Source organism: Rattus rattus, chromosome 18 (genome assembly GCF_011064425.1).
Source record: "Rattus rattus isolate New Zealand chromosome 18, Rrattus_CSIRO_v1, whole genome shotgun sequence".
NCBI classification, from domain to species: domain Eukaryota; kingdom Metazoa; phylum Chordata; class Mammalia; order Rodentia; family Muridae; genus Rattus; species Rattus rattus.
In genome coordinates this window covers 10,685,888-10,757,976 of record NC_046171.1, presented here as the reverse complement: position 1 = coordinate 10,757,976, position 72,089 = coordinate 10,685,888, and the positions used below count along the sequence as shown (strand labels likewise).

The window sequence follows — 72,089 nt, the reverse complement described above, 5'->3', positions numbered from 1 at the left end:
TTTAGATTTAAAATCACATTTTTGATAATGGTTGAGGATTTTAAGAAAGACATAAAAAAAAAAAACCTCCCTTAAAGAATTGCAGGTAAACAAGTAGAAGTCCTTAGAGTGGAAACAAAAAAATCCCTGAAAGAATTCCAGAAAAACACAACCAAACAGGCGAAAGAATTGAAAATGGAAATAGAAACAATAAAGAAAGCACAAAGTGAGACAACTCTGGATATAGAAAGAGGAAGAGATAGGATCCATAGATACAAGCATCACCAAGACAATGCAAGAGATAGAAGAGAGAATGTCAGGGGCAGAAGATACCATAGAAAACATTGACACAACTGTCAAAGATAAAGTAAAAAGCAAAAAGCTCCTCGCCCAAATCATACAGGTAATCCAGGACACAAAGAGAAGATCAAACCTAATGATAATAGGTATAGAAGAAAGTGAAGACTCCCACCTTGAAGGGCCAGTAAATATATTCAACAAAATTATAGAAGAAAACTTCCCTAACCTAAAGAAAGAGATGCCAATAAACATACAAACAGTCTATAGAACTCCAAATAGATTGAACCAGGAAGAAATTCCCATCACATAATAGTTAAAATACCAAATGCACAAAACAAAGAAAGAATATTAAAAGCAGTAAGGGAAAAAGGTCAAGTGACATATAAAAGCAGACCTATAAAAATTACACCAGACTTCTCACCAGAGACGATGAAAACCAGAAACACTTGTACAGATGTCATACAGACATGAAGAGAACACAAATGCCAGCCCAAGTTACTGTATCCAGCAAAACTCTCAATTAACATAGATGTAGAAACCAAGATATTCCATGACAAAACCAAATTTACACAATGTCTTTCTACAAATCCAGCCCTACAAAGAATAACAGATGGAAAACTCCAACACAAGGAGTGAAACTACACCGTACAGAAAGCAAGAATATAATTTCCTTCCAATGAAACCAAAAGAGAGAGAAAGAAACATAATTCTACCTCTAACAACAAAAATAACAGGAAGTGACAATCGCTATTCCTTAATATCTCTCAGCATCAACGGACTCAATTCCCCAGTAAAATGACATACACTAACAGACTGGCTACGTAAAGAGGACCCAGCATTTTGCTGCATGCAGGAAACACCTCAGAGACAAAGACAGACACTACTTCAGAGTAAATAGTTGGAAAACAAGCTTCCAAGCAAAGGGCCAGAAGAAACAAGATGGAGTTGCCATTCTAATATCAAATAAAATTGACTTTCAACCAAAAGTCATTAAAAAACATAAGTAAGGACACTTCATATTCATCAAAAGAAAAATCCACCAAGTTGACCTCCCAATCCTAAATATCTATGCTCCAAATGCCAGGGCACATACATTCATAAAAGAAACCCTACTGAAGCTCAAAGAACACATTGCAGCTCATACAATAATAGTAGGAAATTTCAATACCCCACTCTCACTAATGATGGACAAATCATGGAAAAAGAAATTAAACAGAGACATAAAGAAAATAACAGAATTTATGAAACATATATTTATAGAACATTCCATCCTAAATCAAAAGGATATACCTTCTTCTCAGCTCCTCATGGAATCTTCTCCAAAACTGACCATATAATTGGTCACAAAACAGGCCTTGACAGATATAGGAAGATAGAAATAATCCCATGCATCCTATCAGATCACCATGCACTAAGACTGGTCTTCAATAACAACAATAACGACAGAAAGCCCACGTATACCTGGAAGTTGAACAAAGCTCTACCCAATGACAACTTGGTCAAGGAAGAAGAAAGAAAGAAATTAAAGACTCCTTATAATTTAATGAAAATGAAGATACAACATTCCCAAACTTATGTGACACAATGAAAGCAGTACTAAGAGGGAAATTCAAGGTTCTGAGTGCCTGCAAAAAGAAACAGGAGAGAGCATATGTCAGCAGTTTGACAGCACACCAAAAAATTCTAGAACAAATAATAAATAAATAAATCAATAGGAGTAGAAGGCAGGAAATAATCAAACTCAGGGCTGAAATCAACCAAATAGAAACAAGAACAACTATACAAAGAATCAAAAAAAACCAGGAGCCGATTTTTTGAGAAAATCAACCAGATAAATAAACCCTTTGCCAGACTAACCAGAGGTCACAGAGAGTATCCAAATTACCAAAATCAGAAATGAGAAGGGAGACATAACAACAGAATCTGAAGAAATTAAATAAACCATCAGATCCTACTACAAAGCCAATATTCAACAGAACTGGAAAATCTAGAGGAAATGGACAATTTTCTAGACAGATACCAGGTACCAGAGTTAAATCAAGAACAAACAAACCTTCTAAACAACCAAATAACTCCTAAAGAAATAGAAGCAGTTATTAAAAGTCTTCCAACCAACAAGAGTCAAGGACCAGATGGGTTTAGCGCAGAATTCTAACATAACTTCATAGAAGACCTCATACCAATACTGTCCAAAGTATTTCACGAAATAGAAACAGGTGGAGCACTACCCAATTCCTTCTATGACGCCACAATTATGCTTATACCTAAACAACACTAAGACCCAGCAAAGAAAGAGAACTTCAGACCAATTTCCCTTATGAATATTGATGCGAAATTACTCAATAAAATTCTTGCAAATCAGATCCAAGAACACATCAAAAGGATGATCTGTCATGATCAAGTAGGCTTTAACCCAGGGATGCAGGTATGGTTTGATAGATGGAAATTAATCAAGTAATCCACTATATAAACAAAATCAAAGTTAAGAACCATATGACCATTTCATTAGATTCAACACCCTTTCATGATAAAAGTCCTGGAGAGATCAGGAATTCAAAGTCCTTATCTAAACATAGTAAAAGCAATATACAGCAAACCAGTAGTTAACATCAAATTAGATGCAGAGGAACTTGAAGTAATCCCACTAAAATCAGGGACTAGACAAGGTTGCCCACTCTCTCCCTACTTATTCAATATAGTACTCAAAGTCCTAGCAAGAGCAGTCAGACAACGAAAGGAGGTAAAAGGGATACAAATTGGAAGGGAAGGTATCAAATTATCATTATTTGTAGATGATATGATAGTATACTTAAGTGAACCCAGAAGTTCCGCCACAGAACTACGTAACCTGATAAACAACTTCAACAAAGTGTTGGGTTATTAAAATTAACTCAAACAAATCAGTAGCCTTCCTTTACTCAAAGGATAAACAGGCTGAGAAAGAAATTAGGGAAATGACACCCTTCACAGTAGTCCCAAATAATATAAAATGAAAGAAATGAAATGAATTGAAAGATATGTAAAATAAGAACTTCAAGACTCTGAAAAAAGAAATTGAAGAAGATCTCAGAAGATGGAAATATATCCCATGCTCATGGATTAGTGGGATTAATATAGTAAAGATGGCCATTTTGCCAAAAGCAATCTACAGCCTTAATGCAATCCCCATCAAAATTACTACTCAATTCTTTATAGAGTTAGAAAGAGCAATTTGCAAATTCTTTGGAATAACAAAAAACACAGGATAGCGAAAACTATACTCAACAATAAAAGAACTTTTTGGGGAATCACTATCCCTGAGTTCAAAGAGTATTACAGAGCATTAGTCATAAAAACTGTATGGTATTGGTAGAGAGACAGGCAGATAGATCAGTGGAACAGAATTGAAGAGCAAGAAATGAACCCACACACCTATAGTAACTTGATATTTGACAAAGGAACTAAAACCATCCAATGGAGGAAAGATAGCATTTTCAACAAATGGTGTTGGTTCAACTGGAGGTCTGCATGTAGAAGAATGCAAATCGATCCATGCTTATCACCCAGTACAAAGCTTAAGTCCAAGTAGATCAAGGACCTCCACATCCAACCAGGTACATTCAAGCTAATAGAAGAAAAAGTGGGGAAGAATCTCGATCACATGGGCACTGGGAAAAATTTCCTGAACAAAACACCAATGGCTTATGCTCTAAGATCAAGAATTGACAAATGGGACCTCATAAAACTGCCAAACTTCTATAAGGCAAAAGACCCTGTCATTAGGACAAAACAGCAACCAACAGATTGGGGAAAGATCTTTACCAATCCAACAACTGATAGAGGGCGAATATCCAAAATATACAAAGAACTCAAGAAGTGAGACCCCAGAGAACCAAATAACCCCATTAAAAATGGGTTACAAAGCTAAACAAAACCTTCTCAAAATGGTCAAAAAGCATCTAAAGAAATGTTCATTATCTTTAGTCCTCAGGGAAAAGCTAATCAAAACAACCCTGAGATTTCACCTCATACCAGTCAGAATGGCTAAAATAAAAAACTCATGTGACAGCAGATGCAGGAGAGGATGTGGAGAAAGAGGATTATTCCTCCATTGTTGATGGGATTGCAAACTGGTACAACCACTCTGGAAGTCAGTCTGGAGGCTCCTCAGATAATTGGACTTTCTACTACCTGAGGACCCTACTATACCTCTTTGGGGCATATACCTAAAAGATGCTCCAACATACAACAAAGACACATGCTCCACTATGTTCATAGCAGCCTCATTTATAATAGCCTGAAGCTAAACTAACCCAGATGCACATCAACAGAAGAATGGATTAAAAAACTCTTGTACATTTACACAATGGAGTACTACTCAGCTATCAAAAACAATGACTTTATGAAATTCATAGGCAAATGGAATGAAATAGAAAATATCATCCTGAATGAGGTAACCGAATGCCAGAAAAACACACATGATATGTACTCATTGATAAGTGGATATTAGCCCAAAAGCTCAAATTACCCAAGATGCAATCCACAGACCACAGGAAGCTCAAGAAGAAGGATGACAAAAATGCAGATGCTCCCACACCTTCTTGAAAGGGGAAAAAATATTCATAGGAAGGGATATGGAAGCAAATTTTAGAGCAGTGTCTGAAGGAACAGCCATTCAGAGACTGCCCCATATGTGTACACACACACACACACACACACACACACACACACACACACACCAAAACTAGAAAAAATTGATGAAGCTAAAAATTGCATGTTGAAAGGGACCAAATATAGACCTCTCCTGAGAGACACTCCCAGAGCATGTCCAATACAGAGGTCAATGCTAGCAGCAAAGCACTGAACTGAAAACAGGACCCCATTTTGTGGAATTAGAGGAAAGACTAAAAGAACTGAAGCGGCTTGCAATCCCATAAGAACAACAATGCCATCCAACTAGAGCTTCCAGGGACTAAACGGCTAATGAAAGACTATACATGGACTGACCTAGGGCTCCAACCGCATATGTAGCAGAGAATAGCCTTGTTGAGGAACGAGTGGAAGGGAAAGCCCTTAGAACTGCCAAGTTTGACCCCCGGTGCAGGGAAATATCGGGGAAGCATATTATGGGAGGAGGATGGGGGAACACCCATATTGGGGATTGGGTGGGGATTCTGGCTTATGGACAGGTAACTGGGAAAGGGAATACCATTTAAAATATAAGTAAAGAAATATATCTGATTAAAAAATTTTAAAAAAATCAGGAAGCTAAGGGCAAAACTGGGTATAAGAAATCAATCACCTCTAGCCTCATTGCCAGTACAGCCATTTTTCTTGAACCCTGACCTTAAAAAGCCCATGCCTTTCATATTAAATCAATATCAGAGCCAGTAGTAGAAACATTTTAACCTAGCTTCACTAACAATTGTATTTTTCAAAATGCTTTCTAAGGGTCATAGTGATTGATGACTTTTTTATATCTCTAAGTTCTTTTCTAGGGTGATGACTGAATCATTAATCTGCTCCAGCTATAATGCTTTAAAGAGATCCACTAATATGATTGAAAGTGCAAATGATGCTGTCCAGTGAGGGATTGGAAATCCCCTTAAAATTTTCATACACTTTTTTGATTAAGAAAGATAAGAGGGGGCTGTTGAGATGGCTCAGCCATTAAGAGCACTGACTTCCCTTCCAGAGGTCCTGAGTTCAAATCCTAGCATCCACATGCCCTCTTCTCTTGTGTCTGAAGACAGCTACAGAGTACTTATATATAATAAGTAAATAAATCTTTAAAAACAAAGGAAATGTAAAAGGGTCACAAGCGGAGCAAATCTCTGTAGAAGCCTTAACTGTTCAGTACACATGGTCCACAGGGATATACCTCACCAATATGCAGGCATCATGGCTGAGATAAGTGGACTTAATTTCAGGAGTTCTAAAGCAGTTTGTTATTCTGCATTCATTGACCTTGGCAATATTCCATGACAAAATCAAATTTTAACAATGTCTTTGTCTTGGATAGAATGTCAAATACCATACTTAATATATAGGGAGAAAGTGAGCAGCTTTGTCTTGCCGCTTTTTACAGTGGATCAGCTTTAAATTTCTCTCCATTTAGCTTGATTTTGGCTACTGGCTTGCTATATATTGCTTTGAATATGTTTATATAAGTATCTTGCATACCTGATCTCTCTCAGACTTTTAAAATGAAGGAGTGTTAGATTTTGTCAAAGGCTTTGTCATCATCTAGTGAGATGATCATATGAATTTCTTTTCATTCAGGTTCTTTATATGATGGCTTATATTGGTGGATTTTCAGATATTGAACCATTCCTGTGTTCCACAAGAAATTAACTTTTACATAGCAAAACAAAAAGAACAAAAAATAGTACATACAAACACTCTCAAAATAAAAAACAAATAAAAAACAGAAAAGAAATGCCCTACCACCAACATCAAAATAACATGAACTAAAAATCATTCCTCATTAATATCTTTAAAAAGCAATTGACTTTATTCAACAACAAAAAGAGACAGGCTAACAGAATGGACTTGAAAACAGGATACATTATTCTGTTGCATGCAAGAAACACACCTCAGCAACAAACATAGACATGACCTGAGAATTAAGGCCTGGAAAAGTTTTCCAAACAAACGGACCCAAAAACAAGTTGAGTAGCAATTCTAATTTCTAATTAAGTAGACTTTCAATTGAAAGTAATCAAAAGAGATGGGGAAGTACACTTCATGTGCATCAGAGGAAAAACCCACCAAAATGACACATGAGTTTTGAACATCTATGCTCCAAAAACAAAGGCGGCCATACTGGTAAGAAAAACATTGGTGAAGCTTAAGTATCATATTGAACCACACAAATTAACAGTCAGAGATATCAGCAATACACTCTTACTAATGGACGGGTCATTAAGACAAAAACTAAGAAATAATTTAACTAATAGAAGTTTTGAATCAAAGAGAACAGATATCTGTAGAATATTTCTCTCTCTCTCTCTCTCTCTCTCTCTCTCACACACACACACACACACACACACACACAAGAATGTACTTTCTTCTTAACATGTCATCCACCATGATCTAGTAACTATACTCCCAAGGATCCAGGAATCGTTCAATATATGAAAATCCATCAATGTAATCCACCATATAAACAACTGAAAGAAAAAAAAACCACATCATCATCTCATTAGATACTGAGAAAGATTTGACAAAATCCAACATTCCTTCATGTTAAAAGTCTTGAAGATGCAAGGCACATACCTAAACACAAGTAAGGCAATATACAGCAGGCCAACAATCAACCTCAATTTGAAGGAGAGAAACTTGAAGGAATTAGACTAAACTGGAGGAGAAGCAAGGCTGTCTACTGTTCCAGTATCTTTTCAACGTAATACTTAAATTTCTAAGTAGAGCGATGAGACGACCAAAGGAAATCAAGGGGATAAACATTTGAAAAGGAGAAGTCAATGTATTACTATTCACAGATGATAAGTAAAGGTTATATAAGTGACTCCAAAATTCAACCTACAGCTAAGAACCTACAGAAAACGACTAAAGCTAAAAAACACCTTCAGCTAAGAGTATGGATACAAACCTAACTCAAAACAATCAGTAGCCCTCCTTTATACAAATGAGCTAAGGAAAAAAAGCTACCTTCACAATAGCCCCAAATAATATAAAATCCCTTGGTGTAACTCTAAACAACGTGGAAAAGACTTTTATGATAAGAACTTCAAGTCTCTAAAGAAAGAAATTTGATGAAGATATCAGGAGGTGGAGATATTCCATGATCATGGATTGGTAGGATTAGCACAGTAAGAATCGCCATCTTATTGTCAGGCGTTACATGGTTGCCAGTGACACTGCGTGACAGTTTTGGCTTCTGGAGCAAAGTCCACATGACATCTTTGGTTATCTACTGTACAGATGGTATTACTCTTTCTTGTATGCTTGACTGATTTGCCTTTTTTTATATCGCAGTAGTCCTCAAATATAACTGATAAAACTTTCTGGGAAAGGGCTTGAGGCTAGAGAAGGAAATGGCTTGGATGTGTATTAGAATAAAATGTATCCCTAGCTATTCAGAGAGTCAACCCAGATAATGGGACAAGGGCTACTAGGTATGGAGCCTGAATGCCTTAACTGTTCTCTGAGAAAGTTTAACCAACTTATGATGATTAAGTTCTATCAGGATATATTTGAACTAGGAAATGTTTTTGACAAATGTGAATTTTTAGTATTTAAGAGCATTGAACAACTCAAGGAAATGCAACACTTGGCCTAGGTCACTAAGGACATGGATGTCCATTGATAATACAAGAAATAAGACGGAGGAAAGAAATAGCTTAGTCTACAGGACTAGTGAATAATGATGAGAGTCTGAAGGAGGGGAGATATCTATTAATAGAAAATTTGATAAAGAAATATTGTTGGAGAAAACTCTTTCTGGAATTTCCATCTCCAAAAACACACAAACCAGTTATTCTAATTATGAGCTATGAGTCGAGATTGGGCAGATAAACAGTACACTTAACTAGCTTTAAGACACCTTGCTACTTATGGTTTCTCCTGGCCACATATGGCTCTCATCCATCATGGCTTCCTTCTCTTCCTCAGTCCTCTTTCCATCCCCTCTCATCTTCTGCCTCTCTACCTACCCACCCTCTCAAACCACTGGTCCCATCTTTCCCTTCTTGCCCAGGGCCAGCCCTGACATTAGTCTTCTTTCTTGTTGGTTCTTCCTGAGGCAGCAGAGAGGGGAAGAGCATTGGCGGAGGGTAAGACTTTGACGTATGAGATATTAAGGGTTGTTGTATAATAAATACTAAGTTTACTTATCTAAGTCTAAGTTACTATGTTACTGTAGCTGATTTACTTATCTATGTCTAAGTCTCTATACTCTGCTACTGTAACTGACCATCCTTCTGTGTTCCTCTGAGGCAAGAAACTGCAGTCTCTGGCATTTGGCACTTCATTCTAAAACAGCAGGAGATAAAGTAGAGGATTAATTGCTAGAGCCTTTTCTCTTTTGTCCCTATGCCTCTTGCTTGTCAGGCTAGGGGGATGTTTGGAGCAATAAACTTCTATTGAATGATGAGAAGTGAAGAGCCATTGCAGAATGAAAAACTTTTACATAGACAAATATGCATAAACATATATAATTTCACACACGGATTCAATAAAAGCACATTTATACATTTCCACTCAAAATCAACTGGGCCCAGCTTACATACATTATCACAATTACATTCTTATACATACACACATGCTTACATTCTCAAAATTACATACTTACACACATCCATACTTACATATGCATATGGAGCAAAAGACCGAGCATCGGTGCAGAAAGAACTCACTCATTCTGGATGAAAGGCAAGCTCCAATCTTTACTACACAGAGAAAGAAATAGTTTCTATCCTTTTAATGCTAAGTGAATTAAACCCAAGTTTGTAAGAGAAAAATCTTGTTCCTTTTAACAAGACTAAGCCTGCCTTGCTATTAAGAAATGACCTGTTCTGTCCCATAGTAAGGAAAAATCTGCCTGTTCCTTTTGCTCTCTTCAGCTTCTTCTTTTTTCCTCTTTTGCTCTGCATTCTGCACATTGCTCTCTTATGTTACCTATAGTCTCTAAGATATTCCTCTCTGCATGTCTTCTCTGCCCATATCTTTTTAGCTCAGTTCTACTTACCTCAGTTCTCTTTAGATGAAACCTGACTCCAGCTCAGTCCTTCTGTGTTCTGTCCCCTCCAGCTCAGTCCTTCTCTCTATATTCTCCTTGTCCTCAGCACTTAAACATCTTTCAGGATACATAATCACATGTTACATATGAAAGATCACACCATAAATTGAAGTAGAAGTTTACAACAGAGAATGTTTACATGAATATCCATCAGGAGTAATTATCTGGCTAACCATTCATCACCAGTGTCAGCTCCACAGGCTCACTGAAGGTCTAAAACCATAGTTGTTAGTGACATTTTGTATAGATAAACCCAGTCAATATTTTATCCTTTGTCCTTGCACCTGTAATAAATGTTTGTTCTTTTTTTATGACTCTTGTTAACTGTTTTACAATCTCTTGGAATGTGTTTTGAGTAGGAGAAATTCTGGTTACTAAGAGCAATTAACTGGTGACACCTGGGATGTCCCACGCGCTTCCTCTTGCCAGCAAGAAAACACGCGGGGACATACGAATCCTTGCTGTGACCAAACTTTATTAAAATCTTATGGAGAAGCACCCGCGCGCCCGCATGGCGCGGCTATATACATCCTAGCGCGGCGCATCCACACCTGATTGGTCGCTTACCCATGATCTCATAAGGCACACCCCGGAATGGGCAAAGACCTGGCACGAAGGCACTCTTGCACATGCGCACACCATTAACTTCCGGAGAGGAAGTCGGCTGGCGCGGCGGAGGTCAGCGCCATCTTGTCTAGCTTGGCCTTCCACGTGGGGCGCAGTGGAAGTCAGCGCCATCTAGTGGTGGCGAATGTTATTGCGGCCCTCTACACTGGGAGACTGGCAGAGTTCTCACTGCAGTTTTAATTATCAGAGAAAGACTTAGTAGTGGTCCCACTATAAAAGAGCTTAATCACGTTATAATTTTAGGAATTCTTATAGAATCATAGTAAGACTTAAGAAATCATCTATTTGTCTATATAGCATCACTGTAAGACAGTACATCTTTCTAGATCTACATAGATCTGCTCCAAAGGGTGTGCTTTTACTTAATGATTGTTATATGTGTTTAATAATAACAGGAAAAGCCTTTTAATAGCAGGAATCTTTCCTAAATTGAATCCCTTACAGCCTTGCTTAACAAGGGTGAACGAGACACAGATTATATAATAATCCGAGGCTGGCCATCTCAGGATGATCACCTTCTAGTTATTAGCTCTCCTGTTATGGCTCCTGACACCTTCTACTGCACAATCACAGGCTCAAGTCTTTATTGGCCAATTAAGGTAGAGACAAGGTTCACATGAGAGCATGTAAATATGTGATGTACTTCTACTCAGGGGCAACCTATTTTGAGGAAACAGAATTAACATCAGAATACAAACAGCATCAGGGCAGCCCACAACAGGAAACTGAAAGATAAGTGGTTTGGTTTTTTTTTTTTTTTGTTTGTTTGTTTTGTTTTTGTTTTTAAAGGACGAGTAGAAGAAATGAACCCAGCAAAGGGTTCGTTGGATTAGTGAATTGCCTTTTTGGAAAGAATGGGGGTTGGGGATTTAGCTCAGTGGTAGAGCATTTGCCTAGCAAGCACAAGGCCCTGGGTTCGGTCCCCAGCTCCAAAAAAAAAAAAAAAAGGAAAAGAATGGGACATATTGATTTGCCTGGATTTGTTTGCCTAAAGAATTCTAGATGTGTTTAGAGATAGAAATTGGGCTTGTGAAGGCCCCTGGGGGAAGATGCAAGGGGGAATTAAGATAGCATTAGGAAAAGAGTTTGAAAAGCATTGTGGAAATGGACACATGTATGAGCTGAATACAGAGATTTTGCAACTAGGAAAAAAATCACCCCAAGAGAGGAAACAAGACCTAGAAACATAAATATAGTATGAATTCACATATAAATGGTACTGACTATTAGAAAAATGATATTCAAACTATAATCCACAGACCCAAAGAGGATCTGGGAAAAGAAGAAGCCTATAAGGAGAATGCATGGATCTCCCTAGAAAGGGAAAATAGAATAGATTCTATGGATGAATTGGGGTGACTGAGGATAGGAGTAGTGGATCAGCTGGGGATATGACATCAGACAGTGCAGTGCAGAGAAAAACAGTTGGAATTAGAGGACATGTCAGGTTATTGTAGAAACTTAGTGCGCTAGAAACTTCCTAGTGTCCAGAGTATGACCGTTGTCAATACTCATTCTAATGGAGAATAGTCTGACATGGTAATCCTTTGCAGTTAGGCAGGACATCAGTGAAAGGAATGGGGTACATTCAGTTGAGTTGTTATATGAGTAGGTCAAATGGACACCCCAAAGGAGCCAGGCAATTGGTAGGACAAAGAATATAAAACCTGGGGTGGGGAGGTCTTGAACAAGCTTTCTCTTATGCTCTGTTATATTCTCAAAAGGAATACCATCTTCTAAAATACTTACATGGTAGGAATGGAAGAACTCTATGACATCAGCAGAAACTATCTTACAATGGAGCATACTCAGGAGGATTCTAATCAAGCAGTTCTGCAACAAGAGGAATTCAGGGTATCTCCAGAACATTCCTTTCCAAGGCTTCAGTGTCCTTGGAACTGATAACCACAGCCACATATGGTGGGAAGTGTGGTATTCTCAGAATATGAAAGAACCCCTCCCGAAGGCTCTGGGCTCATACCACTTCTAGCTCTCCTAAGCATATTCCTGGTTTCAGAGAAGGAGCTTTATTTTACCGCTCCATATCAGGGCTTTAGGGAAAGCTCCCAAGTTACTGGCTGTGCCAAGCACATTCCAGCTTCTTTTATGTCATTTTTCATACATGCAGACCTCAGGGACAGACTACCTTGATCAGGCCATCACACAACAGAACAGTGTTTTCTGACCATTTCAAATAGTTATCACCTGGGGTCATCTTGCCCACATAGCTTAACTGTGCTTTTCTCAAGAAGAAAACTGAACCTTTGTGTCACAGAAGGCAATAATGTTGATTATGATCCTGTAATGCCACATTGAGCAGCTTGCTAGAGCTCTCTGATATGGGGATAGAACTAGTGGATGTTTGCATAGAACTAGTGGATGTTTGCAAATCAGGGCTATCTCCTTTTTTTATGGTTTAGAGACATATTATTGGACAATCCTGCTGAACAAGCATGTATCCTAGCATTCTAATCTCTAGGAAGCCTGGTTAGCATAGTACTTACCTGTGAAGTGTTTTACAGGCAGATATCCCTCAGCTAAATTCTACTTGGTGTGACTTACTATCTCCTAAGTGTTGGCATTTGGACTAGGCTTCACCCCACAGTTAACTAACAACAGCTGACTCACTATAAAAGGGGCTGCTTGCCCCCTCCTCTCTCTTGCCCTCTTGCTCTTGTCCTGTCCTCTTTTTCCTATTCCCTCTTTCTTCCTATTTCCCTCCCCCTCTTTGTCCAAATGTTCATGGTTTGCCTCTACTCATCCACTCTCTGTGTATGTTTCATATGTGATTTTCATTACCTTCATTCAAAGGGCACTATGATTTATTATAGGTGTTAGGGCAGAAGATCAAGTATGTACTGGGTTTATCTATACAAAACTTTACTAATAACTTAGTTATGTGTTTTAACTCTTCATTAACCTGTAGAGTTGTGACAGGTGATAAATGTTTAGCCAGATAATTACTCCTCATAGATATGCATGTAAACTTTCTCTATTGTAAACTCCTTATTCAACTTATGATTTTAATTTATTTATAAACTTGTGATGAACTTTTTACCTTGTGATCATGTATTCTGTAAGATGTATAAGTGCTGAAAAGAGAGAAGAGACCATCATCATCACAATTCATTGTGCTTTTCCCTTTTCTCTTAGAGAACTTTCATAGGAAACTTTTTACAACTTAGAAATAAATGCTACATTCACTTTTCAAAGTGTCCCTTTTTCTTCCTTGGGACTTCAACTAGCAGGCTGAAGTTTAGAGCCCAGTAATTCCTGTGGAAACAGAACAAGAGTTGCATTTCTTAATCCCCCTCTATGAGACTACAGGTGTTAATTGCCTAAGCCAGAGTCTTTTAACCCTCAGAATCAGCAAGAAAGTATTTAAGACTTTTTAGCAGTTATCATTATTACTATATAGACCAGGCAGGCCTAAAAACATTACATAGGACTTCCTGCCTCTGCCTTCTGAGTACTTTGATTATTATAAAAATGACTTATTAGTAGGTGAAAATTAATACAAATGTGAAAATTAATGATTCACATTAAAAAGCAGAGGCTTATTTGTATATTGAATTACATTGAATACTTGGCACCCAAGACAACTATAGTAATTATTTTATATAAATATGCATAGAAATGGCATACTTGTTTGTGTTGTTTCTTAAATTTTGTATACAGAAAGATAGAAAGTAACATGAACCTTTGACATAAGTGATAAATATTAAAATTATGATCCACTTTGTGAATTGAGTAAGCAGTAACTGTAATTATTCTTTATGCTTATTATTATGATATTCCTATAAACATGTTTGCAAGACTCATGCTACAATTGCTGATAAGTTCACATGTGTAATAGTGTGGCAAGACACTGGAAGAGTTAGGAAGAATTGGATCTATATTACTGGAGGATAATCATGTATTTTTTTTTTACAAACATTAAAAAAACAGAAGTAAATTTAATGAAATAGGTTTAAAGAATCATATTGCAATTGCTATGCTATAGGTTTGTAATACATATTTTCTAGACAATATCTTTTATCCTTAACATTATATATCTAACATATTCAATGTATGAAAAACATTCTTTGTGTCCGGTATTAGCAAGCATGAATAACAGAACAAAAATAATTTTTCCCAATGAATTCCTCACTTAACAGTACCTTCTTTATCGCTCCCTTCAAGGATGCATTTCTCAGACTATAGATAACAGGGTTGAGGGTTGGGGGTAGTACAGTGTAAAAAATAGAGAGTATGAGGTCTAAAGCAGTTGGTGAGTCTGAGGTTGGCTTTAGATAGGCACAAATGCCTGTTGAGAGAAAAAATGAAACAACAAAGAGATGGGGCAGGCAGGTAGAGAAGACCTTAGGTCGACCCTCTGCAGAGGGAATCCTGAGAACTGTAGAGAATATCTGGCCATAGGAGAAGGCAATCCCCACGAAGCAGGCAAAGGCCAATAAAGTCAGGAAAGTAGACACTTTCTGTACTCCAACGTAATCATTAGTGCAAGAGATCTTGAGCAACTGGGGGACATCACAGAAGAACTGGTGAATTATTTTGTCCCCACAGAATCTGATAGAGTGTGTACTTGCTGTGTATAATGTTCCTGTGATGCTTCCACTTAACCACACAGCTGCCACAGCCCAAGTGCACTTTCTGGGACCCATGATGACCTCATAGTGCAGTGGGAGGCAGATGGCCACATAACGGTCATAAGACATCACTGTGAGAATGGCCAATTCACTCCAGGCCAAAGCTGTGAAGAAAAAAACCTGCATCATGCACTGGCCAAATGATATGTAGCCACTTCGTGCCAGTGAACTATAAACATACTGGGGAACTGTGACAGAGAGGGATGAGAGGTCCAGAATGGAAAGGTGCTTCAGAAAGTAATACATTGGAGACTGGAGCTGTGGGTCCAGTGTTGTGATGGTGATAATGATGAAGTTACCTGCTGTTCCAAATAGATATGTCACCAAGAAGAGTAAAGCTTGTAAGACCTGCAGCTCATGGTTGTCAGAGAACCCCATTAGGAGAAATCCACTCATTGTGGTTATGTTTCTTGCAGTCATTTTGAGAATAAATTTGTGATAACAACTGGAAAGTAAAAATGTTTATGAAATGCAATAATATATATTTATAATGTGTATATATGACATATAACATAAGGCATGTAATATAGAATATAGACTAATATATATTGTATGACATATAACATATAATATCCAATATATAATTAATATATAATATAATTTGTAATATATGATATATAATGTATAATTAATATATGATAATGTATAAGAATTTATAATTATAATGTATTAACAGAACTTATACATTAATGTTCTGTTTTCTCTATTCCAGTGGCTAATGTTTAAGAAATTGCAGTTCATCAAGAAATTGCATTGAAAACTTGATAAATATACTTTCAATAGCATGAATGTTCGGGATAAAACAGTTGTTCTGTGATGAAGCTTAGACTTAATACTTAGGTAGTAATAACAACTGAGTACCACATCAACAACTCATCTTTATCATCACTGAATATTGTTTTGATTTCTCTAAAGACATTTCAATTTCCACCAGTGAAACCTATGGCTTTCAAGTCACAATAGAAATACAGTTATGAGATATTGGTTAAAGTTTTCTGTACTGACATTTTGTGTACTTCTGTATTGTAGCAGAAAAATCTAGCTGTGAACAGGGGATACACATTTTCTTCCTAGCAAACGATGTGCTCATTACCATAGAAGCTACATACAGTGGTGCTAAGAGCCTAATCATTAGAGCATCCTACTGTTTTTCTAATTTTTTTAAGAGTAGAACCAAGCCCAGAGCTTTGAAGTTTCTCAGCAAGCACTCAAAGATTGCTTCTATTTTTACATGACATTTTTTAAAGTATGCAACAAAACTTACATTTTCAAGAAAATATGTGTCATTTTCCAATTTGGTGTCTAACTTGATGACCTGTTGCATAGTTGGTATCAAAAAAACAAAACAAAACAAAACAAACCCCACAAACTTGAAAAGAAAAACCCTGTTTTTCAGTTGTATGAGTGTGTGTGTGTGTGTGTGTGTGTGTGTGTGTGGGTGTGTGTGTGTGTGTTTGGAGGGTGGTGTGTACACATGATTGTTTGTGTCTGAGTAAATCATCTTGTAGAACTGGTTGTTGTGAGAATTCTGAATCTTGACATTAAAACAGTTCCTCTCTAATTTAAGCTCAGAGGAATACCCATCTAGTGCTATTTTACTTCTGAAATTGTGCAGACTCAGGCTGCCTTCCTCACACTCCTTTTGTAGAATCCACTCAATGTCTGTGTATTCTATTTCTACAGTTTTCCCTGATAAAGGCCTGTTTTAAAGTTGTAATAAAGCATTGTCCTCCAGCTTTGCCCTAATTCAAACATGGGAGTCAGCGGCTTCTGTTCATTGGTTGGGTGTAAATATCTGCATCTGACTCTTTCACCTGCTTGTTGGGTCTTTCAGAGGTCAGTCATGGTAGGTCCCTTTTTGTGGGTGCTCCATAGCCTTAGTAATGGTGTCATGCCTTGGGGCCTGCCCTTGAGCTGGATTTTTGGGCCTGTTGCTGGACTTTCTTTTCCTCAGGCTCTTCTCTATTTCCATCCCTGTAGTTCTTTCAGACAGTAACAATTATGGGTCAGAATTCTGACTGTAGGATGGCTACCCATCCCTCACTTGATGTCCTGTCTTTCTCCTAGAGGTGGGCTCTACAAGTTCCCTCTCCCTACTGTAGGTCATTTCATCTAGGGTCCCACCCTTTGCGTGCTGAGAGTCTTTTCACCTCCCAGGTTTCCAGTACATTCTAGAGTGACTTCCCAACCTCCTATTTACCTAGGTCTCCTCTTTCCATTCTTTCTGCTGGCTCTCAGGGTTTCATTCCTTTCCCCCTACCCAACACCAGATCATGTACTCCTTTCCCCCTGTCCTCCATCCCCTTTCCATCCCAAGTTCCTTCCTCTCCCACTTGTGAGGAGGGAGACCCTGTAGAGGACCAGCAGTCAAAATTAACCTGAACCCCTGAGATCTCTCAGATACTAGATCACCAACCAGGCAACATATACCAGCTGATATGAGGTCCCCAACACATATAGAGCAGAGGACTACTGGATCTGGGTTCAGTCATAGAGGATGCATCTAACCCTCAAGGACTGGAGGCCGCAGGGTGTTTAGAGGTCTGATAGGATGGGTGGGGTGGGGACATCCTCATCGAGACAGGGTGTGTGGGGAGGAGATATGGAATGTGGAACTGTTGGAGCGTGGCTTGGGAGGGGAATAAAATCTGGAGTGTAAAAATAAATAAATAAATAAATAAATAAATAAATAAATAAGAAAAAAGATAAAAGATTGTAATAAAGCATCAGTGAATCAAAAGCTTTAAAATATACTTAGCTGCCATATTGGAAACGCTCTTGGCTTTCAATCCATAAAAACAACTAGAAATTTAATCTCTTGAGATTCATCAGACCAAATGGTTTTCATCAAAGCCACAAACCAGATAACATCAGAAAAACTGAACACTGTAAGGTTGCCTCTAACATTTTATATATTTCTCTTTTCTGTTGTGTTGTAAAATAACAGCAGAGTTATTGTTTGTTATTTCTACTTACATTTTTGTCAAACTGGACAAGGAGAATCAAAACTCATTCAGCACTGAGTTTCATAAGGCAGAAATTCTGGTAATTTTCAGCAAAATTTTTATTTGATCTAAACAATTGGTTTTATTTTTATTAAGCTAAATATTTTAAGATCTACTTTATATAAAGAACTTATGTCTCAAACATTTTTTATAACAAATGAAATGTGAAATTCAAACAGTGGTCTTTTAGATATACACCAAAATTTTTTAGCCAAAAATATAACTATCAAGAAAAATTATGAATGACTTTGGGGAAAACAGTTTTTTGTTTGTTTTGTTTTGTTTTTACAACATGTAACACTCAAAGCTTTATCTCTACTGCTTACCTCAGACAGTGTTTTAAACATAGTTTTCCTAATTCTTCAGTTACATAAACACATTACATATCAACATTTCCTGTTTATGCTTCTCTTGCATATTATTTTAAAAATTTGACATGGATCACATATGTGGTTTTTATTAATCTACTCATTTTCAGTAAGGTGAGCTTCCTTAATTCCTTGATTGAATTATACCTTTGCTGTTTCCACCTTCATTTATAGAGTAATTTACTTCAAGGATTTATAGAATAACTTCCCTACATTTGTCCTTTAATATTGGAAAACTCACTTCAGGATTTCTTTGTGTGTAGACATCTATTCAAACTGATCACTACCTGTGACGTTACTTTTCCACAACCATAGAGTTTTAAAATGTGCCATTGAAGACAGATTTTTTCTATTATTTTTTTTCTTTGAGAGGTGGAACTTTTAAAGAAGCCAAACTGAGGAACAGATGTGCCTCATTTTCTCTATTCTTTTGTCACTTGGAACTTGGATCCATTGAAATGGTCACACAGTGGCCAGGTGATTTGGTGAGGCTGGGGTTTTATTGCCAGTTCAGTGATTCCTAAAGTAGCAGATCTGAGACACTACCTGGGAGGAGGTTTCAACCTAGAGAGCAGAGCCCCAACACTTAGCAATTCTGGTTCACAAGATCACAGTGACACCCAGAAGGCTGTACACTTACCAGGCTTCTTATTGTTGCTGTTGGTATGAGCATCACATAGTAATCCACTTTTAGTTAAAGTTCTTATTTGGGAACACTGTGAGATGGTTTTGAACATATGCTCCGTACCTAATAGATGAATCATGAAAATTCATATATTTCAGTGTAAAAGTTTGAATTTACAAATATATTACAACTATTTCTGTACTCTTTACCCAAAGAGATGAAGTGTGCAACATTGCAGTGTCCTACAGCAACATATACACACACCCCAGAGCAATGCCAGCTAGTAATATAGACAGGTAAGAGATAGCAGCATTAGATCAGAAACATTACCTTAAAGTTATTTTTCCAATGCTTCCAACTAAATTCTCATTCAGGCTTGTAGCCTTATGCATACAGTTTTATGTTTCTTGTTAATTTTTTTCTTTTGGCTACTTTGTGAAGTGTTTTTGTCTTGTTTTGTTTCTTTGTTTTATGACCCTCCTACCAATATTTTGGCTCAGATCAGCTTCCCCTGCTTCAATTGTCATAAAAAGTCCTCCCTTCTCAGTCTGCTGTCCCAATTCACTTACAATTCCCTCTATTTTTCACTCCGTTCAGATTCTTTTTCTCTCTTCTCTACTAAATGTTCTTTCTTTCTGTATAAACAGTCTTCTCTGACACTACTCTACTCTCTCCTGGACCCTACTCCTCCCTACTCCTCAGTCCTACTACTCTCTCTTTCTCTCAGCCTCTGCTGGCTTTTTATGCCCTCCCACCCTTATTCCCAGAAGTCCAAGGGCCAAATGACACTGTAAAGCATAGGGTCATTTAAAGGACTAGGTTCATAAAATATTTCATCCCACATAGTCTACCAATATAAAATTAATAATAGTCAAAATTGATAATAGTCAAAAACAAGTTTTATGAATTTGAGTAAAAGCCTTGCAGTACGGAAGCTAATACTGCTGTGTACTCATCAACCCTTATCTCTTTATCTTCTTTGTATTAATAGAGCACATGTCCCATCCCACCTTTCAACATGGCTGCACATTCACCTTATTTACATCTAGTCGAATGTAAGTAGAAGTGAAACACCTATTTCCAGGCAGGACTCACAGAGATCTTATGTAGTTGTTTTTTTTTTTTTTTTTCTTAACAACCAGACACACAACTATTTGTTAATCCAAAGATTGCATACATTCATATTTGTGCCATGACATTGAAAGTCACTAGTGCACAAGTGTTCAGTTCTACTTGTTTTTAATAGCCACAAGCTGGAAACAATCTAAATTTTATCTAATGCGTGAAATGTTAAGTACATTTAGTGCATCTTTATTACAGCATACCACACAAAAACAGGAAGGGAAAGGTTTATGTATACAAATGTGAACAGTTGCTAGTAACAAAAATCAACTTCAGAATTTCACATGATGCATGACAATATATGTACAATTCCTGAAATAACAATGTTTTGAAGATGGAGAAAATATCTTTGATTGTTTGGACTGGAATGTGGTGGGGAAGAAAGGTGAATGTAACTTTATGAAGGGTAAAACCACAGATATGCCTGTGGTGAAGAAGTAGTTATAGCTCAACTGAAGTAGCAGCTATAATGCTTTATACATGTAGGGATCTATATTAATTTGCAATTTCTGAGAATGTAGAATAATTATAAAAATTAAATGAAAATGATTCTACTAAACATTCTCATTTACATTTCATATTGCTCCATGTGCTAGCTGAACAGAGAGGACTCCATAGACAGAATAATGGAAACAATCTACACTTTTCTTGGTGTAACCATACAATTTTTGACATCACTGTTTTTCACAGTAGACAACTCTGAAAAAAGATAATAGATATTTCTTTATCCTGAGTGCCGTGCTGGTTAAATTTTGTCAGTTGAGCACAAACTAGGATCATCTGGAAAGAGGAAAACTCAATTGAGAAAATGCTTCCATTATGCCGACCTGTAAGCAAGTCTGACCATGCATGTTCTTGATTAATGATTGATGTGGAATTGCTCTGTGGATGGAGCCACTGGACAAGTGTTTCTGGGTTGTATAAGTAAGCAAGCTGAACAAGCCCAGGAAAGAAAGCATCACTTCTTCAAGACTTATGCTCCCTTTTTTGCTTCTAGTTTCATGCCTTGAGCCTTTTCACTAATTTCCCTAAATTATGGATTGTGGACTATAAGATTAAATAAAGCATTTCCTACCCAGATTGCTTGTGTTCCTTGGATTTATAGTTACAACAGAAAGCATATGTGTCAAGTTGAGAGATTAAACTATGAAATCAGACCTTCAGTGAGAGAGGATGTGTCTAGTCTTGCAGTTTCTGATTGTGCAAGTTGGGGAGTGATTTTGGGGTTCCCTATATTCATAGGAAAAGAGGAGGGAGGAAATATGAAGAAGAGTTGTGAGATGGGGTCTGGAAGGGGAGAGGGGAGAATGTATTGGGTAGTAAACGGAATTAATTAATTAATTAATTAATTAAAAATAGCACACCAGGTAGAATATGGTAAACCTTTTTACCAAATGAGATGGATAATTATCTTGCAATTAGAACAATAATTGCAAAGCTAGGAGTGTATCTTCCTGCTCTAATGTAGATCATCAAAATAAATGTAAGACAAGATTAGGATGAGTACACCCATGAGGAATGTAAAATGCAAGGTACTTTAAAGGTACCTTTGTTTAAAACTTTAGTGTCTGGTTCTCTGCACCCAAATCTTGTGGGGAAGAGAGTTGAACACCCAGGACTGCAGACATTCTGAGACCGCAGGACAGACTGCCACCTCTGCACACCTCTGCCCACATCCCTGATCCAAGGGAAACTGCACAGTGCCTCTGGAAACAGGGATATAGAAACAGACAGCTGCTGGTAGAGCCATGTTTCTGGTCTGCTCCCAAGAACAAATTGAACCACCAAAAAACTCGCTGCACCCAAATCTTGTGAGGGAGAGAGCTGGACCCACAGCAGTGTGGATACTCCTGAGAAGTCAGAGGAGACTACCTTCTGCCCACAGTCCAGACCCAAGAGGGAATCACATAGGGCCAACTGTGCCTGCTGAGTGCAAGGGCATATAGCAATCAGGGGCAGGACCCTTTGATTCCTGCCCAGCCTAGAGCTGAAAGACAGTCTCTAGGAGCACTGAGACACCTGAAATCAGAGCACCTATTCTCAGAAGAGGATGAAAGAAAAGAGGAAACAGTTCTACTGGAGTGCTGACACAGAGTTCTACAGCAGGGTCAAGTTGCTCTCAGAAACAGCAAGACAAGCAAACATCAGAGACAAACCCAATGGCTAGATACAAGCACAGGAATCTAAGCAACAGAAACCAAGACTACTTGGCACCAGCAGAGCATAGTTCTCCCACCAAAAAAAATACTGGATATTGAAACATATCAGAAAAGCAAGACTTAGATTTAAAATCACATTTTTGATAATGATGGAGGACTTTAAGAAAAACATAAAGAACTCCCTTAAAGAAATTCAGGAAAACATCAGCAAACAAGTAGAAGCCTTTAGAGTGGAAACACAAAAAACCCTGAAAGAATTACAGGAAAACACAGCCAAAGAGGTGAACGAATCAAAAATGGAAATAGAAACAATAAAGAAAGCACAAAGGGAGATAACCCTGGATATAGAACACCTAAGGAAGAGACAAGGAGACGTAGATACAAGCATCACCAGCAGAATACAAATGATATAAGAGAGAATGTTAGGGTCAGAAGATACCTTAGAAAACATTGCCGCAACTGTCAAAGATAATGTAAAATGAAAAAAGCTAGTAGCATAAAACATAAAGGAAACTCAGGACACAATGAGAAGACAAAAGCTAATGATAATAGGTATAGAAGAAAGTGAAGACTCCCAATTTAAAGGGCCAGTAAATATATTCAACAAAATTATAGAAGAAAATCTCCCTAACCTAAAAAAAGAGATGCCCGTAAACATACAAACAGTCTACAGAACTCCAAATAGATTGAACCAGAAAGGAATTCCTCCCATCACATAATAGTTAAAACACCAAATGCACAAAACAAAGAAAGAATATTAAAAGTAATAAGGGAAAAAGGTCAAGTGACATGTAAAGGCAGACCTATAAGAATTACACCAGATTTCTCACCAGAGAATATAAAAGCCAGAAGATCCAGGACAGATGTCATACAAACACTAAGAGAACACAAATGCCAGCCCAAGTTACTGTATCCAGCAAAACTCTCAATGTAGATGGAGAAACCAAGATATTCCATGACAAAACCAAATTTACACAATATCTTTCTACAAATCCAGCCCTACAGAGAATAATAGATGGAAAACTCCAACAAATGGAGTGAAACTACACCATACAGAAAGCAAGAGTATAATTTCCTTGCAATCAAACCAAAAGAGAGACTAAGACACATAATTCCACCTCTAACAATGAAAATAACAGGAAGAAACAATCACTATTCCTTAATATCTCTCAGCATTAATGGACTCATTTACCAAATAAAAAGACATAGACTAACAGACTGGATACGTAAAGAGGACCCCGCATATTGCTGCATGCAGGAAATACACCTCAGAGACAAAGACAGACACTGCCTCAGAGTGAAAAGCTGGAAAGCAATGTTCCAAGCAAATGTCCTGAAGAAATAAGCTTTAGTTGCCATTCTAATATCAAATAAAATTGACTTTCAACCAAAAGTCATTAAAAAAGATAAGTAAGGACACTTCATATTCTCAAAGGAAAAATCCATCAACATGAACTCTCAATCCTAAATATCTATGCTCCAAAGCAAGGGCACCTATCTTCATAAAAGAAACCTTACTAAAGCTCAAAGCATACATTGTACATCACATGAAAATAGTAGATTTCAACACCCCACTCTCATCAATGGACAGATCATGGAAAGACAAATTTAAAAGAAACATAGAGAAACTAGCAGAACTTAATGAAACAAATGGATTTAACAGATATTTATAGAACATTCCATCCTAAATCAAAAGGATATCCCTTCTTCTCAGCACCTCATGGAACCTTCTCCAAAACTAACCATATAATAAGTCAAAAAAAGAGGCCTCAACAGATAGAGGAAGATGGAAATAATCCCATGCATCCTATCAGATAACCACACACTAAGACTGGTCTTCAATAACAACAATAATGACAGAAAGTCCACATCTACATGGAAGTTGAACAATACTCTACTCAATGTCATCTCGGTCAAGGAAGAAATAAAGAAAGAAATTAGACACTGCTTAGAATTCAATGAAAATGAAGATTAAAAAAAAAATCCCAAACTTATGAGACAAAATGAAAGTGGTACTAAGAGGAAAACTCATAGCTCTGAATGCCTGCAAAAAGAAACAGGAGAGAGCATATGTCATCAGCTTGACAGCACAGCTAAAAATTCTAGAACAAATAAGAAATAAATAAACCAAGAGGAGTAGAAGGCAGGAAGTAATAAAACTCAGAGCTGAAATCAACCAAGTAGAAATGAAAAGAACCATAGAAAGAATAAAAAAAAACCAGGAGCCGGTTCTTTGAGAACATCAATAAGATAGATAAACCCTTTGCCAGGCTAACCAGAGGTCACAGAGAGGGTGTCCAAATTAACAAAATCAGAAATGAAAAGCGAGACATAACAACAGAATCTGAAGAAATTAAAAAAAAAATCATTGGATCCTACTACAAAAGCCTATATTCAACAAAACTGGAAAATCTGGAGGAAATGGAAAATTTTCTAGACAGATATCAGGTATCAAAGTTAAATCAGGAAAAAATAAACCTTCTAAACAACCCAATAACTCCTAAAGAAATAGAAGCAGTTATTAAAAGTCTCCCAATCAAAAAGAGCCCAGGACCAGATGGGTTTAGTGCAGAATTCTATCAGACCTTCATAGAAGACCTCATACCAATACTGTCCATACTATTCCACAAAATAGAAACAGATGGAGCACTACCCACTTCCTTCTACGAAGTCACAATTATGCTTATACCTAAACCATACTAAGACCTAGCAAAGAAAGAGAACCTCAGACCAATTTCCCTTATGAATATTGATGCAAAAATACTCAATAAAACTCTTGCAAACTGAATCAAAGAACACATCAAAACGATCATCCATCATGATCAAGTAGGCTTCATCCCAGGGATCCAGGGATGGTTTAATATACAGAAATTCATCAATGTAAGCCAATATATAAACAAACTCAAAGATAAGAACCACATGATCATTTCATTAGATACTGAGAGAGTATTTGACAAAATTCAACACCCCTTCATGATAAAAGCCCTGGAATAATCAGGAATTTAAGGCCCTTACCTAAACATAGTAAAAGCAATTTTCAGCAAACCAGTAGCTAACATCAAATTAAATGGAGGAACTTGAAGCAATCCCGCTAAAATCAGGGACTAGACAAGGCTTCCCACTCTCTCCCTACTTATTCCATATAGTACTCAAATCCTAGCCAGAGCAATCAGACAATGAAAGGAGGTCAAAGGGATACAAATTGGAAGGGAAGAAATCAAATTATCACTATTTGTAGGTAATATGATAGTATACATAAATGATCCCATTAGTTCCATCAGAGAACTACTTACCCTGATAAACAACTTCAGCAAAGTTTGAGCAAACTCAAACAAATCAGTAGCCCTCCTCTACTCAATGGCTAAACAGGTTGCGAAAGAAATTTGATAATGACACCGTTCACAATAGTCACAAATAATATAAAACGTCTTGGTGTGACTTTAACCAAGCAAGTGAAATATCTGTAAGATAAGAATTTCAAGTGTCTGAAAAAAGAAATTGAAGATCTCAGAAGATGGAAAGATATCCCACACTCATGGATTAGCTGGATTAATATAGTAAAGATGACCATTTTCCCAAAAGCAATCTACAGATTCAATGCAATCCCCATCAAAATTCCTACTCAATTCTTTATACAGCTAGAAAGAGCAATTTGCAAATTCATTTGGAATATAAAAAACCCCGGATAGCGAAAAACTACACTCAACAATAAAAGAACTTCTGTACAATCACACCATCCTTGACTTTAAGGAGTATTATAGAGCAATAATTATAAAAACTGCATGGTATTGGAACAGAGACAGGCAGATAGATCATTGGAAGAGAATTGAAGATCCAGAAATGAACCCACACACCTACAGTCATTTGATCTTTGACAAAGAAGCTAAAACAATCCAATGGAAGAAAGATAGCATTTTCAACAAAAGGTGTTGGTTCAACTGGAGGTCAGCATGTAGAAGAATGCAAATAGATCCATTCTTATCACCAGGTACAAAGCGTAAGTCCAAGTGGATCAAGGACCTCCATATCCAACCAGGTACACTCAAGCTAATAGAAGAAAAAGTGGGGAATAGCCTCTAACACATGGGCAATGGGGAAAATTTCCTGAAAAAAAAAAAAAAAAACACCAATGGCTTATGCTCTAAAATCAAAAATTGACAAATGGGACCTTATAAAACTGCAAAGCTTCTGTAAGGCAGAAGACACTGTCATTAGGAAAAAACGGCAAAACAGATTGGGAAAAGATCTTTACCAATTGTACATCTGATAGAGGCCTAATATCCAATATACAAAGAACTCAAGAAGTGAGACTCCAGAGAGCTAAATAACCCTATTAAAAATGGGGTACAGAGCAAAACGAAACATTTGCAGCTGAGGAATATCTAATGGCCAAAAAGGACCTAAAGAAATGTTTAACATCCTTAGTAATCAGGGAAATGCAAATCAAAACAACCCTGAGATTCCACCTCACACCAGTCAGAATGGCTAAGATAAAATACTCTGGTGACAGCAGATGCAGGAGAGATGTGGAGAAAGAGTAACACTCCTCCATTGTTGGTGGGATTGTAAACTGGTACAATCACTCTGGAAATCAGTCTGGAGGTTCCTCAGAAACTGGACATTCCACTACCTGAGGATCCAGCTATACCACTCCTGGGCATATACCCAAAAGATGCCCCAACGTATAACAAAGACACATGCTCCACTATGTTCATAGCAGCCTTATTTATAATAGCCAGAAGCTGGAAAGAACCCAGATGCCCTTCAACAGAGGAATGGATACAGAAAATGTGGTACATCTACACAGTGGAATAATACTCAGCTATCAAAAACAATGACTTTATGAAATTTATAGGCAAATGGATGGAACTGGAAAATATCATCCTGAGTGAGGTAACCCAATCACAGAAAAACACACATTGTATGCACTCATTGATAAGTGCATACAATTAATTGCTATTAGTTAATTGATATTAGCCCAAATGTTTGAATTACCCTAGATGCCTAGAACAAATGAAACTCAAGAAGGATGACCAAAATGTGAATGCCTCACTCCTTCTTTAAAAGGGGAACAAGAATACCCTTGGGAGGGAATAGGGAGGCAAAGTTAAGAACAGAGGCAGAAGGAACACCCATTCAGAGCCTGACCCACATGTGTCCCATACATATACAGCCACCAAACTAGATAAGATGGATGAAGCAAGGAAGTTCAGGCTGACAGGAACCCGATGTAGATCTCTCCTGAGAGACACAGCTAGAATACGGCAAATACATAGACGAATGCCATCATTAAACCACTGAACTGAGAACGGGACCCCATTGAAGGAATCTTAGAAAGGACTGAAAGAGCTTGAAGGGGCTCGAGACCCCATATGAACAACAATGCCAAGCAACCAGAGCTTCCAGGGACTAAGCCTCTACCCAAAGACTGTTCATGGACTGACCCTGCGCTCCAACTGCGTAGGTAGCAATGAATAGCCTAGTAAGAGCACCAGTGGAAGGGGAAGCCCTTGGTCCTGCCAAGACTGAACCTCTCATGAATGTGATTGTTGGGGGAGGGTGGTAATGGGGGGGGAGGATGGGTAGGGGAACTCCCATAGAGAAGGGGAGGGGGAGGAGTTACGGGATGTTGGCCCGGAAATCGGGAAGGGGAATAACCATCGAAATGTAAATAAGAAATACTCTATTTAATAAAGATGAAGAAAAAGTAAAAAAAGAAGAAGAAGAAGAAGAAGAAGAAGAAGAAGAAGAAGAAGAAGAAGAAGAAGAAGAAGAAGAAGAAGAGGAAGAAGAAGAGGAAGAGGAAGAGGAAGAGGAAGAGGAAGAAGAAGGAAGAAGGGAAGGAGAAGGAGAAGGAGAAGGAGAAGGAGAAGGAGAAGGGAGAAGGAGAAGGAGAAGGAAGAAGGAGAAGAAGAAGAAGAAGAAGAAGAAGAAGAAGAAGAAGAAGAAGAAGAAGAAGAAGAAGAAGAAGAAGAAGAAGAAGAAGAAGAAGAAGAAGAAGAATTTGGCGGTATGGCTTTGTTGGAGAAAGTATGTCACTTTGAGGTTTCAAAAGCACGTGCCAGACTCAGTCTCATTCTCTCAACCTACATAAATATCAGGATGTAGCTCTCAAATACTTCTCCAACACTATGTCTGTCTTCCATGCTTGCTGCCATGCTTCCCATAATGATAAATGGACTAAGACTCTGAAAAGTCTAAGCAAGCCCCAATTAAATGCTTTCTGTTATAAAAAAAATGACTTCATGAAATTCATAGGCAAATGGAATGAAATAGAAAATATCATCCTGAGTGCGGTAACTGAATGCCAGAAAAACACACATTGTATGTACTCATTGATAAATGGATATTAGCGCAAAATTCAAATTATCCAAGATGCAATCCACAGACCACAGGAAGCTCAAGAAGAAGGATGACCAAAATGCAAATGCTCCCACTCCTTCTTGAAAGGTGGAAAATATTCATTGGAGGAGATGTGGAAGCAAATTTTATAACAGTGACTGAAAGAACGGCCATTCAGAGCCTTCCCCACATGTGGCCCATATGTATACAGCCACCAAAACTAGAAAAGATTGATGAAGCTAAAAAGTGCATGTTGAAAGGGACCAGATACAGATCTCTCCTGAGAGACACTTCCAGAGCATGTCCAATACAGAGGTCAATGATAACAGCAAATCACTGAACTGAGAACCAGACCCCATTGAGTGGAATTAGAGGAAGGATTGAAAGAGCTCAAGGGGCTTGCAACCCCATAAGAGCAACAAAGTCAACCAACCAGAGCTCCCAGGGACTAAACTGTCACTGAATGACTATACCTGGACTGACTCAGGACTCCAACTGCATATGTAACAGAGAATAGCCTTGTTGAGGCACTAGTGGAAGGGGACGTCCTTGGTCCTGCCAGGGTTGACCCCTGTGTATGGGAATTTCGGGGGAGTGCAGTATGTGAGGTAGATGGGTGGAACACTAGTATTGGGAAGGGGGTGGGAATGCAGGTTTATGGTCAGAACACTGGGAAAGGGAATACCATTGGAAATGTAAGTAAAGAAATATACCCTATAAAAAATTTAAAAAAGAATCAGGAAGCTAAGGGCAAAATTGGTTATAAGAAATCAATCTCCACCAGGCTCATTGCCAGTACAGCCATTTTTTTTTTGAACCCTGACTTTAAAATCCCATGCCTTTCATATCAATATCAGAGCCAGTACTAGAAACATCTTATCCTAGCTTCACTAACAATTGTATTTCTCCAAATGCTTTCTAAGGGTTATGGTCATTGATGAAAATTTTAGACCTCTAAGTTCTTTTCTAGGGTGATGACTGAATCATTAATCTGCTCCAGCTACAATGCTTGAAAAAGATCAACTATTATGATTGAAAGTGCCAATGATGCTGCCCAGTGAAGGATTGGAAATCCCCTTAAAATTTTCATACACTTCTTGATTAAGAAAGATAAGTGGTAGCTGGAGAGATCGCTCAGGCATTAAGAGTACTGACTGCCCTTCCAGAGTTCCTGAGTTCAAATCCTAGCAACTGAATGCCCTCTTCTGGTGTATCTGAAGACAGCTACTGTGTACTTATACATAATAAGTAAATAAATCTCGCAAAACAAAAGAAAGAAAGATAAGAGGGCAACAAGCAGAGATAATCTCTGTAAAAGCTTTAAGTGTTCAGAACACATGGTCCTTGGGGACATGCCTCACCAAGATGGAGGCATCAAGATCTGAATCAAAAAAGCCTGTGTCTCTCTGCCTTAAGATCTGGATCATAGGTATGTCCCCCATTTCTAGATTATAATTCCTTCCAGATTTAAAATCCAAATCAAAACAATAACCGGGTCATAATAAGGCTCAGATACAACTATCCATTCTTCAACTGAAAGAGCATATATTTAGCTGTGTGGGTTCTTGCTCCAAGGTCACCACTCCCTTAATTCTATTTAATTTTCTCAAAAACAGGATTAAGCTTCATTCTTCCTGGTGCCCCTTTACTATCTGAACTGTATATTTTGTAGTTTTTCCTTTCTATGCTTGCTACTTTTCATTAAAATGATCCTTATAAAAGTGAACATGAGTAATCACAAAATAATAGTTATACCAGGCTGTTATGAGACTTCCTTTCTCAAAGCAATTAATCTAAATGTCTTCACCTTAGCCTCAGATAGCCTCTTCAGACAATAGGAAACCACAGCCACCTTTTCAAAATATCACAACACCCCTAGGCCACATACTAAAGTCTTCTTCTCTGAAACCTCTTGAGCTAGGTCCTCAGTTCAAAAGTGACTCAGGAAAGCTGTCTTCCATGCTTCTACTACTATGTCCAATTAGCCCCAATTGAAGCATTGTGCTACTTTACCAAGGCTTCCCATCCACATTCCTCCAATCAAAAGCTTAGTCAGGTCTATCACAGCAATACCCCATTCCTCCTCCTAATTTCTATCTTAGGGTTTGATTGCTGTGGAGACATTCCCTGACCATGACCCCTCTTGTAATTGACATTTAAACGAAGCTGGCTCACAGGTTCAGAGGTGCAGTCCATTATCATCGTTGCTGGAAGCATGGCAGCACCCGGACAGACATGACAGTGGAAGAGCTGAAAGTTCGACCTTTTGTTCAGTAGACTGACTTCCAGGAAGCTAGGAGGAAGGTTTCCAGGCCCACCCCCATAGTAACACACTTCCTACAACATGGTCACACATATTCCAACAAGGCCACAACTACTCCAATGAAGCAACACCACCTAACATTGCCACTCCCTAAGCCAAGCATATTCAACAAACCACACTGGCATTGATTGATTCTTGGCTGTGGTTTCAGTCTCAAATTGGTGCATTCATTTGTTGGGAACTTTCTCCATCTCTGCGTATCTTGTAGATAGGACATAGGTTCTGTGGGTGGGTTCCTGTCCTTATTCCCCAACTGGGAGTCCTTTCTGTCTACACGAATTGGCTTCTTAAGGCTCCATATTCTCCACCTCTAGAAGTCTTAGCTAGATTTACCTCAATAAGCTCACAGAAGCCTCCCTGATCCTAGGTTCTGGCACGTCCTAGTGATTGGCCCTTACTGCTGGTTTTCATTCTCTTTCTCCTGCTTTCTCTATGTCTGATACCCATCTCATCATGCTCCCCTGTCAATCTCCTCTCCCACTCAGTTCCCTTCCTCCCTCTACCAACAATTTTACTTAACTTAGGAAAATTCAACCATGCTCCCTTGGGCCCTCTTCTTCCTTGTCTTCCTCCCCCCCCCTCCTCCTCCTCCTCCTCCTCCTCCTCCCCTCCCCTCCCCTCCCCTCCCCTCCTCCTCCTCCTCCTCCTCCTCCTCCTCCTCCTCCCTCCTCCTCCTCCTCCTCCTCTTCTTCTTCTTCTTCTTCTTCTTCTTCTTCTTCTTCTTCTTCTTCTTCTTCTTCTTCTTCTTTGTGTGGTGGGGTTCTTTTGATCATAGTGTAGTTAACCTATATTTTATAAGTAACACGTGTGGGATAATGTCACAGGTGAGGCGGGAACAAGATAGAATGAGGCCAGTCATTGGACTAGAAAAAAGGATGAGCGGGAGTAAAGTTTTAGGGAAGGGGAAGAGACTGGGAAGGAAAGGGTGGGAGAGTGGAGGAGATGGTGGAGAAGTGGTGGAGAGAACATGGAATCTGACATTAACATTACATGCTGTACCTTTATAGGTTGTTATGAATGTTCTTAATAGATGGATATGTACAGGGCTTTGTATGTTTAGGTGGACAATTATACCTTATCAATTGGATCAGAGGTTATGGTGTTGTGTGTTCTTTCTTGTAGTGATTTAAGTGTAAGGGAATGTGCGGCGGCTAGGAACACTGAACCGTTATGGAATTAGAATGTATATGTCTGTCATGGTGGCAGCCTGCCTTGGGAACTGGATGGGTAGAGAGATTGTTGCCAGGCTCAGAGAGATGCCTTCAACAGTTTCCTGTGGGATGGAACAAAGCAGGTGAGAGGCTTTGCTGACAGTTTAAGATATCTTATCAGATATCTTGGGGCACTGTGGTGCCGGACACAGTGGGGGATAAAAGACAGCCTTTTTATATAATTTTACAACAACGAATATCCATGTTAAGTGAATACATAACATGCATGAAACCTTTTGGGTCTCAGTTACCTCACTTAGGATTATATTTTCTTCTTACATTCATTTGCCTGCAAAATTCATGATATCTTTGTTTTCTAATAGTTGAATAGTATTCCACAACTGAGAAAACAGGTGATTAAGTCAGCATTAGCTTACTTAAGTGTATTTCTTTACTTGTAATTGTTAAATGTGGGAGGACTTTCACAATTTTTCTACCTCTAGTTGCCAGGATTCTTATTGTTTTAAGGAAAGTCTTATCTGTTTTGCATCTTTTTGCCTTATAAAATTATTGTTTCGTGTGTGGTATTTACACTCAATCTATTTGTTTGTTTTGATCTGATCTGTCAGAGCCTAATAATTGCCAGTATTGCATGGTATCTGTCATTCACCTTGAATTACACATAAGTTCTATAATCTCATCCACAACTCTCTCAATCTTACAATATTATCTCAAAGTATTTTGATATTTTCCTACTTAGATAAAAAAAAACGTTTATGTCTTCAGCTTCTGGTATCTATGACGATTATTTTACTACACAGAGATTTCTTTTTCTAGAAGTCTCTAAACCACTTTAGGATGGCTCAAACTCTATTAGATACCCCACTTTGTTTCTCTACCTGTCTTTGTTCCTGTCTCTCCCTCCGTCTCTCCCTCTCCCTCTGCTTCGCACTCTCCCTCCCTCTCTCTCTCTCCTTTCCTTTCTCCCTCCCTTTCTCTCTCTGTCTCTATCTCTCTCTGAGATACATATACATGTATATTATGTATATGATTCATATGCTATTTCGATTACATTCATTAAAAGAGAACTATGATTCATCATAGGTGCTAGGGCAAAAGATAAAATATTGACTGGGTTTATCTATACAAAACTTTACTAGTAACTTAGTGATGGATTTTAACTCTTAGAGCTCTAACAGGGGATAAATTTTTAGCCAGATAATTACTCCTAAAAGATATGCATGAAAATGTTCTCTCTTGTAAACTCCTTATTCAATTTATGATTTTAATTTATTAATATACTTGTGATGAGCTTTTTACCATGGAATAATGTATTCTGAATGATGTATAAGTGCTGAAAACAGAGTGAAGAGATCATCATCATCATCATCACCGTCATCATCACCATCATCACCATCATCATCATCATCATTATCACAATTCATTGTGCCTTCTCCTTTTTCTCTTAGAGAGCTTTCATAGGAAACATTTTATATCTTAGAAAGAAATGGTAGATTCATTTTTCTAAGTATCTCTTTTTCTTCCTTGGGACTTCAACTAGGAGGCTGAAAGTTAGAGCCTAGGAATTCCTGTGGAAACAGAACAAAGGCTGCCTTACTTAATCCCCCTCTGTTAGACTACAGGTGTTAATTGACTAAACCAGAGGCTTTTAACCCTCAGAATGAGCAAGAAAGTTTTTAAGACTTTTTAGCAGTTACCAATATTACTGTATAGACCAGGCTGGCCTAAAAACATCACAGAGGTCTTCCTGCCTCTGCCTTCTGAGTACTTGGATTATTATAAAAATGACTTATTAGTAGGTAAAAATTAATACATAAGTGAAAATTAATGATCCACGTTAAAAAGCTGAGGCTTATTTGTATATTGAATTACATTGAATACTTGGCACCGAAGATGACTATAGTAATTACTTTATATAAATATGCACAGAAATGGCATACTTGTTTGTGGTATTCCTTAAATTTCGTATATAGAAATATGGAAAGTAACATGAACCTTTGAAATAAGTTAATAATTTGGTGAATTGAGTAACCAGTAACTGTAATTATTCTTTATGCTTATTATTATGATACTCCCATAAACATGTTTGTAAAACTCATGTTACAGTTGGTGATAAGTTCACATGTGTAATAGTGTGGCAAGAAACTGAAAGAGTTAGGAATAATATAGAATATTGTACAAGAGTATAATCATATATTTTTTTTACTAACATAAAAAAACATAAGTAAATTTAATGAAATAGGTTTAAAGAATCATATCACAACTTGCTATGCTATAGGTTTTAATATATACATTCTAGACAATATCTTTTCATCCTCAACATTACATATCTAACATATTCAATGTATGAAAAACATTCTTTGTGCCCAGTGTCAGCAGTCATGAACAAAAAAACAAAAATAATTTTTCCCAACGAATTCGGCGCTTAACAGTAACTTCTTTACAGCTCTCTTCAAGGACTCATTTCTTAGACCATAAATAACAGGGTTTAAAGTTGGAGGTAGTACAGTGTAAAAAATAGAGAGTATGAAGTCTAAAGCAGTTGGTGAGTCTGAGGTTGGCTTTAGATAGGCACAAATGCCTGTTGAAAGAAAAAATGAAACAACAAAGAGATGGGGCAGGCAGGTAGAGAAGACCTTAGATCGACCTTCTGCAGAGGGAATCCTGAGAACTGTAGAGAATATCTGGCAATAGGAGAAGGCAATCCCCATGAAGCAGGCAAAGTCTAATACAGACATGAAAGCAGTCATTTTCACTACTCCAATGTAATCATTAGAGCAAGAGATCTTGAGCAACTGGGGGACATCACAGAAGAACTGGTGAATTATTTTGTCCCCACAGAATCTGATAGAGAGTATACTTGCTGTGTATAATGTTCCTGTGATGCTTCCACTGAGCCACACAGCTGCCACAGCCCAAGTGCACTTTCTGGGACTCATGATGACCTCATAGTGCAGTGGGAGGCAGATGGCCACATAGCGGTCATAAGACATCACTGTGAGAATGGTCATCTCAGTCCAGGCCAAGGCAGTGAAGAAAAAAACCTGCATCATGCATTGGCCATATGAAATGTAGCCACTTCGTGCCAGGGAACTGTCAACATACTGAGGAACTGTGACAGAGAGGGATGAGAGGTCCAGAATGGAAAGATGCTTCAGAAAGTAATACATTGGAGACTGGAGCTGTGGGTCCAGTGTTGTGATGGTGATAATGATGAAGTTACCTGCTGAGCCCAATAGGTATGTCACCAAGAAGAGCAAAGCCTGTAAGATCTGCAGGTCATGGTTGTCAGAGAACCCCATGAGGAGAAATCCACTCATTGTGGTTATGTTTCTTGCAGTCATGTTGAGAATAAATTTGTGATAACATCTGGAAAGTAAAAATGTTTGGGAAATGCAATAATATATTTAATATGTATATATAACATATAGCATGTAATATAGAATATAGACTAATATATAATGTATAGTATAACATAATATTTATTATATAATTAATATATAATATATGATATGTAATGTATAATGTATAATTAATATGTGATATATAATATATAATAATGTATAATTATAATGTATAAAACAGAAATTATATATTAATGTTCTATTTTCTCTATTCCAGTGGCTAATGTTTAAGAAATTGCAGTTCATCAAGCATGAAAACTATAAATATATTTTCAGTGGTATGAAACTTCAGGATAAAACAGTTGTTCTGTGATGAAGCTTAGACTTAATACTTGGGTACTAATAAGAATTTAATACAGCATCAACAACTCATCTTTATTGTCACTGAATATTATTTTGATTTCTCTAAAAACATTTCAATTTCCACCAGCGAAACCTATGGCTTTCAAGTCACAATAGAAATACAATTATGAGATATTGGTTAAAGTTTTCTGTATTACATTTTGTACCTCTGTATTGTAGCAGAAAATCTAGCTGTGGATAGGTGATACACATGTCCTTCCTAGCAAACAATGTGCTCATTACCATAGAAGCTACATACAGTGGTGCTAAGAGCCTAATCAAACAGAGCATCCAATTGTTTTTCTATTTTTTTAAGTGTAGAACCAAGCCCAGAGCTTTCGCCTTTCTCAGCAAGCACTCTAACCTTATTTCTATTTTTAAATGACATTTTTTTAAAAGTATGCAGCAAAACTTAAGTTTTCAACAAAATGATGTGTCATTTTCCAACTTGGTGTCTAACTTGATGATGTGGTGCATAGTTTGTATCAATAAACAAAACAAAACAAACCCCACAAACATGAAAAAAAAACCCTGATTTTCAGTTTTTATGAATGTATGTGTATGTGTTTGGGGTGTGTATATACATGTGCCTGCTTGTATCTGAGTAAATCATCCTGTAGAACTGGTTTTTGTGAGAATTCTGAATCCTTAGATTAAAACAGTTCCTCCCTGGAATAGCCATTTAGCTCTTATGTCTTCTGAAACAGTGCAGACTCTGGCTGCCTTCATCACACTCCTTTTCTAGAATAAACCCAATGTCTGAGTATTCTCTTTCTACAGTTTTCCCTATAAAGGCCTGTTTTAAGATTGTAATAAAGCATTGTCCTATAGCTTTGCCCTAATTCAACCATGGGGGTCAGCAGCTTCTGTTCATTGGCTGGGTGTAAATATCTGCATCTGACTCTTTCACCTGCTTGTTGGGTCTTTCAGAGGTCAGTCATGGTAGGTCCCTTTTTGTGGGTGCTCCATAGCCTTAGTAATGGTGTCAGGCCTTGGGGCCTGCCCTCGAGCTGGATTCATCTTTGGGCCTGTTGCTGGACCTTCTTTTCCTCAGCCTCTTCTCTATTTCCATCCCTGTAGTTCTTTCAGACAGGAAAAATTATGGGTCAAAGTTTTGAATGTCAGATGGCAACCCATCCCTCACTTGATGTCCTGTCTTTCTCCTAGACGTGGGCTCTACAAGTTCCCTACCCCTACTGTAGGTCATTTCATCTAGGGTCCCACCCTTTGCGTCCTGAGAGTCTTTTCACCTCCCAGGTTTCCAGTACATTCTAGAGGGTCTTCCCAACCTCCTATTTCCCTAGGTCGCCTCTTTCCATTCTTTCTGCTGTCTCTCAGGGTTTCAGTCCTTTTCCCCTACCCAACACCAGATCATGTACTCCTTTCCCCCTGACCTCCATCCCCTTACTATCCCAAGTCCCTCCCTCTACCACTTTTGAGGATGAAAACCCTGTAAGAGGACCAGCAATCTCAATTAACCTGGACCCTGGAGATCTCTCAGACACTAAATCACCAACCAGGCAACATACACCAGCTGATATGAGGTCCTCAACACCAGCAGAGGATTACCTGGTTTGAATTCAGTCAGAGAAGATGCACCTAACCTCAAGGACTGGAGGCCCCAGGGAGTTTAGAGGTCTGATAGGGTGGGTGAGGTGGGGACATCCTCGTGGAGACAGGGGGTGAAGGGAGGAGATATGAGATGTGGAACAGTTGGAGGGTGGACTGGGAGGGGAATAAAATGTGGAGTGTAAAAACAAACAGATAGATAAATAAATAAATTAAATAAATAAATAAATAAATAAATAAATAAGAAAAAAGGTTGTGATAAAGCATCAGTAGATTAAAAGTTTTAAAATATACTTAGCTGCCACACTGGAAACATTCTTGGCTTTCAATCCATAAAAACAAATCAGAAATTTAAACTCTCTTGAGATTCATTAGATTAAATGGTTTTCATCAAAGCCACACACCATACAGTATAACGTCAGAAAAACTAAACACTGTAAGGTTGCCTCTAACATTTTCTATATTTCTCTTCTCTGCTATGTTGTAACTGGTAAAAATATCAGCAGAATTATTCTTTGTTCTTTCTACTTTCATTTTTGCCAAACTGGACAAGGAGTTGAAAAGAGACTGAGAATCTAAGTTCATTCAGCACTTCTTATAGGGCAGAAATTCTGGTAATTTTTGGCCAAATTTTTATTTGATCTAAACAAGTAGTTTTATTTTTATTAAGCCAAACATTTTAAGATCCACTTTATAGGAAGAACTTAGGTCTCAAAAAAATTTTTTTAACAGAACTGAAATGTGAAATTTAAACAGTGGTCTTTTAGATATACACCAAAATTTTTTAGCCAAAAATATAACTATCAAGGAAAGTCATGAATGACTTTGGGGAAAACACAGAGTTTTGTGTGTGTGTGTGTGTGTGTGTGTGTGTGTGTGTGTGTGTGTGTGTGTGTGTGTGTGTGTGTGTGTGTGTGTGTGTGTGTGTTTTGTTTCCTTTTTTAACATGTAACACTCAAAGCTTTAACTCTACTGGTTACCTCAGACAGTGTTTTAAAAATAGTTTTCCTGATTCCTGAGTTATATAAACAGATTACATATAAGCATTTCCTATTTATGCTTCTTTTGCATATTATTTTAAAACTTTGACATGGATCACAAATATGGTTTTTATTAATTTACTCCTTTTCCATAAGATGAGCTTCCTTTCTTACTTGATTGAATTATACCTTTGCTGTTTCAACCTTTATTTAAAGAGTAATTTACTGCAAGGATTTATAGAATAACTTCCCTACATCTGTCCTTTAATATTGGAAAACTCACTTCAGGATTTCTTTGTGTGTAGACATCTATTCAAACTGATCGCTACCTATGATGTTGTTTTCCCACTACCATAGAGTTTTAATATGTGCCATTGAAGACATATTTTTTTTAATTATTCTACTTTTTTGAGGGGTGGAGATTTTAAAGTAGAAGCCAAACTGAATGGCACATTTTTCTCTATTTGCCTCATTTTTCTCTATTCCATTGTCACTTCACACATGGATCCATTGAAATGGTCACACAGCGCCAGGTGATTTGGTGAAGCTGGGTTTTATTGCCAGTTCAGGGGTTCCTAAAGTAGCAGATCTGAGACACTATCTGGGAGGAGGTTTCAACCTAGCGAGCAGAGCCTCAACACTTAGCAATTCTGGTTCACAAGGTCACAGTGACACCCAGAAGGCTGTATGCTTTCCAGGCTCCTTATGGTTGCTGTTTTTATGAGCATCACGTAGTAATCCACTTTTAGTTAAAGCTTCACCTTATTTGGGGACACTGTGAGATGGGTTTGAGCATATGATCCTTACCTAATAGACAGGTCATGAAAATTCATATAGCTCAGTGTAAAACATTTGAATGTACAAAGATATTACAACTAATTCCGTACTCATTACATAAAGAGATGAGGTGTACAGGATTGCAGTGTCCTACAGCAGCATATACACACACCCCCAGAGCAATGCCAGCTAGTAATACAGACAGGTAAGAGATAGCAGCATTAGATCAGAAACATTACCTTAAAATAATTTCTCGAATGCTTCCAACCAAGTCCTTATTCAGGGTTGTAGACGTATGTATGCAGCTTTATTTATTTTTTTAAATTTCTTTCTTTTGGCTACTTTGTGAAGTTTTTTGTCTTGTTTTGTTTCTTTGTTTTATCTCCCTCCTACCAATATCTTGGCTCAGATCACCTTCCCTTGCTTCAATTGTCATCAAATGTCCTCCCTTCTCAGGCTGTTGTCCCAATTCACTTACAACTACCTTTATTTTTCACTTCGTTCATTTTCTTTTCTCTTCTTTACTAAATCTTCTTTCTTTCTGTATAAACAGTCTTCTCTGACACTACTCTACCATCTTCTGTATCCTCCTCCTCCCTACTCCTCAGTCCTACCACTCTCTCTGTCTCTCAGCCTCTACTGGCTTTTTATGCCCTCCCACCCCTATTCCCAGAAGTCCAAGAGCCAATTAACACTGTAAATCATAGGGTCATTTAATGGACTAACTCATAAAATATTTCATCCTGCATTGGCTACCAATATAAAACTGATAATAGTCAAAAATAAAAATAGTCAAAATTGAAAATAGTCAAAAACAAGTTTTATGAAATTGAGTAAAAGGCTTGCTGTACAGAAGCTAATACTGCTGTGTACTCATCAACTCTTATCTCTTTCTCTTCTTTGTATAATAGAGCACATGTCCCATCCCCCCTTTCAACACGGCTCCACATTCACCTTATTTACATCTAGTCGAATGTAGGTACAAGTGAAACACTTCTTTCCAGGCAGGACTCACAGAGACCTTATGTAATTTTTGTTTAAAAACCAGACACACAAGTGTTGATTAATCAAAAGATTGGATACATATATATTTGGGCCATGAAAATGAATGTCACTAGTGCACAAGTATTCAGTTCTGCTTGTTTTTAATAGCTTCAAGCTGGAAACAATCTAAATTGTATTTAATGGGTGAAACATTAAGTACATTTAGCGCATCTGTATTACACCATAACACTTAAAAACAGGAAGGGAAAGGTTTATGTATACACACGTGAACAGTGGCAAGTGACAACCTCAGAATTTCACATGATGCATGGCAATGTATGTACAATTCCTGAACTAGCAATGTTCCGAAGATGGAGAAAATATCTTTGATTGTTAAGGACTGGAATGTGGTAGGGAAGAAAGGTGAATATAACTATATAAGGGGTAAAACCACAGATATGCCCGTGGTGATAAAATAGTTATATCTCATCTGAGGTGGCAGCTGTATTGCTGCATACATGTCAGGATCTGTACTAATTTGCCATTTCTGAGAATCTAGGATAATTATAAAACTTAAATGAATATGATTCTACTGAACATTCTCATTTTCATTTCATATTTCTCCATGTGCTAGGAGAACAAGGAGGACTCCATAAACACAATAATGGAAACAATCTACGCTTTTCTTGTGGTAACTATACAATTTTAGACATCACTGTTCTTCACAGAAAATAACTCTGAAAAAAGATAATAGATATTTCTTTCTCCTGAGTCCTGTGCTGGTTAAATTTTGTCAGTTGAGCACAAGCTAGGATCTTTTGAAAAGAGGAAAACTCAACTGAGAAAATGCTTCCATTATGTTGGTCTGTAATTTTAGTCTGCGGATGCATGTTCTTGATTAATGATTGGTGTGGAATTGCACAGTCCTCTGTGAATGGAGCCACTCCTGGACAAGTGTTTCTGGGTTGTAGAAGAAAGCAAGCTGGATAAGCCCTGGAGAGAAAGCATCACTTCTCCATAACTTATGCTTCAGTTTCTGCTTCCAGATTCCTGCTTGAGCCTTTTCACTAATTACCCTCAGTTATGGATTGTGGACTATAAGATGAAGTAAAGCATTTCCTATCCAGGTTGCTTGTGTTTGTGGGATTTATAGTGACAACAGAAAGCATATGTGTCAAGTTGAGAGATTAAACTATGAAATCAGAACTTATGTGCGAAGTTTCTTTATGCAGCAGATAGTGGTTAACACATAAACTCACATGTCAAAGTACAAAAAAATAAGCCATCCATGGAGTTATATCATTGATCTCTATGACTCGGGGGCCACAGAGCATGGAAAGTCTGTAAGAGCCTTGGAGAACTAGAAAAAATAATGTCTTTTGCACATGACAGGAACACTATACTACACAATACCTACACAAGCTTAACCTACTCAACATGGAGGTAGAAAGGATTCATGAGCTCCCACACCTCTTACAGTCCACTGCAAATGGAAAGTTGAATTGGGCTTAAACATAACTAGGCCTGTCAACACTCAATCATGCACTGTGGAGAGGCTCACGGGTCCCCTATTCCTCCTTGTTTAACTATTTGCAATTGATGATTTCTGGGGAATATATAGTCACTGCCTTCAGCTGTGTACCAAATGGTGAACTCTTCACTCTTCTATGGGCTGTTCTAAATCTCTGGCCACATATCCTGGTCAAAACCAGAAAATCACAATGGAAAACCACAAATGAAAAAGAGGAACATAATTTGAAAATGTAGTTAAGAGGGGAGAAAGAGGGATAGCAAGGGTAAGAGGCAGATGAGAGAGCATGGGAGTAAACAATATACACTATGTACATATATAAAATTTCAATGCACACATTTAATCAGAACAATAAAAAACAAATAGAAACATGACCTTAAATGCTATATAAAATGCTATATAAACATTCATAAAAGCCTTAGAGTGAGATCCCATACTGCAGTCAATGCACTTTGCCAGCCAACAAAATAATGAACAAGATATCCCCGGAGAAAAAGACATAACAAATCATACTACTGCAAAATAGATGCCATATGTCTATGTAATGGAACACACTTTCAGATAGAAAGAAGTGAACTATGTAGTTCAGCCTCAGAATAGCACACTGAGCAAAGGACTTTGAATGATAAAAAGAGTGAATGATACAAACCCAAAGAGGGAAAAAACTGTGTAATGATAAAGGTGGTTTGGTAGTCCCTGGAGTTAAAAGGCTGAAGCAGAAAAGAAGATTGACTGATACACATGAATCCTACTTTGGTTCTGTGAGTATTTTGATTGAGGTTGCTGATTTAAATGATTGCATTCAATGCACCACATGTGTAGGCTCTACATAAATACATTTATTTATGATAAAATAAAAATTAAAAGAAATCTCTACTGCATTTAAATCAGAAAATTGGTCAGTATTGCTTATCCAGTGCACCAATCTGATTAAATGTCTACCTACAATTCCATGATACTAATGAAGATGCATCAGAGAAGATAGCATTTAATTACATGAACAATTAAGTGGCCAGAGGAACTATTAACTGTGGTGAGAAAAAAAGAAAAAACAAAACAAAACAAAAACAAAAAACCCCCCTGAGATTAAAACTGTGAGTTGAAACTGGAAAAAAGGGTTAAATATAGAGGCTTCTAATACCCAAATATAGCAATTCTCTGACAGTTAATCAGTCAATTAGCATTATATATTTTCCTTCCATGAACTGACAAATAGAGTTTCTGATTAGAGTTCAGTTGGTTCACCCTTCAACAACAGTTCAATCTAATGATGTACAAAGATGACAAGAATGAAAGACCATTTCCCCTTAAATCTAATTATAAATTATCACATAGGCACACACAGATAAACCTTCAATGTTATTTTTCTACGTTTTATTTTATTGTTTTCTTTCTTGCTGGAACTTTTAAAATTCTCTCTGTGTGGAAAAAACACTTAAATTATTAAATTTTATCAATAGTAATATCATTACTATTTCCTGCATTAGAGGAATATAGTGTGTAAAACATTACCTAGGATAATGCAGTCCAGTACTGAACTCAGGTAGGGAAGAGGATGGGGCATAAAAGCCAAGGAATTACTTATACATGTGGACAAATGTATTTCTTGACACAGAAGATTATTAAATCATTTAAAATAAAGCTAAATATTCAAAATAAAAAATAAATTAAGTATTGCATACAGTCAATGGAACAATCTAAAAAAGTCTATTGTTCCAACACTGTTCATTCCAAATATCATTAGAAGATGTACGTTGATTCATTTGAACACTGAAGTCATACCTTCTTGAGGCCATTTGTATTTTAACTTTGTATATAATGCACCTTTGGGGATAAAGCAGGTTAGTAATCCAAGTGAGCATTGTCATTCTCAACACTTGAGTTAATGCACTCACAGGTTTGTGTTCAATACACAGGATGCATCACAGTTGTGCTTTACCTGTCTGCCTCTAAGGATCTTGCTGGAGTCTCTTTTTGTATCGGATGGGATAAGATTTAACTTGAGCGTTTTCAGTGATAGAAAACAAGATTCTTGGGACTTACTTCATTAGTTGAGTTGTAATCGTGTGTCCTGTTTTCATACTCATATGTACATATACAAGTTATACTTGGGAACAAAGCATTTACATTGTGAGACATATAGATAATCGCACATTATAAATAAACATTAAGGGGATGGAGAGTTGGCTCAGCGGTTAAGAGCACTGACTGCTCTTCCAAAGGTCCTGAGTTCAATTCCCAGCAAACACATGGTGGCTCACAACCATCTATAATGAGATCTGGGGTCATCTTGTGGCCTGCAGGCACACATGCAGACAGAAAGCTGTATAATGTATAATAAATAAATAAATAAATAAATAAATAAATAAATATTAATGTATCATAACTTTACCAATTTTTATTTGAAAAGATAGTTTTGTTCCATCATTAGTAAAAAGGAAAAATGATGTAAAACTATAAATTGGTTCACTGGGATTAGGAAAATAATATTTAGAAAACGTGAATTTTACTAGGGATTGAATAAGTTATGTACATAGCTACTGTACTTTTCATGAGCAAGCAAACCTTTTAGCTATGTAAGAATAGCAGGAAACTTGACAGACTATAGGGAATTCTGTACAGCAATAAGGGATCTAGTATCACACAGACAAAAATCAGTCTACCTAATGGCAGTTTGAAATGCATTTATTAAAATTATCTTTAAATTTATATTGGATCTTTTCAAACTAGCTCTCCTTTTTCTCTTAATTCCCACGCATCCTTAAAAAAATGATCTGAACTAATATTGGGATTGGAGGAAGAAGGGAGCTCATGCATATCCTTACTGATCAATTATCTTTCATTTGGTAGAACTATCTCTGAGAAGGACATAACTAAGAGAAACACTGAAACAGAATCTTAGAAGAAATCCAATTCATCCCCCCTCTAACCTAGGACATAGTAGCAATGACTCTTAGTTTGTTGTCTCTTAGAGATTGAATATAGTTTTTATATATACCATTCTCCGAGAAAATTCTTCTCTTGACAACACTTTCTTCAGAGCTGCTTTTATGGTCTCATTTCTCAAGCTGTAGATGAGTGGATTGAGTGTTGGAGGTATCACAGTGTAGAATATGGAGGCTATGAGGTCCATTGCTGACAGGGAATCTGAAGGAGGTCTTAGAAATTCAAAGCCTGCAGCTGAGAGGAAGAACATAACTACAAACAAATGCGGTAGACAGGTGGAAAATACCTTAGTCCGACTATCAGCTGATGGAATTCTCATCACAGTTGAGAAGATCTGAATATAGGAGAACACTATGGCGATCAAACAGACAAAGGCTGTGGATGTTGTAAATGCAGCCACTGCAATCTCATTAATGAATTCATAAGAACAAGCTAGCTTTAGCATTTGGGGAATGTCACAGAAGAACTGGTGAATAATTCTCTTCCCACAAAGAGGAATTGAGAAATTAACACCTGTGTGTATTAGCCCAGATAGTCCTCCAGCCATCCATACAGCTATCACCGCACACTTGCAGGCGTGGGGATCCATAATTGTCTCATACTGCAGTGGACGACAAATGGCAACATACCGGTCATAAGACATCACTGTGAGAATAGCTACTTCTGATGAGGCCAGAGCTATAAAGAAGAAAACCTGAAGCATACACTGACCAAGCGAAATGAAACCATTGTCCATGAGTGAGTTTGCAATGGACTGAGGAACAGTAACAGAGATGAAGCAGAGGTCCAAAAGAGAGAGGTGCTTCAAGAAGTAATACATGGGAGAATGCAGACGTTGGTCCACAGTAATGATGGTGACAATGAGCAAATTGCCCATGATGGCCAAAAGGTATGTGATCAAAAAGAGCACTGCATGTAAAATCTGAAGAGTACGTTCTTCCGAGAACCCCACGAGGAGGAATCCAGTCTTGAAGCTCACATTCATTATGGTCACTCTTGAGACTCAAAGTTTAACTCTATTTAGGAAAAGCTAGAAGAAAACAAACTACTGACAGCAAGAAGAACGTGTCATCCCTGGCATTAGTTAACATTCAGTTCTAACAAATACTTAGCAATTTTCTGGAACTAGAAACCTTAATGGTAACTAACAAGTCATTAAGAATTTTCTGGAATAGAGCCTGACTTGTCAATATTAGAATAACTGAGTGACTGAAATTGCTTTACTTCAATGAAGCCAGTGGGAATGAAGCCATATAGTATCCTTTAAATGTGGCACCTTAGGATCAGAGTAGTATATTGCAGCCTCCTCTGACGACTATAGAAAACTCAGTTACTGGTACACTCAATAAAGGATTTGAAACAACCCAGAATAAATGTAAGAAAGATGTCAATCACTTTAGTGAGAATATACAGGCAGTTGTGTACGAAGTTCTTCACTTTCCCATCTGCTTGGGAATACAGTTTTTTCTACATACATTTTTTCCTTTCCAAGACAGTGTCTATCCTTTGGCCCTTTGTATTCAGTGTCTGTGACTGCTTTGTTACAGTGTGATGTTCTCTCTCTCCCTCCCTCCTTCCCCTCCTTCCCTCCCTCCCTCTCTCTCTCCCCTCTCTCGTCTTCTCTCTCTCCCACCTCCCTTCTCCCCTCTCTCCCTCTCTCTCTCTCCCTCTCTTCCTCTCTGTCAATTAACTGCTCATATTCATCACTGTCTTTCCTATGCCCCACCCCGTGTGTGTGTGTGTGTGTGTGTGTGTGTGTGTGGTGTGTCTGTGTCTGTGTGTGTGTGCATCTCTGTATTAAATAGATAGATATTAGACCTTATCCATCTTAGACAAAAGCCCTGTTCTATCCTCAGCATTCTCTTGTAGTCTCCTTTCTCTTGTTTCTGTGCTCCTGTTTCAGATCCTCATATTCATGGTTAGCTATCTCCCTCTGTCCGAAACATCTCTTTCATCTCCACATTCAAACAACTAACGGTTTCCTTAGTTATTACCTCTTTTTATGCCGTTGTAGATGATTCTTTAATCTTTGACAGTTTCATCCTTCAACTTTTTTGCAGTTCCAGTCATGCTTTCATGTTGTGTTGGGCTGAGCTGTGAAGCAAATCACCGTGACTTTCTTAATTTCACACTTTATTTTCTGACGGTTTTATTATTACAAATGATATCCCAAAACCTTGGCACGCCAAACATCATCTTCTCCAACATGTTTCCTGACTCGCTCTTCAGTCATTATTACTTATTGAACTTTGCCAACAAGCTCTGTCTAATAACGATGACTTCTTAGATTACTCACAAAGAACCAATCATATTGTAAGTCTATCCTGTTTTGTTTCTTTCCTAAGTCATCTTTTGATATTTAAAATTTCAATTTCAAAATGAATTTTGATGTTTGGTATTTGAAATTCTTCCTCTAAAACGCCATTTACCTTACTTGAAAAAATATTTGATGATATTTCCCTGGTTTAAAATTCTTCTGAGCTTTACAGCCAGTCCAAGAAGTGCTTATTCGTGGTAGCCCAGATCATGCACACTGAGATGACTGTAATTCATGTGGTTTTCACTTACTGCATGTATTTTCCAGCCTATTCAAACTATTCTTTGAAGAAGGAGATTGTAAGTCTTATTAGAAGTCTTACCTCCGATACCTGGCGTGGATGCTTGCCCATGCTGCTGAAATCTCAGGTGCATCTTATAGAATTTGGAGAAGTTTCACTCACCAACCTTGATATCTCAGTTGGTAGGAACAAATTTCACTGCATCCCCGAAACAGAATATCTTTGTTCTAGAATCAACTGTGAGATTGTCTTATAAAGAGAAGACTAAGGCACTTTCATACAAAAGTGATATGAAGCAAAGGATGCTTTAAGTTCTCATTAGGTTCATGGTGCCTGATGCTGTCCATGCACCAGGGGACATGCTGTTCCTCTAGGCTTGGTCTCAGATAAACACTGTGAGTTCAGAGTGTGGAATTTTGAGCTCATCCTCAGGGACTCATCCAGTGGAGACTCCTTAATTATTCTCTTGATTTAACTGAATGTTATAATCCAAGTACTAAGGTAAGGGAAATAAATAGTTTTTAAAATCCGCTTTCTGAAGTTTATGTTCATAGATGTATATATGAAAATAATCTTTTTCCCTTTATTTTTATTTCAATTTAATTTGTCATTCATAAACTTATGAACATTTACATAAGTTTCACATAAATAGGCAAATATTTAGTAGATGTTTGTGTATGTGAATTCTCAATTACAAAAATTCTTAGCATTAAACCATGGCAGCACTACATGATCTTCAAGCTTCCTCCAAACACCATGTCTTTTCTAAAATCACTATAAAGGTGATTTATTTCAAATATCCATATTAACAATTAATAGGCTTTTCATGTGAAATATCTCTCACAGTCTCATGTGTCTGAGTGTTTGGTGCCTAGTGGGTGGCATTGTTCAGGAGGTTGTTCGACTATTAGGAAAGTTGTGTTTCTTGGGGTTATGTTGTACATTTGGACCAGGAATTGAGGTTTTCTAACCTAGGCTGCACTTCTTTGCTCTCTGCTTGTTCCCTATTGATGCAAAATGAATGGCAGCCCAATGCTCCTGCTATTATGTCTCCCCCAGTAATGGTAGTACCTTCTTAAACTTTAAGTCATCATAAACTCTTGATTCCAAAAGTTTCTTCTTACAGGGCATTTGATCACAACTGTGAGAAAGCTAATAGAGAAAGTGGGAAACTCTTCAAAAGCATGTGGTCCTATAGGCAAAGTAGGAACTATAAGGTTTAGGTAATCCAAAAACTTATAATGTTCAACTCACTGAGGCATTGATTTGGGTTCAGTACATAACCAAGTGGTTATTTTTACAAGATTGTCTTTTACTTATTTGTGTATTGTTTAGTTACACTTACCAATCCATCATGAAGTTCTTTTTCTTCTTTTAATTTTTTTCATTTTCCAATCCTGTATTTTATTTTTCTATTTTTCTTTATTCTTAAGTATTCACATATGTGTTCAGTGAATGCTAAATCTAGTATGTTGGTAAGATGATAATAAACTCAAGTTGAAATGAAATAACTCAAGTTGCAAAACTTTTATTTGCTCATAGCATCATTGGAAATTGTCCATTTATCTCTAGTAAACATGACAACAGTTTGTTCTGATACGAAAAAAAGAAATAAAAAGGAAAGGTCATCACTGCTTCTAGGTTTGGTGAAGGAGAAAGTTTCTTATGGACATGTGGGAGAGCATAGCCAGAGTCAAGCACATCTGTGAGAGTCCAGAGTGGATGTGACCCTGAGCCATGTGAGGAGAAGGGGAGGAGAAAGGAGAAGGGCAAGAAGGGTATCAGGTGCCTCAAGGAGAGTGGAAGAAAAGATCAGCTAAGCAAAATGGTTAGGAGGACACTGTACCAGGGTCCTGAAGGATATAGGATGAACTGGCAGCCAGTATCTACTTCAACATGTTAAATAGTCACTTCAGCTCTTTGTCCTGGGTTTGAGACCTAACAATATGAATATTTTTAATTTATTAAGTATGTATCTATACTTTTCTTTCTATTTGATGGTCACTGTCTTCTTGCAGAATTTGCCAATATGTTTAATAAATTTACTAATAGTTTAAATTAATTTCAATGATGATAAAGACTTTTTATTGTTCCCACTGTTAAACTATTTTGATTTGCCTAGTTGATGTTACATATTTAATGCACTTAACCTTGTGTTTAGATACACTAAATTATTTCTAGTGTGGGGATGTCATAGCCGGCCCTAACCTGACGTCACTGTGTTACTGCCTGCTCTATTTCAGTCAATTAGTGACACTTCCCCCACAGTGCTCATCCCTGTGTAATACTTTACACATAACTTCCATGGGTTCTCTAAGGAAACTTAAAAAGGAATCAGGCATCGTTTAAGGGCCATTGACCTTTGCTCTGGAATGCCTAAGAGATTTTTAGAGTTCTGCTTATGAGATAAAAATTAGATAATGCTTTTCCTGCTTTCTGCATTTGTAATCTTTGCTTATTATTGTAAGATTGAAATGGTCTTTTTTTATTTATTTTTTATTTTTTTTATTTGTTTTTTTGAAATGGTCTTTTTATTACTATATAGTGGAAAAGAGAAAGAACAGAGGGATATAAAACAATTTTCTTGTCCACCTATGAATTCCATAGATAATTGTAATGTAAACTTTTGATGCTCATTTTTTAAAACTCTTCTTTTAGCTCCTTACAGATCAGCATGTTTGACTCGAAGGCTGCTGTTCTTTTGCTAGCAGTGAGAATAAATTAGTTCAATCTACATTTGCGTCCAGTCTAAAGACTTTGGTTTCTGAGTAATTAACTTGCTAGGAAGCATTCAAGTAGAAATATGAACTGTATTTATATGATTAAAAATTCTAAGTGATATTTACATCCAATCTCTGAAATACTTCAGGCAAGTCTGTGATGTGAGCAGAATCAAACAGACCTTTTGTGTTGTAAGTCAGGTACTCCACCAGCCTGAGTTTTAGCATCTCAGCACCAGAAGTTCCCTCTCTACTTCACCTGTGGAAACTTACACCATCACCTGTCACTGCCAGGTGGTACATTTCCACTGTGGCTATGAGTTGTATTATTTTCCTATGTGACATGCATACCCTTTAAAGGTCCCTCTTAACATCATGACTCTTTCTCAGTTTCCCTGTGTGTCTATCTCCCTGTGTGTCTTTCTCTCTGTGTGTCTGTCTCCCTGTCTGTGTGTCTGTCTGTATCTCTTTTTTCCCATGTCCCAACTCCAAGGTGGCCTTCTGCCCCCCTAGATCTGTTGCATGGCATGATGTATGCAGCATAGTTGGCTTGGATCAGCTAAGGCCCAGGTGCTGCCTAATCCTAAAATCGGTGTTGAAGACTTGGTAGGATATCTTGATGCCTGGGTGTGCCCCTCTTGTGGGTCTGAGCTACATACACTAGGACCCTATCTCTTATCTCCAGTCTGCCTACAACGACACTCCATCCATCAATTGGTGATTGATCCATCTCAGTCAGGCTAAATGCTTCCCTGTCTCTGGTGGAGTTTCCCACCTCAGACTCTTGGGTGAGGCTTCATGTTTTCACCTCCTGGCTTTGTTGGAAAGTCCTGGCACCAGGCATCCATGTCTCCTTGGGGTTTTAGCCCTGGCCCTTGGACTGTGAAATGACAATCCACTGTCCAACTTGTGCCTTCTTTTTTTTCTTTTTTAACCTGGTCTTCCCTAAATCATTGGGATGCCTTGGACTTCAGGCTTTGGACCTCCCTTTCTAGCTCACCTATTGGAACTACTTCATCCACCTCCTTGTTCCTCTTTGGGGTTTTTTCTTGGAGAATCTCTGACCACTGCACCTAGTGCCTCTAAACTTATCTTCCTCAAATTTGGCCTCCATACCCCTTAGATAATCAATCCTAATGCCGCTGCTAACCAAATGATCAGGGGAACATAAAAATTCCTCATTCCCTATTTCTTTTTTTTTTCTCCATTTTTTATCATTCCCTATTTCTTTTTTCTTCACTCTGAGCCCTCTTTGTTTCTGTCTATTCTCTCTGCCCCCACATTGTGTTAAGGTGGGAGCAGGGGAAAAACAAAGGAGAAGGCCAGCTGTGGTGTGCTCAGCACAAACATGTTCTCCCCTGCAGAGCCTGCTGTAATAACCCTCTTAAGGTGTGCAGATCATTTGTTTGTGAATTTGATTACAAATTCTGGAGCTACTACTTCCCTCTAACTCACCTTGTTCTCATGTGGCTCTGGCCTTACATCCAAAAAAAAATATATTTTTTTGTTGTTGTAAACTCTCATCTCAAGATTTGTAAATTGCTCATTGGATATGCTTTAAAATCTATATAATCTGTGGCTTTAAACACAAAATGTGGCTTTAAACTTTTAATAAAGGTTTATTCTGAATCTTTTTGGCCTAAGTGGACATTTCCTTCCCCTCCTGCTCTCTCCTGGGTATCTCTGTCTCTAGGCCATAGCCCTACAGTTTCAGCTCACACCCATTTTGCTCCATTTTGCCTAGAAAGGTAGATTGGTTGCCTCAAGTTCCTACCCTACAGTAAAGTCTATCAGATTTCTTAGCCTGGCAGTCAAAGACTGATACTCACTCTTGGAACTTTATAGGAGCAGTGTTCAGCTTTGCGTCTCTCTCTCTCTCTCTCTCTCTCTCTCTCTCTCTCTGTTCCTCCACTGACTCAGATTTTATTACAACAGCTTGGTCTTAGTACAACCAATGGCCAAAAATTGGCAAACTTGATTTTGAAATTCTCACAAATCATTAACAACTTCTATTACCACAAACAAATGATCCTCAAGTGTCTTAAGTTCAAACTTGCTTTGGTCTACACTTCCAAAAGGCTCTTACATCAGAGGTTCTACTACCCAGTCTTAAAAATCTTTTATCTTTTATGATTTTTTTGCACTCTACTCTCAAAAAAATATCTTAAGGGTATACTCTTATCTCAGGATTTATAAGTTACTGTAGATAATCATATATATCAATATAATTTTAATCATAAGCCCTTTATATATCTTAATATATGTATAGGTAGGAAAATAGTTTTTAAGTAGCAACCCTGTGGCTCTCTCCCATCTTTGCTGGTGATCTCATCAGGATGTAAGCAGCCACATGGTTGGCAACCATCTTACTAAGGTTAAAGTACATGCCTCGTGACCTCATCATCTTAAGATGCCCACATGGCATAAAGCAACAATTATAAATCTTCTTAGTCCCAATGCACTCCTCAATTTCTCATTGTATCTCCTTTTATACTAAAGGAAGCAACAAGGCTCAAATATTTTGTATTGCTACAAATTTATCTATAATGCTAGAAAATTAAGATTATATTTGCTATAAATACATTATGATATGCCATTTAATTCTTTTTTGAATATACTGTATATGATGATAAAATGTCAAAGTTATAAAGGCTATTCAAATTAATAAAAGCCAATTTAAGATGTATGCCTAATGGCTTATGTCTTTGGTAACTGTTAACACCAAGCTGTTAGAAAAATTTAGAAAAGTAGCAACATATGATTGATAATAGAGATTTATAAATTTCTAAGGTCTACTCATGTGCATAGTAATAATTGTCTACCTTCCTTTGTCTTTTAAGCTTTAGCTATTTGGATAAACTAAGCCATACAAAAAAATGCAATGGCCTTGAATGGTGCACTATAAAAGGACCAGCAAAGTTGCCACTCTCTCTTTGGACTGTGTCTATGGTTAAAAGTTTTATTTTGATACTAGAAGAGCTTCAATTCAAAATTGATATTTTTAAGCCTAAACATGATAGATATGGAATACAAAAGTCTTATTAAGTAAGTCCTAGACTTACAAAATTATTGTAAACTGTTAAGGATAATTAAGAAATGCAAGTTAATATTGTCAGTCATCTTATAAATGAACAAACTCTTTAATGTGTTCATAACTATACTTGTAGTCATGCTAATATAATTAATTACAGGAGTGAGCCTTATTCAGTTTTCAAATTTAAGCCTAAAGCAAGTAAATAAATAAGGTATACTTAATACATAGATGGTCTTCAAACTCTTCAGATATCTGCAGAAAATGACATTTATAATGGTCAAGAAAAAAAGCTTTTCAAGATAGAGAGACATACCATCTCCTGGCAGCACCCTAACCTCCTCCAAAGATGATGGACACAGAAAAACGTCCACGTGGAGCTTGCTTTAAATGTGTCAAGACCACTGGGCAAAAAACTGCCTTTTACTTTGACTGCTGCCTGAATGCTTTCCAAACTGTGGACAAGCAGGACACGGGAGAGTAAATTGCCCCATTTTGCCTAGAAAGGTAGATCAGTTGCCCCAAGTTCCTACCCTATAGTAAAGTCAATCAGATTTCTAGGCCTGGCAACCAAAGACTGATAACTGCCCAAATGACAATGGAAGAACCTAGGGTGACTGACTGTTCAGGTACTTGGTCAAGTCTCTGCCATTTTTAAAAATTAACATATTTTATTGTTTCTTTGTGAATTTCGCATCATGTTCCCTAATCCCACCTATTCCCCAGTTCTTCCATATCTGCCCTCCACCCTTCTAACCAGTCCCCCCAAAAGAAAATAAAAAATAAAAACAAAACAAAAAATAAAAACCCAAAAATTCCATCTTTCTGTAGAAGCTCCAGTGTGTCTTTGTGTGCCCAAACAGCTTTACTTGCAAATGTTCATTGCAGTCATTGGTCTGGTTTGGGGCCTCTGGCTTCTGATAACCCATCAATACTAGACCCTCACCAAGAATCCTCTCAGATTTCCTGCTGTTGTTCTGAGTCATGGAGATTCTGCAAGAAGAGTTCCTACATACACTTCAGCAGCTCATAAGTGGTTTAGATGTTGGGATGGGCCAGCTGGATCTGGGCCTGGGTGGTAGGTGAGTTAGTCATCATGCCAGCTCTCCCACACCATATCACCCACCAGAGCCAGCTTTCCTGAAGTGCTCATGTGACTTCACATGTGAAGTACCACAGCTATTGAGGGGTGGGGACAGCTCTCCCACACTCATATTGCCTTGGTCCAGATCTTCAGTGCTTCCCAGGATGAGGGGTGTGGACTGCTACAGCTGGTGAGGGATGAGATCTGGTCAAGTGGCCCTCAGACATCAACATTGCTTTAGGCAGCAGACCTGAATGTCTACATGACCTTTAGTGGTAACATACGCCAAGAACATCAACACGGAGATTTGGTGAAATAGAACCTTAGACAAGGGCATGACCCTCGGTGGCAGCATGGGCCCAGACATCACAATGACCTCAGGTGGCAGCATAGGCTTCTCAGATCAGACTGTCCCTCAAGACCTTCAATTCTACAGTTCTGTCTCATCGCAGTGTACAAACTGCTCTGCTTCTTTTTCTCTTCTATCTCTCTACCACATACCTATTCATCAAAATGGCTCCCAGCCTAGGTGGTGGGTGGGATTCTGGCTGTCTTATGGCTGCCTGCCCTCTGCCATTTTTAATAGATTCAGGAGCTGCTTGATCTATATTTTCTGTTTATTCAGGCGAAATCCATCGTTCTTAGATCTTTGATAGTGTTGATGACTAGCTAGAGATGTATTTGTCTGTTTAACAGGAGCAAACAAGGCTTCAGATGCATTCTCAGTTCTCTTCATGTATAAAATCAGGCCACAGGCCATATTCTCCTAGAGCTACCACTGGGTCTATATACAGTATACCCTTATTACCAGACTTAGGAAAGAGATAAATTCACAAAACAGATTTCAATGTAATACTTTACTATTCCTTTATTTAAAGGAACTCATTTTACAATGATTGCTCTCAGTAATCAAACCATGTGTCTTGTGGTGAATAACTGCATTAAAAATGTATAAAGTTTATTTTATTGGCATGTACAAAAAATTAAATAAAATTACGAAAAGAAAGTTTATTTTAGGTCTGAGGATACAAAGGCTTATGTTGTGGAAACCTAAGAAAATCTTTTAGGGTCTAGGAGGATGTTTTAACATATATAAATGCAAATTATAAAGGTCAGAGGACATGAAAGCTTAAGGCGTAATAAGAAACTGATTTAAGGTATTTAAAAGAATGAAAAATGGTTCATAGCTTTTCTCACTATGAAACTTATATTAAGACTTCAAAAGTTCAGAAATTTAACGTTAATCAATGAAGTTCTGATAAGCTATTAACCTGGCTCTGGTAAAGTACTACTACTACTACTATTACTACTACTATTATCATTGTTGCAAGCTCAAGATTTAATTTATTTATTTGGTTGTCTTCTAAGTAGAGATTTAGAAGTGCTTCTCCTTTGCTAAAAATGTCTTTCTAGTCTATAGCCATCCAGTCCTCTGGATAGAGGGGACTAGTCCCTCTTTAACAGTTTGTAGTCATATCAAAAATCAAGATCACAAATGAGCTTTTGCCCTTCTTTGCTTCATGAGAGTTTTCTGTCCATCCTATGCTCCACTTAAAGAAAGTTCATGCTTTTACCACAAAATCATTTCCCAAGATTCTACCATGACACCTAAATGTAACTACTCTTCTCTACAGTATGGATTTCTGTACATATTACAAACAGTGGTAATGTTAACATGTCTAAAACTGATCTCTTTTTATAAAAAAGGTAAGAGAATTTTTTCTGAATCCACCTCTCATGGGTCAGATGGACTCCAGATAAGTATTTCTGTCAGTCAACAGCTTGCTTCTCTAAACTGTTTATTCTTATGGATAGGATCTCTACCCCTTTTTCTGGTCTTGGGATTTCCCTCCCCCAATTACCAGGACCATGGGCCTAAGGAAAAAAAATTCCTGTAAACTCCTTAACTTTATCTTCTGCCCCTAATCTGTTCCAGCATCCTGCCAGGTCCAGATGTTTCCTCCAAATCTGCATCCCAGACAGCTTCAAACTACTAGCCCCAGATGAGCCAGCCTCACAGATTGCTTTGACCGGGCTTGTGCTTTTTGAGCCCCAGATCAGCCCACAGAGCCTCTAAGGTCACTGAACTAGCTAGCGTTCCTAGGACTTGCATCTCCAAAGATGTTATCAACCTCAGACAACAGGAAGCATTGTAAAGAGCACAGCAGCCCCATTCCTGCCTCACCATCACCCCTTTCTATTTTCTCATCTTTTTTTAGCAAACAAAAGGGAGGAATGTTGTAAATCAGGCACCCCAAAAGCCTACTTTTCAATGACTTAGCACCAGCAGCTTACATCATTATTGGCTGTTGTCAGATGTGGCACATTTTCATTGTCTTTGTGAGCTGCATCTTTGCCTATGCAAGGGGCATATCCCTTAAAAGGTCCCTCTAGATGTCATGACTCTCATTTTCTCTGTTTCCGTTTCACCTACCTTTACTTAACAGCCTCCATCTCCCCCTTCCCCAATAAACTTTTCCTGTTAGATCTGTGGCATGGTTGTGGTCCATGCAACATAACTTGGCACAGACCCAACAAGGTAACCTTTGCTGCCTAATCCTAACACAGTGGGCTTGAATTCCATAAACATCTCACAACAGCAAAACACTTCTTTGGTGATTGTGTTTAGATGGTTCATATTTATATGAACTACTGTCATAACTAAATGTATATGCTTATTCCAATACAGAATAAAAATTTTAATAATATTTAATGCTTGAGTTTTATCTGGACTTTAAGGAAAACCTAAGAAAGCTAAGGTGTAATTTTTTTCATGTACTCTCCACATCACTTGGTCTCTGAGAATTAACACTGCTTGAAGAATGGACATTGATATTATGCACTTGTTTGTTAATACAAGTTAGCATATATTTTATGTCGTATTGTTGTGAATCCCACACAACAGGCCATTGTTTATGAGAGATACTGAGAAAAAAAGCTCTGTAGACTTGGGATTCCGTTTCAGATTATACTTAACTGAGGAAATGGACTCTCCTCTTGTATAACAGTGGGCCACCAAGGTTTTACAAAAACCTTTTCTAATGGTCCAGCTTCATTTGCCTCACCAAATGAAACCACAGGAAACAGTGAAACTACCATGGTGTCAGGGTCTAGAAATGCAGTGTTGTATTGTTTGTTTTAGAAGAAGATGGAAGTGTTGCAGTAGTCCTTGTGGTGTAGCTCAATCATCCTTGTTCTGTTTTCTGAGCATTTATGTCTACAGCCTGATACTGAGAAACAGAAGGTTATATGTGTGCTCTGTGAGTTAACCAAGGACAGAGTAAGTAAAAGATTTAAATGGGACTAATCTGTCCACCTGAAGAAAGATTTATCACATAGCTTGGGTTAATTAATGTTGCTGAAAGAAGCAGCTGTAAAATATTTTTAAATATGGTGTCTGGTAAACAAATAGAATTTGTTCACACACAAGAAGAAAAGTCTGAAGGACTGTTGCATCTCAAGTTGCTGGAGTACTTTAAGTTATGGATGAGATTTTTACACATATTCTATCTTAGATGACATCTGATGGTTTTAATTCCAAGTTTCCATAATTTGGGAAGTACAGACCATTAATGTTGTTAATCACACACCCATTTAATTAAAATTTCAGAGTCCACCCTAGAACATTTGTTCCACAAAATTAAAAAGAAAACAAACAGTAAAACAGAAAAGGATTTTCAGAAGATTTTTAAAAATTTATCAAGACCTTAATCTATTACTTAGAAATAGTGGCAGAAAAAGAAGTAATATTTATTAGGCGCAAGTTTAGACATTCAAAGCCTATACTTTATAATGTATGATTTGTGTAAAGAAAGCTTATGGATGTATACTCACAGTATGAAAGTGACACATTATTCATAATGAGCATGTGTTCATGATTTTATAAATTATCACATAAAAATTTGTGTAGATTAGTGAAATAAGAAATAACTTTTTTTTTTACTTAGACACAATAAGAGCCAAATTCAACCTGTAAGCTCAACCTGCCCAAGGACCAGGTAACTTCCCAGAATGCTGTGAATTGTGATTCTTGAAAAATAACAAAGCCACAAGGTGGTGAATGCATGGTTTTGTCCTATAAAAGCCCCTGTGACATGTGACTCATTGCCACTTGCTGGGATTCCAGAGAGCGGACCTGAGCAGAGTCCATCATGGTTCAATATTTAATTAAAGTTTGCTTGAAGATTGGCTCCAAATCTGTGGAATTTGTTTTTCTCTTGTTAATCTCAGTATTAACAACACATCTATGATTTCTTTTACAACTTCAATTTTAAGTATTAAATTCAATGTCCTTTTAGAAAACTTCAAAGCACTTTCAAATATTACCTAGATGCCTACATTCCATCTCCCTGCCCACTTTTCTCTCCTGGTCATGCACATTGAATTAAGAAGAGTGTTGCTCCACACATTTGGTGAAAAAGGTGACAAAAAATTTGCCTTATACACACAACTTACATTTGTTGAAGAAATCGTGTTTATGATTCAATATGATTTTTACTCCTAATAAGTCATTAATACTGATATTTGCTGAACTCAATTCTCTCATAACTTTTCCCAATATGTATTTGTTAATCAATTAAAAGCAAAAAGTTATAAAATATTTAAAATATTGACCAAAGTTTTTAATTTAATATTATTCTTACAACCATACATTGAAATAGAATGAAACTGCCTTTTCAAGTGTAGAAATTTCAGGTGATTTAACTTTCTCATTTAGAATCTTTTCAACATTTGGTATTCTAATTAGTATTTCTTGTGCAAATCATTGCACTATTCTGCCTTTTCTTCCAGACTAGAAGACATTATAAAACCATGGCCTATTTATTGAGTAACAACCCCAAAATGTGTTGTGTAGGTGATAAAATATTAGACAAAGTTTATTGCAAAATAATATATATTTAAAATTGTGATCTACAAATTTTCTTACAGATTTTTCTTATGTGCTTCAGCTGTGACTCAGAGTCACAAATGTTATGGTTGCGTGGTGTTGTATGAACCTTTCAGTCACAGTGCTCTGTCCTGCCTGCAGCTAAGCATCTCCAAAGGTTACTGCTGCAATGAGAGATCTATTGTACTTTTATAAATATGTATGTTTCACCAACTGTTGACTGCTTCCTTCTTGACCCAGTTATTCTTATGATCTTTATGGAATTTCTAGATGGTTTCCTCATGAATTTCAGAATCATCTTTGAGAGGCAATCTGTTTATTCTTGCTTCTTTGGTCTTTCTTTAGCTATTACCTTGCCTTGACCCAAAACTCCTTTGTCAGTGCTCTCCTCAGGGCGGCCTTCACATCCTTGTTCCTCAAAGTATAAATGAATGGGTTGAGGGTAGGTGTGACAATGCCATAGAACAGAGCCATGATCTTGCCCCTATCATGGGAATAGCTTGAGGGAGGCTGAACATACATACTGATAGCTGTGAAGTAGAAGAGGAAGACCACCAGCAGATGTGAAGCACAGGTATTAAAGGCCTTCCAGCGACTCTCAGCAGAACGGAGTTTCAGCACTGCTTGAGCAATGAACATATAGGTGCCCAGGATGAGGCTGAGAGGCACCAAGAGCAGCAAAGCTCCAAGAACGTTAAGCTCGGCTTCATTCACAGTTGTGTCAGTACAAGCTAGTTTCAAAAGGGCTGGGACTTCACAGAAGAAATGGTCTATTACTCTCTTTCCACACCTTGGGGCTACAACAGTGAGAGTGGACTGCACAAGAGAGTTTGCAAATCCACTAATCCAAGTCCCTGTAGCCATATGAATGCACCGTCTCTGGCTCATGATGATAGGATAGTGAAGGGGCTTGCAAATGGCAGCAAAGCGGTCAAAGGCCATGATGGCCAGAAGGATACATTCTGTTGAGCCCAAGGCCAAGAAAATATAGAGCTGGGCCACACAACCACCATAACTGATGGTCTTTTCTGGCCCTCTAAGGTTCACCAACATCTGAGGGACAGTGCTGGTAGTATAGCAGAGGTCCAGAAGAGAAAGGTTGGAGACAAAAAAGTACATGGGGCTGTCAAGTTGGGGGTCTAGGCGGGAAACCAGGATAATGGAGATATTACCGAATAAGGCAAAGATGTAGGCCACCAGAAAAATTACAAAGAGAGGTGTCTCCAGCCAAGGCCGGTCAGAAAATCCTAATAAGATGAAGCCATCTGCTGAGCTCTGATTGATGATCCACATATTAGTATTAACAGGTAAAATTCTAGCTTTGACCTGGAAATATCCAATCAGGGATGGTCATTACTCAGTTAAGAAGAAACAACTGAGAATTGGAAGTAATACATGCTGAGATAAATTTCTGTTTTCTCTCTGTAAAATGTTGCGTCAATGTGGTTGTAATATTGAAAGATCAGCAATGTACCTGAGGAATGTTGCTTAATTAATGGACGGTTAATTCAGGTTAGTGAGTCTCTGGATTTTAGTATATTTTCTTTTAAAATGCTTCAGCTATAATACCATCGGCTCAACATGACGTGGGCACTTAGTAGTGACCATATAGTATAGAGTAAAACAAATTTGGAGAAGACAGAGTTCCATCGAACTACTTAAACAAAATAGCATAGTCAGAGTGCAGTGGGTCTGTGTTTTAGACAGGCCAGAGGCACTTTAGCACATCTATCGTTCTCACAATGAGAGTAAGACCAGGAATCTCATGGGAAATGGAACATTTCATAGAACTTGGGTGATAAGAAGATGGCATGTCAGGGCTCCTTTTGTTCTTTCCAAGCTCTCCAGCCCATCCTACAGCAAGAAAAAAAAAAACAAAAAAAACAAAAAAACAAAAAGAAACAAGGCAGAATGTCTAAGCAAGTCTTAGAATTTCAGGCCTAAGATATGTGTAGATTGTGAACATTCTGTTTAAAAATATCTATATAAAGGACTTTTCATCTTTTTGGATATTGGTGTCTGTATTTTTGGGATACCAAAATGACTAGGATAAACAAAGTGAAGGGATTGAGGTTATGACTGAACTCTGTTTTAGATTAATAATGTTTGTATTTAACGCCAGAGTTTCAAATGTTTTAAATCCCTGTATAATCTGTATATCAGCTTCTAATTGCTCAGTGTTATCAGCACACACAAATATGCACATTTCCCTTCTGCCTCCTTTATCCTGAAATATGACTCACCAGCTCTACTATATCCACCACCTCACCTACCCCATTCAAATCTTGAAATTCCTTTATATTATCACTTAGGAAAAGTAGCCTCAATGGCCAGTTCTTCTAATTCTTGTCTTAAATTTGTTTTTGTTGGGCTGAGAAACTACTCAGTTGGTAAAAGGCTTGTGGCCCAAGCCCTATGACCCAAGGCTTTTCACTGGAGCCTACATTATTAAAAAAAACAATAAGGCCACATGTGGGGGTAGTGGGCCACATCTGTATTTCCCATACTCCTCCAGTAAGATGGGAGACAGGAGGATCTGCCAGACGTTCATATGCTAATCACAGCAGCAGAAAAAGAAGATACCCAGCTTTAAAACAAGTTTGAAGAAAAGAAATAATTCCTTACATGCTCTAGTCTCCTTTCACAAGACCTTCACATGCAAATACCCAAATTCATATACAATTATGTATACACACAATAAATAAACACACGCTTAAGTTCATTTTTATTTAAATCTCTATATTTGTACAAATTTTCCCTGTATTTTTTTTTTTGGTTATTTTATAAAGGGCATTTTTTTCTTTGTTCAAATCCCAGTCATTCTGCTTACTAACTATGTGATTTTTGAGTGCCATTAATTGTTTTGTGCTTCAATATTATTCTTCTTTAAATAAGCATAGCAACACTTGTATAAGTAAACATATTCAGCAATATAATCTAAATTGCAAGCCCAGTTTCAGTTCTATATCAATTCACTATAGATTCTTGGTAGAACATGGTAGAAATTTCCAAAAATACCGTGCTTGCTTTACCTGGTACCTACACTCACTGCATTATTAACTGGTATCTATTAGGACGTAGTAAAAATTATATGACTGATAAGAAGTCAGTTTCAGATTCATTGACTATTACTTCTGACCCCTTGTTTTGTCCCACCCTATGATTACAATGAGACAATGGAAATCTTAAAGGCTTTCTTTAGCCAGGCCTATTTTCTAAGTCTGTGTTGTTACTCTGGGGGTAGAACGAATGACTGTGAGGAATGATAGGGTGAGACTAATTCTTCACAGCTTAGCTTCAGTCTCTACCTATAAATCAGTTGTCGTAGCTTACCCCTGTAGTCTCAGTCTTTTGGAGGCAGACACAGAAGGATTGCAAGCTTGAAGCCTGCCTGGGCTGCATTGCATAACCATGTCTAAAGAAATGAAAGAAAAAGACAAACATCATTAAATCTAAAACAGAGTTCAGTCATAACCCCCATGCCTTCGTTTTGTTTATCCTAATTATTTTGACCTCCAAAAGCAATAATTTCCTTGAATCGTATTTTCCGGTATCATCAAAATTGTCATCTGGACCAATTCTTCTTGGTCTATTCAGTAAATCTGTTGGGATAAGGAAACACAAAAGCAGACACATGGAATTCAGATTAACCCTCTACCATCTGCAGTTTTTCAACTGTTGTCCTATTTTCATCTTGAGAGGATGCTTGTTCATTAGGAAGTCAATCTTGCTTTCATACATAGCTGATTATTCCTAAGTCAGCACGACTCTTTTCAGTGGCCCTTGATATTCAGATAGTTACATAGAGAAGCAGCTTTAGACTCAGCATTTCAGGAAGGGATGGTTTGAGGCCTGCGGAGGCTGCCCTGACTCAGGAAGCTCTTGCTTCCCCTGATGCTCATGCTGATGTGAAGCTGAATTGCTGTTATCCTTACTCAAAGTGTTGCCATAACTATAAAAAGCATTTTTAAATATTTCCTTCTTTACCATTCCTTTTGAATTTGCAGTTCTCTCTAGATGAATTCCACATTTACCACACATATCAAGATTATACCCATAAAGAGATTTGATATATATTGTATATATTTTTATATATGGATATATGAATATACCATATATGAATGAATATATATATACATACATACAACACACACACACACACACACACACACACACACACACACACACACACACACACCTCTGTAGTAGGAGTTTGGGTTTTGAACTGAGTATGTTTTCTTGACTAGAGTAATTGGGTGTTCTTCATAAGACTTTATGGACAAGAGCATGTATTAGCTTATATACTATATAGTAGGTGTTTGCTGCATAATAGTTGATTTGGAATTTTAAAAAAAAATTCTGATAGGTGAGATTACATTAGTATCTTGATTTCACTATTTCTTCTTCTCTTTAAACTTAATCGATTCCTTTGATATTTTATCACACCTGTTTCCAGAAAAAATTTTACTTTTTCATTCCCTGCCTGAGACATAATAAAATTATTATATGTTTTACTCTTAACACTTTTTAACCTTCTACCTCTAATTACAAAATTCCTGTCACTAACCAAGAAATACATTTATTTTACTTGGTAAGAATCAGTGGGGTTTGAGTATATCATTTCTTAACTTTTAAGGATTCCACCAGTTAAAACAATTCAAAGTACTTGAATACAAACTCTATTGCTTTCACAACCATTGAAAATTGGAATTTATTTATTTTGTAAGTAAAGACAAATAGTTGTATAATTTGGTATACGATGCAAATTGGGATGTAAACAACAGCAACAGTACTGATAGCTTACACAGTAAAATTACTATGGAATTGCTCCAAAAATTTTCAGATGCCTATGGCTATCTATGGAAAATTAAGTTGATTATTGAGACTTCCAGAGTTTGTTCTTGTTTTTTCTTTTTTACCACACTAATTCTATCACTCATTTCAAATTTGTCCCATATAATTCCATTCTTTTCCCACTTCTCACCCAAGAATTGTGTCTTTAGAAATAATGTCTCAGAAACATGTTAATTTCTTGTATTATATTCCCAAGGAGATGAAACAGGCAGCATTTCCTGTAGCGTAGAATAGAGTTTTATTTGGTATTAGAAACAATCTTTACTTTTTTTGTACAGATGACCCAAATTTTGCCTTCAGAACAAATACAGTTTTCTCTTGGATTGCAGATTAAGTCATAGATGGTACTCAGCATCCATGTAACATCTGTACAATTAGAATCTCTAAAAGGACAACCCTGGAATATTGCCTTTGTCCTGTGTCGATGAGTGTTTTGCGAAGCCTAGATTCAAAATATCATTTCTCAATTTCTGAAAATTTTATAGTATTTTTCTAAGCTGTAAATAAAAGCCAAGTTTCTTTTACTGTGTTTCACAGTGATTATCACACCATTTTCCCAATCTTCACATTTTCCCACCATTTCGCTCTAAACACGTACAGGATTTTGTGTCTGTTTATAAATGCTATTGATCTTCTGAGATAAGCATGGACTGTTTCTAATAATTATAATTATTCAAATTATATAATTATAATTTATAATAACTGTGATTTTATTATGTAATATAAAATATACAAATAATAAATATGTAATACATAATATTATATATTATATAATTATAAAATATATACAAATAAAATTGTATATAACTATTTAATTTCTATAATATATGATATATTATACATTATACATTATGTATAATATATACATATACTACACATAATAATACAAAATATACTTATATATTATATAATTTTAAATTTTTAGTAAAATATATTGCTTATTGTTTTGAAATATGTTAGAATGTAGGATCATAATTTTCAGTAAAATGTGTACAACCACATTTTGTGGAAGAGATTTTCTTCCTGGCGATGTGAGATCCATATATATTTAATATAATTTGAAAGTATTTAGTATAAATATTAAATATAATATATTATGTGTAATATACAGCCTATATTATATTACATAATTATATATTGTATTATAATAAAATTTATTATGTGTAATACATTAATAACAGTAGTGAATAGTACAGTTTTTATATATGGATAATAGTATATTCCTATAGTTTTAAGTACTTGATATACTCCTAAATATTAAATATTTATACGAATATTGAAGAAAAATGAATAGTGATAAAAGACCAATTCTTAAATCATAAAGTAGAGTTGAGAGAAGAAAGTGGAGAAGAAGGAACAAAGAGTGGGAAGTAAAGACTCATATGAAGATTGTACAGCTGTGGCCCTGACTCACAGAAGATGTTGAAATCAGATAGAACAAAACTGTAAAATGTGGGAGACAATTAAGGCTAACTCAGGTAATCCAGTTGGTTTGCCTTGAAAGGACTATGGGGTGTGGGACTGGTTGCCTTTCTGATATATAAGATAATTATGGTGCTTAGGGAAACTTAATTTACCTAAGTCAGAAGTAAAAATGTGCTGGTATACACTGTGAAGGGAGGAGTTAGATGTGCAAGATGTATCTAACTGGGCTCACAAGAAGTGTGAAAAAGAATGGAGGGTCTGAAGGTGGGAGTCTGACGTTAGAGCTTAAGGCAGGGAGCTAACAACTTCAGAGGCTTAAATCGTTCTGTGCTCCTCACCACACTGGCTCAGATATATGCTAATAAGCCAACTTTGCTTAGATATGGCTTTGGATTTAAACTCCTGGTTATTAGATGCCCTTATTTTAAGTTGTCAGATTTAAGCAGCTTTTAAGTTATTGGTTTGTTTGGGCTTTCAGTACTGAATAGATTTGCACACAAAACTCACTGTTTAACACCCACAAACACTGAAATGCAAAAGAAAAATCAATCTGGAAAGTGTAAAAAGTTCGTCTACATATATTAAATTAGGATACAAGGTTCTGAATGTAAATAACATGAGCAGTGATGTATATTCTTGTAGCTTCCTAAAAAACTGTATGAGAAGGATCTGTGGCTACTAAAATGCATATGTCAGATTTTCTCTAACTGTAAATATATATATGTATGTAATATATATATATGTATATATCTCTTCACATGTAGATGATTTTTCTCATGGCCATACTTGACCAATTCTTATAATAGGCCTGTAAATAGCTATTATCATTGGTATTTCAATTGAAGAACAGAAACAAGTTTAAAGAGAATACACTCAGCTCAAGTTGATGCATGTAAATTCAAAACCAAAGATTGAATAATGTTAGGTTTTGAATCCAGTATCAGTACAGTTTTCACAATTCTTAAAAAGAAAATGTGGATGGCTAGGGAGAATTAACCCTCCAGCTTAAAATTATTCTTTTATATGTTTTATTTTTCTATCCCATTCCTAGGACGCATAGCAAAATTAAATAAATGACTGGTTTGACTCACCTTTCCCTCTCCAAATCCGTCCTGTGTTTTCCTGGTGCTAGGTCGATAGAGTTTTCCCACAGTGATCAGGAATGGAAGGAAACTGACCTGGGACTCAGATAGGGCATACTGACCAGTTTCTGTCTGAATCTCTTCTTTCTGACCTATGAGAAGGCCAAATTTAAATAGCCAACTCCAATTTATGACTGTTTTCCGGCTGCACAAATCAACAGGGAGGTCCCCCCTCCCACCTCATTTCCTTAGTTGTATCCTGTTTTAAACCTCAGTGGTTCAGCGTAATTATCGCCCTTGTTGCCAGCACGTCCAGAAGAAAAGAACCAGAGGGACCAGACAGAAGGAAAACCCCAGAAACAAACAAGAAAAAAAAAATTAAAACAAACATAAACTTTAGAGTCAGTAAAGAAGAAATCGAGCCAACTCAAATAAGATCTGGTCAAATAAGACAATTTCTAGATTCCCTTCATATGTGCTTACTGCTTTGAGAAAAGCAGTACAACCTCATACAGTTGTGAAATGTTTCTAAGTGTGATTTTTATTATTATTATTATTAACTTGAGTATTTCTTATATACATTTCGAGTGTTATTCCCTTTCCCGGTTTCCGGGCAAACATCCCCCTCCGCTCTCCCCTTCCTTATGGGTGTTCCCCTCCCAACCCTCCCCCCATTGCCGCCCTCCCCCCAACAGTCTAGTTCCCTGGGGGTTCAGTCTTAGCAGGACCCAGGGCTTCCCCTTCCACTGGTGCTCTTACTAGGATATTCATTGCTACCTATGAGGTCAGAGTCCAGGGTCAGTCCATGTATAGTCTTTAGGTGGTGGCTTAGTCCCTGGAAGCTCTGGTTGGTTGGCATTGCTGTACATATGGGGTCTCGAGCTCCTTCAAGCTCTTCCAGTTCTTTCTCTGATTCCTTCAACGGGGGTCTAAGTGTGATTATTATAAAGTAAAATTTGATTATATATTGATTCATCTGTTAGGCAAAGTTTTGAATTGTTGTCACTTATAACCTACAGAGGTCTCCTAGTCTGGCTTCTGGCTTCATATTTTTCACTCTCTCTCTACGTACTGGGCTTGATTTAGTTTCTCTCTCTCTCGTTTTATGAACTGAAGTTCATGTGGAGATTCATTGTGTCAAATGTGGATCTCACATCATTAAGGAAGAAAAATCCCTTCCACAGTATGTGGTTATACCCACTTCATTCAAAATCTCTGGAAATTTTCAGAATTAAGATCCCACATTCAACATATTTCGAAACAATAACAATTTTAATATAGAAATGAAACAATGGAAAAAAGGAATCACTCAAAAATCTAATATCACTAAAAACTCTGAGGCCCTACATGACATATGTTTTGATAAAAGTTAAACTGTGAAGATGAAGAGATGATTACCATAAAGGAAGGAGAACGAACACAAAACCAACAGACAAATTCCAAAAGCATGTTTGAATGATGCCTGACAGATACATTTTTTTTATAGTAACTTAGTGGAAACAACAACAAATACTAAGGCTAAGGGTTTTGTTTATCATTTAAATGTGTAATAAAATATGTAAAATTATAATTAAAGTCAGAGTTGGATACCATTTTTACTTAAGTTGGCAAAGAACAAAGATTTTCATTTTGTATCAAATTGGTTATATAATATCTTCCGTACAAATTTCGGAAAAATGCTTTGGATTTATATGCCATCTGCAAATGTTACAGGAGCATACACTACGTCTGACAGATTTGCTCAGGTTCGCGCAGAGGTGGAAGAACAGACATCACCAATGCAATGTTACATAAGCACAGAACAAGACATGTTAAATGCTCACCAAACTTGGAATTATTCATTATATACTTACGATGTAATACATTTATTCATTAAACATAATAAAACAAGTTTATAGATAGAAAATTAAAATTGTCTCCAAGTTCTGTACACACACACACACACACACACACCTCATGATAGAATCGCAAAGTAGGAAACCTAAACAAACCAGCAATGTATAGCCATATTGGATCAATTATAAATCTCTCATCAAGAATAGTCAAGGTCCATGAAGGTTTTTTTCTTCTGCCTACTAATGCCACTGCTTGGGTCTTAGGTGCTACTCAAAATTGAGATGATGTATTTATAAAATGAACAAAAATATAACACTTGCTGAATTCCTGATGGTGCTCAAGGCATCACACGTGAGACACGTGCCAGTATCATTTTAGCCGTTTGTTCTAGATGTTTAAACAGAGTGTTACAGGGCTTGGCTTCTGGGAACAGAATGAGGAAACACTCAGTTAAAAGCTTCATGTTTTATCTAGGAGAGTCTTGACTGACAGTATGTCAATCAAACCTAACAGGGTGGGTATAGGAGTTCTACAGGCTTCAGACCCCATGCTTGGAAGGACAAGTTTTGCTTCAAAATGCTGTGACATCGGAGAACCCTTATCTGGTGTGTGGACCTATAGACTATCCACATTTTAGATAAAATGTTAAGTGTTGATTTTTAGTTTCACAACACACTCTGCCTTATAACATGGATTTTTATTTTTCTCTTCTGTTCTTAAGGTCCTGTGAAACCAGTTCCTTTATTCTTGCTTTTGTCCCTTTTCCTGCCCTAATTATCTTAAATGTCATCTCCCACCCCTTCTAAGTGTGAGTGTTTCACTGCCTCTCATCCGTTTCTCGTCTTATAGAAATCTGCGAATGTATTCTCTGTACTCAGCTATTTTCTCTAAAGATTCTTAAATATGCATAATGGTATTTATTCACTGGAACATTTATATTCTTTTAAGAGAATGAAAATTACCATTTCTGTTTTAATTAATATCATGTTTGATCAGATCTCATTTTTAGACACTTGTGGATGACTATGAGGATGAATCAATGGAAACATCCAAGAGATGTTTGTATAGTTACAGTTATCAAAGTGTGAGGTACCGTGTGGGGTCAATTTCTGACCTTTATCAGTAGAAGTCAAGGACTTGACTTCCATTCTTCAGAAATGTGTCCTCTGTTCCTCAACACATTCAGAATATTCTTAACTAGAGAACAAGTTTTTTTCTATTTACATGTATTTTCAGTTTTATCATCTGCAAAGTAATAGCATCCAATGGAAAATACATCGTTTACTATTAATTTTTCAAACACAAGAGTCAGTAAAGTTAATTGTATATGTAGTTTGACGTAAGGTTTTTTTTCTTGTTCATAATACCTTTCAAGGAGTATTATAACTTTTATTGTATATAACTTTTATTGATCAAATGATAAATGGTTGATATTTTGATTAACCATTCTTTACCTTCATGAGTTTTTTTTTTAATTTTTAAATGGGGAAAGGTAACAGGTTTACTTTATTTTTTATAAACTTATTATTGATTGAGTTTTAATATGAGGGATTATGCACAGATACCAGAAAATTGCAAACGGGTAACAGAAGAGAATAGGGAAATATATAACTCCTAACTAAAACTAATTATAACAAAAAACATAAAGTAGGTAACTAAAAGGTGAAAACTGGATTGTGGTAGTATATCTTTTTACGAATAACTTTAAGTAAGTGCCAGGTGTTATAGCTATATTAGGTGAACACAGTGTACACTGGGAGTGGGAGGTGAAATAGGTGATTAACCATAGGGGATAATGCATACTGTTTGGCAAAAATGTCTTTTAGAGTTTGAGGATATGTCTGTGTGAGGAATACATCTTCTCCACACTCTGTAAATCATGGATATCAATCCTGATGCTACAAATAAGTCACCACCTTTAAATAGCAGCTGAGTCAATCCCATCACAGTAAACTGTTCCGTAAAAGTACACATTTACGTAAAACAGCTAATAAACATTTAAAATGGATAAACCTAGTCTGTTTGATTATTACAAGTGGATTGAGTAAGGCACTAGTAATGACTAGTAACTGCTTGGATACTTTATCTCTGGAAAACACTTATATGTCCATCAAGGCCATATCCTCTCCTTGACAGTATCAGTCTTGCTAGGATGAGAAACAGTTTATTAATGATACATGTTACTTACTGATGCCTTGCTGAGTATTTTTTAACTATTCTAATATGGCATAAGGTTGGATTCATGTTAGAAATGAAGCAGTCAAGATCTTAGTCTTTCCTTTTCCAGGTGCTGCTATTTATCTCTACACACAGAGCATCTGTCTTAGAAGGATGCCTTTGATTCTATTGCCATCATTAAAATCAAGCAATTAGGATCTTAGGGTTTCCATTTCTGTGAAGAGACACTACCAAGATAACTCTTATAAAGAGAATATTTAATTAAGGTTGGCTTATAGATTTAGAAGTTTAGTCCATTATCATTATAGTAGGAAGCACGGCAACATCTAGGCAGACATGGTGCTGGAAAAGGAGCTGAGAGTTTTGCGTCTTGATCTGAAGGCAACCAGGAGAGGACTGTATTCTAGGTAGCTAGAAGGAGGTTCTCAAAACTCATTCCCACAGTGCCACACTTCCTCCAACAAAACCACACCTATTCCAGCCTCCTAATAGTGCCACTCCCTGCAGCAAGCGTATTCAAATCACTACAGAACTGAACAGGGAGGGGCATATGGGAGGGTTGGAGGGGGAAAAGATGTACTTATAATCTCAAAAAATAAAAGTAGTTTAATAAAACTGAATGACAGAAGAGTCACATTTTTCAAAGATTTATTTATTATGTATATAGCATTCTGCCTGCATGTATGCCTACAAGCCAGAAGATGTCATCAGATCTCATTATAGATGGTTATGAGCCACCAGGTTGTAGCTGGAAACTGAACTCAGGACTGCTGGCACGCGCGCGCGCGCACATACACACACACACACACACACACACACACACACACACACACACACAAATATATATATAAAAACAAAGAAATAAAAAAAAACAAAGAAATATGTAACAATGATTACTTCATTTTGGTCACATTTTCAAATAGGTTTATTTTTTCATTCATATATGGATGCAAGTAGATAAAGATAAAAATAAATAAATAATAAATACAAATAAAGATAAAATAAAGTTTGAAAACATTCTATTTATTTATCATTTAGTATGAAATATGTTATTTATCATAATGATGAACAATATTTTAAAAATCATAACTCAATATGGAAATGAAGATTTTACTAAAATCTGCACAAGCTTGAAAAAGAAATAGTGGAGTTAAAATCCCAAGTCTGTATTTTAACTTCCCCAATGTTTTCTACAATATTGATGATGGAATTGCTGTCAAAGAGGGAAATGCTGCTTTCTTGGATTATTTAGAATATTCTTAGGGAGGGACATGGTATGAAGCATTACTGTAATGGTTGTGAGTTCATATGCAAAGGAGAAATAAAGGAGGGAAGGGAGAAAAAGGAGAGTGTGAGAAACAAGAGTTATGGTCTTCCAGGGATGTGGAGAAATGTTGCCTCACCTAAGCCCCAAAGCATGCTGGGAAGAGACTGAGAAGACAGCAGGCCAGAGGCCAAGTGCATTGCAACATCGGCAAACCATATAGTGA

At 37.2% G+C, this 72,089-nt stretch overlaps 4 protein-coding genes across 4 annotated transcripts; all 4 read right to left on the bottom strand.

Moving 5' to 3' along the window:
- Positions 1–14,742: 14,742 nt before the first annotated feature.
- Positions 14,743–15,714, bottom strand: LOC116887340 (olfactory receptor 14J1-like). Its single transcript, XM_032888933.1, has one exon. The coding sequence runs from the start codon at positions 15,712–15,714 to the stop codon at positions 14,743–14,745; it is 972 nt and encodes a 323-aa protein (XP_032744824.1).
- A 19,068-nt stretch (positions 15,715–34,782) lies between these two features.
- On the bottom strand, positions 34,783–35,754 carry LOC116887338 (olfactory receptor 14J1-like). Its single transcript, XM_032888930.1, has one exon. It carries the CDS (start codon positions 35,752–35,754, stop codon positions 34,783–34,785), a length of 972 nt encoding a protein of 323 aa, XP_032744821.1.
- Positions 35,755–44,965: 9,211 nt separating this feature from the next.
- LOC116887334 (olfactory receptor 14J1-like) lies at positions 44,966–45,931 on the bottom strand. Its single transcript, XM_032888927.1, has one exon. The coding sequence runs from the start codon at positions 45,926–45,928 to the stop codon at positions 44,966–44,968; it is 963 nt and encodes a 320-aa protein (XP_032744818.1). The 5' UTR covers positions 45,929–45,931.
- A 13,641-nt stretch (positions 45,932–59,572) lies between these two features.
- On the bottom strand, positions 59,573–60,517 carry LOC116887195 (olfactory receptor 2B2-like). The gene has a single exon (XM_032888752.1). It carries the CDS (start codon positions 60,515–60,517, stop codon positions 59,573–59,575), a length of 945 nt encoding a protein of 314 aa, XP_032744643.1.
- Positions 60,518–72,089: the final 11,572 nt, after the last annotated feature.

What these genes read in the sequence shown, in the direction of transcription:
- LOC116887340 (XM_032888933.1), bottom strand. Translation starts at nt 15,714, where the DNA reads ATGACTGCAAGAAACATAACCACAATGAGTGGATTTCTCCTAATGGGG.
- LOC116887338 (XM_032888930.1), bottom strand. Translation starts at nt 35,754, where the DNA reads ATGACTGCAAGAAACATAACCACAATGAGTGGATTTCTCCTCATGGGG.
- LOC116887195 (XM_032888752.1), bottom strand. Translation starts at nt 60,517, where the DNA reads ATGTGGATCATCAATCAGAGCTCAGCAGATGGCTTCATCTTATTAGGA.
- LOC116887334 (XM_032888927.1), bottom strand. Translation starts at nt 45,928, where the DNA reads ATGAATGTGAGCTTCAAGACTGGATTCCTCCTCGTGGGGTTCTCGGAA.